General features: G+C 39.9%; 2 protein-coding genes and 1 pseudogene across 5 annotated transcripts; 2 read left to right on the top strand and 1 right to left on the bottom strand.

Moving 5' to 3' along the window:
• Nucleotides 1–12,925: 12,925 nt before the first annotated feature.
• Nucleotides 12,926–43,137, bottom strand: DDX6 (DEAD-box helicase 6). Of its 4 annotated transcripts, none has more exons than XM_065946314.1 (14): nt 42,971–43,137; nt 39,027–39,496; nt 36,391–36,454; nt 35,390–35,494; nt 27,639–27,768; nt 26,447–26,593; nt 25,240–25,334; nt 23,722–23,844; nt 23,176–23,304; nt 21,765–21,881; nt 20,457–20,520; nt 18,088–18,189; nt 17,446–17,652; nt 12,926–16,482 (listed from the first exon to the last, which is right to left on the bottom strand). In XM_065946314.1, the coding sequence occupies exons 2-13, from the start codon at nt 39,224–39,226 to the stop codon at nt 17,477–17,479; spliced, it is 1,452 nt and encodes a 483-aa protein (XP_065802386.1). In that variant the 5' UTR covers nt 39,227–39,496; nt 42,971–43,137; the 3' UTR covers nt 12,926–16,482; nt 17,446–17,476. The 4 variants fall into 4 exon arrangements, with proteins under 4 accessions (XP_065802386.1, XP_065802385.1, XP_065802384.1 ...); XM_065946313.1 differs by lacking the exon at nt 42,971–43,137 and adding an exon at nt 42,477–42,575; XM_065946312.1 differs by lacking the exon at nt 42,971–43,137 and adding an exon at nt 42,255–42,348.
• Nucleotides 43,138–62,845: 19,708 nt separating this feature from the next.
• LOC136175095 (large ribosomal subunit protein eL43-like) lies at nt 62,846–63,134 on the top strand. Its single transcript, XM_065945404.1, has one exon. The coding sequence runs from the start codon at nt 62,856–62,858 to the stop codon at nt 63,132–63,134; it is 279 nt and encodes a 92-aa protein (XP_065801476.1). The 5' UTR covers nt 62,846–62,855.
• Nucleotides 63,135–63,315: 181 nt separating this feature from the next.
• LOC136175949 (CBY1-interacting BAR domain-containing protein 1 pseudogene) lies at nt 63,316–64,468 on the top strand (annotated as a pseudogene).
• Nucleotides 64,469–72,089: the final 7,621 nt, after the last annotated feature.

The following is a 72,089-nucleotide window of genomic DNA, read 5'->3' as shown; positions in this document are numbered from 1 at the left end:
TTTACAAAAAAAAAAAAGACGTGGGTATTGGGGAACCACAAGGATAGGGCAGTAACCCAAGCTTAGGAGCAGCCAGGCATGGCCATCGTGAGGCTGAAAGTGGGTGGAGGAGAGCTGTGCTTCAAGGGTGTGGTGAGAGAAGACATGGTCACTGGTTGAGGGACACGGCCAGCTCAAGGAGAGGGAATACGTAACCTGACCACACACTTATTTTCTCTCTCTCTCTCTCTGACCTCCTGTTGGGCTCCGCCAGGATGCTTAAGACACAGAATGTGGGCCATACAGATCAGCCTCCTGGGTTGGAGGGCAGGGAAAAGGGGATGTGGGGGTGGAGTGACAGGGGGTGTCTGGAGGGGCAGACAAAAGATAAATGGCACAGTCCACCCCTTTGGCCCTCAGCATCCACTCTAGACCTTTGTCCACAGGAAATTTTGTTTCCCCAACACAAAGGACTCATAAAGTCCCATCAGCTACTGTATCATGTTGGGGTGATGCCAGTTAGTTATGCCTCCATCTGAAATCACTGGTGTTCTTCAGATAAGGTAAGAAAAAGAAACAGTTGTAGTTCATCAAATGTGGCTGCTACATTCCCATCTCTATAGCTGACCCCAAGACCAAGGTAATCGTAGCTGCCTTCTTACACCTTCCATTCTCTGTTCTCCTTAACCTCTGCCAGCATGTTTCTGGACAGGGTTTTTTTCTTTTCTTTTTTTTTTTTTTTTGGCCTCGTGAAATGTGAGATCTTAGTTCTCCAACCAGGGGTTGAACTGGAACCCCCTGCCTTAGAAGCGTGGAGTCTTAATCCCACTGGACCACCAGGGAAGTCCCGAAAGGGGCCATTCTCATCTCCAGCCCTTGGTTCTTGGACACATGCATCTTGTCTATGGAGAAATGGCCCAATATATTGGTACCAGTTTAGGCATATACTGTATCTCGTAGGATGGCACCCCTGTCTTGCGGGATGCTGTCTCAGCAGGTAATTTCACCATCCCATCAAGGCATAGTCTTCCAGGGTGCTGAGTGAGACCAGGAGTGAATCCTGAGTCTCACTGCAATCAATAAATAAAGTGACAGTTGGTGTAAACCTCCTGTAAGTTATCAGAAACATAGTTATAAAGCAACACAATCATGTCAAATGAAGAAAAATGTACAACCTAAAAGTTGTAAGTTGTGTTTTGCTAGGGGACCTTGCTGAGGACCATAGCCTCTCAGATAGTTTGGAGGAACTGCTCCAAAGAGGTAAGAGAGGAGGAAGGATATATAGGAGATTTTGCTGAAACAAACAAACGTGCAGTCAAGTATTTCAAGATTACAGTTAATCACAGAAAACAGGCATCTCAAGTTAATGGTTTTAGTGCTTTTCTCTGTATGGAAAGATGCAAGAGTCTGGGTTCATAGAAATTATTCCTTATGCATCGTAACTCTTTAGGGCCATGTATGGTCAGGCCACTCAAGATGGCTCTTTTCCTGCTGTCTGTACATCTCCTGCTTGACCAGACCCTGCTTCACTCACATGGCTATCCAATCCTCTAATTACAGAGCTTAATCAGTAACTATCAACATGCTTGCCCCCTGCCCCAGCCGCTGGTTTCCCTGGTAACTGATGAGCCGAACTTACGGCAATTTCCCCTGTAAATGGTAGCCTCCGTCTCCCCGGGGTCGTGAAGGTCCTGGTAGCTCCCACCCACCGTACACAAAGAGGGTATCACTCCAGGACCTTTTGCTTCAAAAGTATAAGATCCCCTATCCAATAACCCACTGATGTCTCTGTCACTGTTTCTGGGTTCTTTGATCTCCAGGCTGGGCAATTATTATACAAGGTTTCCAAGTCTGCTATATGGAGCCCAAGAGACAGGTCAGCCAGGAGGCCAAGGAAACTCCCTGGAGCCCTTACATGTCTGGAAATAAGGACGGGGAGCAGAAAGCTGTGGGGACAACCCCAAGGTGACTCTCCACTAGCACGTGGGGCCCCGTGGCAGCTGACTGCCATGAGAGACGCATTTCTCTTCCATTATATTCACGATAGCCTGTTATTCTCAGGGTCTCTCTCTAGTTTAAAGGTAGCGGCCTGGTGCTGGTGGTTCATCTGAGTGCACAGGGATGGCTGGTGAGTACAGACAAAAGGCAAGGACCTGTATTATCTAAAAAACACAGGCATACTCCCCCGCTTCCTCCCATATAACTAACAACGTGCATTTATTGCTACAGTGGCCACAAGTGATGAACCAACATTGATATATTATTAGTAACTAAAGTCCATTCTTTAGATTTCCTCAGTCTTTCACTTACGCTTTATTTCACTCCTTTATTCCAGAATCCTACATTTCGTTTAGTTGTCACACCTCCTGAGGCTTCCCTTGGCTATGACAGTTTCTCAGACCTTTCTTGTTTTTGATGCCCTTGATAGTTTCAAGGAGTACTGGTCAGTACTGGCCAGGAACACTTTTAGAATGTCCCTCAAGTTGGAGTGTCTGATGTTTTTCTCATGGATATGTTGGAATTGTGGGTTTGGGGGAGGAAGAGGAAAAGTGCTGTTCTCATTGCATCATATGAATGGTACATACGGTCAACATGGCTCTTTACTGTTGATCTTGACCTGAGTCACCTGGCTGAGTTATATTTGTCCGATTTCTCTGTCATCAAGTGATTCTTTTCTTCTCTCCTTTCCACACTGTCCTCTGGAAGGAAGTCATTATATACAGTCCATTCTTAAAGAACGGAGAAAGTTCAAAATTTTTAGCCTGGTTTCAGTTTAGTTCAGTCGCTCAGTCGTGTCTGACTCTTTGCAACCCCATGAACTGCAGCACGCCAGGCCTCCCTGTCCATTACCAACTCCTGGAGTTTATTCAAACCCATGTCCATTGAGTTGGTGATGCCATTCAACCATCTCATCCTCTGTTGTCCCCTTCTCCTGCCCTCAATCTTTCCCAGCATCAGGGTCTTAAATGAGTCAGCTCTTCACATCAGGTGACCAAAGTATTGGAGTTTCAGCTTCAACATCAGTCCCTCCAATGAACACCCAGAACTGATCTCCTTTAGGATGGACTGGTTGGATCTCCTTGCAGTCCAAGGGACTCTCAAGAGTCTTCTCCAATACCACATTTCAAAAGCATCAATTCTTCGGCACTCAGCTTTCTTTATAGTCCAATTCTCACATCCATACATGACTACTGGTAAAACCATAGCCTTGACTAGATGGACCTTTGTGGACAAAGTAATGTCTCTGCATTTCAATGTGCTGTCTAGGTTGGTCATAACTTTCCTTAGTAGTAGTAGTACAGCAGCTATGGAGAACAGTATGGAGATTCCTTAAAAAACTGGAAATAGAACTGCCATATGACCCAGCAATCCCACTCCTGGGCATACACACTGAGGAAACCAGGTCTGAAAGAGACACGTGCACCCCAATGTTCATCGCAGCACTGTTTATGATAGCCAGGACATGGAAGCAACCTAGATGCCCATCAGCAGACGAATGGATAAGGAAGCTGTGGTGCATATACACGATGGAATGTTACTCAGCCATTAAAAAGAATTCAATGAATCAGTTCTAATGAAATGGATCAAACTGGAGTCCATTATACAGAGTGAAGTAAACCCGAAAGATAAACACCAATACAGTATACTAATGCATATATATGGAATTTAGAAAGATGGTAACGATAACCCTATATGCAAAACAGAAAAAGAGACACAGATGTACAGAACAGACTTTTGGACTCTGTGGGAGAAGGCGAGGGTGGGATGATCTGAGAGAACAGCATCGAAACAAGTATACTATCAAGGGTGAAACAGATCACTAGCCCAGGTTGGATGCATGAGACAAGTGCTCAGGGCTGGTGCACTGGGAAGACCCAGAGGGATGAGATGGGGAGGGAGGTGGGAGGGAGGATCGGGATGGGGAACACATGTAAATCCATGGCTGACTCATGTCAATGTATGGCAAAAACCACTACAATATTATAAAGTAATTAGCCTCCAACTAATAAAAATAAATGGAAAAAAAACCAAACATCTCAGATGAGGAATATAAAAAAATAAAATAAAAACAGCATTCTACAAAAAAAAAAAAAAAAAATAGAGTCTTCTCCAACACCACAGTTCAAAAGCATCAATTCTTCGGTGCTCAGCTCTCTTTATAGTCCAACTCTCACATCCATACATGACCACTGGAAAAACCATAGCCTTGACTAGATGGACTTTTGTTGACAAAGTAATGTCTCTGCCTTTCAATATGCTCTCTATGTTGGTCATAACTTTCCTTCCAAGGAGTAAGCGTCTTTTAATTTCATGGCTGCAGTCACCATCCACAGTGGTTTTGGAGCCCAGAAAAATAAAGTCAGTCATTGTTTCCACTGTTTCCCCATCTATTTGCCATGAAGTGATGGGACCAGATGCCATGATCTTAGTTTTCTGAATGTTGAGCTTTAAGCCAGCTTTTTCACTCTCCTTTTTCACTTTCAAGAGGCTCTTTAGTTCTTCACTTTCTGCCATGAGGGTGGTGTCATCTGCATATCTGAGGTTATTGATATTTCTCTTGGCAATCTTGATTCCAGCTTGAGCTTCCTCCAGCCCAGCATTTCTCATGATGTACTCTGCATATAAGTTACACCTTTATAATCCTCCCCCCCTTCCCACCTCTTCCCCAACAGACAACAACTAATCTGCTTCTTGTCCCTAAAAGCTTGCATTTTCTAGAATTTATTTTGTGTTTTTTTATTTTTTAAGTTAAAATACAGTTGATGTCCAGTATTGTTAGTCTTTAGGTATACTACATGATTCTGACATTCGCTTACAGTAGGAAATGATCACCACAGTGAGGCTAGTAACCCTCTGTCCCCATACAATGTTATTACAATATTACTGACCATACTCCTTATGCTGTGTACTCCATCCCATGGTTTATTTAATTTGTAAGTAAGGATTTGTATCACTCAATTCCCTTTACCCCGCCCCCATCGCCTTCCCTGCTGGCCCACACCAGTTCGTTCTCTGTATCTGAGTCTATTTCCATTTTGTTTTGTTTTATTTTTTAGATTCCACATGTAAATGAGACAAACAGTATTTGTCTTTCTCTTTCTGATTTATTTCATTTAGCATAACACCCTCTGAAAGTGTTAGTCACTCAGTCGTGTGACAAAGAGTCGTCACTCTTTGTGACCCCTGGACTCTTATCTCTATCCATGGAATTCTCCAGGCAAGAATACTGGAGCCATTCCCTTTTCCAGGGGACCTTTCCAACCCAGGGATTGAACCCAGGTGTCCTGTGTTGCAGGCAGATTCTTTACTGTCTGAGTCACTAGGGAAGCCCCTAATACCCTCTAGATCCATCCATGTTGTTGCAAATGGTAAATGTTTTTTTCTGGTGGAGTCATATTCCATTGTGTGTGTATGTGTATCTCAAATGTTTATGCATTCACCTATCGATGGACACTTAGATTGCTTCCTTATCTTAGTTATTACAAATAATGTTGCAATGAACATTGGTGTGTATATATCATCTTGAATTAGTGTTTTTGTTTTCTTTGGGTAAATAAATACCTACAAGTGAATTTGCTAGATCATGTTGTAGTGCTGATTTTAATTTTGGGGGAAATTGCCATACTGTTTCCACAGTGGTTGCATCAATTTAAAATCCCACCAACAGTGCACAACTGTTGTGTTTTCTCCACATCCTTGCCAACTCCTGCTATTTGTCCTCTTTTTGATGATAGCCATTCTGGCAGGTTTGAGGTGATAACCTCATTGTGGTTTTGAGTTGCATGCTTGCTTGGTATTAATTAGTTGTCAGACATTATGAATTTTAGTTTGGGTGCTGGATTTTTTTATATTCTCATAAATATTCTTGAATTTTTTTTCTGGGAAGCAGTTATTTTGGAAAAAATCAAATCCTTTGAGGTCTTATTTTTTAAATTAAAATTTTTAATATTTATTTATTTGACTGTGCTGGGTTTTAGTTGCAGCGTGTGTGATCTTTGAGCTTCATTGCTGCATGCAGAATCTTTAGTTGTGGCCTATGGGATCTAGTTCCCTGATCAAGGATCAAACTTGGGCCCCCTGCACTGGAACTGCAAATTCTTAGCCATGGGCCACCGGGGAAGTCTCAGTTCTTGCTTTTTAACATGCATTGCTGCTGTTACTGCTTCATGGCTTCAGTCATGTCTGACTCGTGTCACGCTATCGCCGGGCTCCTCTGTCCATGGGATTCTCTAGGCAAGAGTACTAGAGTGGGTTGCCAGGCCCTCCTCCAGGGGATATTCCCGACCCAGGGATGGAACCCGGTCCCCTGCATTGTAGGCAGGTTCTTTACCACTGAGCCACCAGGGGAGGCCTTACGATGCCTTTGGTGCGGACTTATCAGCACTCTACTGCTTCCCCATTACTACGGCAAGACCTTTCTGAGTACTCCACCCAGTGCCTCATGAATCAGGCGGTACTCCAGTCTGCCTGGTAGGCACAGGCACTATTTCCAACCCTGTGTGAGCTCTGGGCATTGTACCCCCCAATCCTTTTGGGTGGTTCTTTCTCTGGTCTCATATAGTTTCCATGCATGCTTGGGCAAATCAATGTTCAGCCCAAGACTCAAGGGGACCCTCTGCATATCTCTGGGGTTCTTTTTCTCTGCAGCCGTCTTCTCTCTGGCACTGTCCCGTAGTCTCCATCTGCTCTTCTCAGAATCTCAGCTCTGTTTCCTCAACCCATGTAGCTTGCTGGGTTCCACTTGGGTTCCCTTCCCTGCATCACAGCTGGAAAGCTCTCTCAAGGCAGTAAGTTGGGTGTTCATAATCACAGAGCTCATCTTGCCTTTCTCCGTATGGTCAAATGCTTAATAATGCAAAGGAGGCATTTGAAAAATCTAGGTTTTGCAGCCATGGGCAGAAGTAGCATCTATCTACAACTCCTGTTTGTTTATTCAATAGTTATGGAGCCTCCATCTTTGGGTTTCACGGTCTTTCATTGCCTGATGTCTTAAACTGTTGCTTCACCTATTGTCCATTGTTGGCTGCTTTAGGAAAGGGAGTAGATTTGATCATTATTACTCTATCTTGGCAGGAAGTCTTGGAAGGCAGTCCTCTTCTACTGCCCTCACTGGCAAGTTCCTAATTGTATGTTTGCATGCATATGTGCTAATTCGCTCAGTCGTGTCCAACTCTGTGAGACATTATGGACTGTAGCCCACCAGGCTCCTCTGTCCCTGGGATTTCCCAGGCAAGAATACGACAGTGGGTTGCCATGCCCTCCTCCAGGGGATCTTTCTGATCCAGAGATCAAACCTGATCTTTTCCATCTCCTGCACTGGTAAGCGGGTTCTTTACCACTAGCACCACCTGGGAAGCCCCAGTTGCATTTTTATAGCCTTTAATTTCTTTTCTTCCCCTATATGGTCTGGTGGTTTAGTCGCTAAGTGGTATCCAACTCTTGTGACCCCTTGGTCTATAGCCTACCAGGCTCCTCTGTCCATGGGATTCTCCAGGCAAGGATACTGGAGTGGATTGCCATTTCCTTCTCCAGGGGATCCTTCCGACCCAGGAATCGAATCTGGGTCTCCTGAATTGCAGGCAGATTCTTTACAGACTGAGGTACTACAAAGGAAGCTTATATGGTCTAGAGCCCTATATTAGCCAGGGTTAAATCGAGGAAGCAGAACTACAATGGATATTATAGAATAAGGAATTTAGTAGAGGAATTAGGCTTTACTCCAGTGGTTTCCAGCATTATGTTCCCTGGATCAACAGCATCAAGCCTCAGCATTACTTGGAGACTTGTTAGAAATACAAATGTATAGGCCTCACCACAGACGTATAAACTCAGAAGCTCTGGGGGTAAGACTCAGAAAGTTGGTTTTAATAAGCCCTCCAGGTAGTTCAGATGTCTGAAGTTTGAAAGCCACTGTTTTACATAATTGGAGGAGAGACTGGGGAAGTAATGGTCCAAATGAGGATGTTTAAAAAAAAAAAAAACTAGGGGAAAATCACTAATTGACTCTCTTAATCACTAGTTTGGGTGAACAAGTTAGTGCATTCACAGCCAAGTCGTCTGGCAATAGATCTGTGTTGCTATTGGTCATCAGAGCTACCGATAAGGAAAAAGAGCTGGACATGAAGCAAGAACAAGAATGTGCAGCAAAAATAAAGAGCAAGGGGAAAGTGGAACTTTCTGGCACCTCTCTCATCACCTATGACCATGATAACCTTCAGATTGTGATTCCTGCTGCTTCAGTTTCACCTTCCAAATATTGTGCAAATTTTCTTTTGGCCAGCTCTGATTCTGAGCCAAATAGGGAAGGGAATTGTGGGAAATTTAATTTGAGCTTGACCAAGTTAGTATACCACAAATCTACCAAAGTAGAACTTAACAAGACAGGAGATTCTAGGAAAGGTAGTTGCAGATTAGCTAAATGGACCAAAAAAAAAAAAAAAAAAAAAACCCCACAACATTCCATCTCATGTTAATATGACATTCAGTCACTTTTATTAACCATATTTAGCTTCCAAATTAAAAAATTAGCAAAATTATGCATCTGATTAAATACTCCACAGTCCAGCAGAAAATCAAAAGCATTCTAACCCTCTCCCCAAAGAGGATACAAATTCCTATATGTCCCTTTATATTTTCAGACAAGTTTAAGCCTTTTCTAGTGGGTCAAAACCCTTTTTGACACCTACTAATAAATCTTATCTCTGATGGTAGGAGAATGAGAGGAGAAAAAAAGAACTAGTTGATACATATCTAATAGATTTATAATAAAATAAGGAAGAAATGCTCATAACTATTATAATCTTCATTTCTACAACTAGTCATGTGGTCATATGGTACCAATAAGTTCCTTCTTCTACTACCCATTCCGTATGTCCTTTGTCCTCTGCAAGTATCTTGGATAATCTTGACTCCCTGCCTGGTGGAATGACCCAAACCTTCTGGAGAGTCTCTACTATTACTAATCCAGCCTGCACTAGATTGTTGTAATTTTCCTTTAACTTTTATCACATTATATGGTATATTAAAAGTAGCCCCAGGAGATCTATTACATTCCAAAGTCTTCCTTACTGTCTTTGTGTAATCACAACCCAATTTCTCCCTTTCAAATTAGGGTCACAAAGTAACCTGTTGGTTAGGTAGCAGGAGAAGCCCAAAGTAGGCAGAAGTCCAGTGTGGCAGGCTTCGATTTCCAGTTTAATGGAACTTTTGATGAGTTCTCTGGAGGAAGCATTTCTCACAGGGGAATTAAGACCTCTGGTTGGTAATCTATTTTATATATAGTAGTGTGTATATGTTAATCCCATCCTCCTAATTTATCCCTCCCCACTCTTACCCCTTTGGTAACCATAAATTTGTTTTTTATATCTGTGGATCTATTTCTGTTTTACAAATAAGTTCATTTGTATCTTTATTTTTCAGATTCCACATGGAAGTGAGATCATATGATATGTCTTTGCCTTACTTCACTCAGTATGATAATTGGTAGGTCCATCCATGTTATTGCAAATGGCATTATTTCATTTTTTATAGCTGAGTAATATTCCATTATAATACACACACACACACACACACACACACACACACACACACACATTCATACTACACATTCTTTATCCATTCCTCTGTTTATGGATATTTAGTTTGCTTCCATGTCTTGGTTATTGTAAACAGTGTTTCTATGAACATTGGGGTGCATATATCTTTTCTAATTACAGTTTTCTCTGGTTATGTGCCCTGGATCAGCATTGCAGGATCCTATGGTAACTCTATTTTTAGTTTTTTAAGGAACCTCTGGGCTGCACCAATTTAGATTCCCATCCACAGTGTTAGGAAGGTTCCTTTTTCTCCACACCTTCTTCAGCCTTTAGTGTTGGTAAACTTTTCGATGATGGCCGTTCTGGCTGGAGAGAGGTGACCCTTGTTGTAGTTTTCATTTGCATTTCTCCAATTAGCAATATTGAGCTTTTTTCTTTCATGTGCTTTTTGGTCATCAGTATGTTTTCTTTGGAGAAATGTCTTAGATCATCTGCCCATTTTTCAATTGGGTTTGTTTTTCTGTTGTTGAGTTGTATGAGCTATTTGTATATTGTAGAAATCAATCCCTTGTCACATCATTTGCAAGCATTTTCTCCCAGTCTGCAGGTTGTATTATTACTGATTATCACAGACCCTTGATTTTCCTGTCTCATCCTTTACCTGCACTTAATCCCATGGTACTACCAACGAAAATCGAAACTGTGATGCCACCACGTCCATGAACTACTCATGTTCTAGCCTATCCACTAACCCTGCTAAGGAGGTTATCATTGAGCTCATCAAATATAAATAACCCAATCCCAGAATCTCATTTTAAAAGTCTGTTTTCTGGGACCACTTCTGGTACCAATTATTCTGTCTAGGTCCCAACAAGAAACAGATGGCACACTTATAGTAGGAAAATTTGAGGATAATTTATTTTCATCATGCCTATTTACAAAGCTGTGGGTGTAGGGAAAATCTACCAAGGGGAGGGGACCAGAAAATGGAGGCAGAGTGACACTTAGCTGCAGAGATCTCCAGGTGAGGAACAAAGCGGCTAGAGGCATCTTGTGCATGCCTGCATGCTAAGTCACTTCAGTTGTGTCCACTTCTTTTTGATCCTAAGAACTGTAGCCCACCAGGCTCCTCTGTCCATGGCAGTGGGTTGCCATGCCCTCCTCCAGGGAATCTTCCAGGCCCAGGGATTGTTCTTTTCTGTCTCTTACATTGGCAAGCAGGTTCCTTACCTCCAGGGAAGCCCTGAGGCATCTTACAGGGAAGGAATTAAAGGAATACAAACTCCTTCTTTGGGCTTCAGACATAAAGAATCCGCCTGCAAAGTGAGAGGCCTGGTTTCAATCCCTGCGTTGGGAAGATCCCCTGGAGGAGGGCATGGCAACCCACTCCAGTATTCTGGCCTGGAGAATCCCTATGGACAGAGGAGCCTAGTAGGCTATAAGTCCACGGGGTCGGCTGAGCAACTACGCACAAACTCCCTCTTTCATCTAATTTCCTATGGGAGTCTCTGGTAAGTAAACCCAAAGGCAAGCCAGCAATCAAGGGAAATATTTGTGGTTCATCTTAGGGTGGACTGTACATACCCATTCTTTGGAAAGTTTGGTGGCTTTTCTCCCATTTCTTCACAGTGTAGTGTAGTGAAAGAACTGAATTTACAGCTTCCTTGAAATTAGGTCTGGTCTGCAAGGAGATCCAACTAGTCAATTATAAAGGAAATCAGTCCTGAATATTCATTGGAAGGACTGATGCTGAAGCTGAAACTCCAATACCTGATGCAAAGAACTGACTCATTTGAAAAGACCCTGATGCTGGGAAAGATTGAAGGAAGAAGGGGACAACAGAGGAGGGATGGTTGGATGGCATCACCAACTTGATGGACATGAGTTTGAGTAAACTCCAGGAATTGGTGACGGACAAGGAAAGCCTGGCATGCTGCAGTCCATGGGGTCGCAGAGTTGGACACGACTGAGTGACTGAACTGAAATTAGGTAGAGTCCTCTTTGTTCTTTTCTAAAGCTGTTATGGCAGTTTGCCTTTCCACATGCATTTTACAATCAGCTTTTGGCATAAAGCTTGCTGTGGTTGACTGGAAGGAAATACAGTGAACCACGTATAGATGAAGGGGGAACGGACAAGAGAAGTGTCATGTTCATGCAATGGAAGACTGTATCATCAAGCCTGATTTCTCATCAGCGTATCTTGCAGTTTTCAGCATGCAAGTCTTGCACATATCTTGTTACACCAAAGTTTTTTGGGTGTACAGGTGAGGATGTCGGGTCCAGCTTTGTCTGGTTTTCTCCAATTATTTAGGTTTATTTCTTTCATCAGAATTTCTAGTTCTCAGAATACAAATTTCATTCACTAATTCTCTTTTGGGGGGGAGGGTCTGAACATTCTTAGGGGTAATTACTGGCAGTTCTCCAACATATTGTGGACCAACATCTCTGTCCTTTCTCCTTTCCTGTTCTGTTAAGCGTATGAAAACAGTGAAATGCAAATGGTGAGACAGCCTAAGGGCTGGACAAAGGTGCTCTCAGATTTTATTTAACTGGGCTGATGCTCAGTCTTCTTGCTTTTCAGAAAGTGAGTCATTTAACTAAAAATGACTTGCAAGATTGAACAGCTGCTGCTAAAGACACACCACACACATATTTGGAGTTCCAGTGGGTTTTTATTGAGATAAATTAACAAATCAAGATTTTATCCACCATCTTTTCTTTTAAATTCAGCAGAGACTCTGGTCAACATATGTGTACATACAACATAAGACATTCCAACAAAAACACAGCCCCACTGGAACATTTGCCAATTAACAGAAAGCCAATTTTCCCATTTCCCAGATGTTTTCAAAATTGAGTCCCCACTGTTCACTTCTCAGTGGAACTGGTCCCTTGTGGCTAGGGACACTGGAATTCTATCCTGTTTTTACTAAACAAAAAATTACTTTTTTCGTTTTAATTTTGTTTCAAAAAAGGGAATAGTGACTTTGTTTTCTCCAAGCACCCCTCCCCCACAACCACTGGTTAAAATACAGTAGCCTGTATCTTAATAGCCCAACCCTACCCCCTCCCTTGCCCTGCCCAGTACTGTCTACTGGAGAATTTAAATACACTTCTGTTGGAATCTGTCAGCTATGGAGGGGCACAGTCCAGGTGCCAGGCTAGCTCCCTCTGACCTCATGAACCTTTGGACACTTAACTCTTTACCCCAAAGATGAGTTTTTAGATCAGAAAGGAGTGGATTTTCTTTGGAAGCTAAAAAACAAAAACCAAAAAACAAAAGGTATGAAGTACAACTACAGGCTCAAAAGGTCCACTAAAGTTCACCAAGAAGTTGACAACATCAGCTCCCATGAGGCCAAAAATTTTTGGCTTGACAAAGTTATTTTGCCAGAAAAATGATTCCACAACAGCTTAAGATACACAGAACGCTGAAAAAAAGTTGCAAATAAAAACAACATGGCTTAATTCCCAAGAATTTATTTCATCTTTTTGTTACTCATCTATAATAAGGTCAGGAGTGTGACTAAAGGCAGTTTCTGATGAGGTCATGAGCTTCCAAAGTGTTTCTAAATCCTTAGTGCAGATACCCTCCCTTTTGGGGCAAAATAACCTCCCTCCCACCCCTATTAAAAAAGAAAAAAAGAAAAAAATTAAACCAAGTGATCAGAATGAGATGTTTTGACTCCAACAATGTACACTCAAGGCTTTGTGCTGAGTTGTCTGGTTCTAATCCAAGCATGATGGTATCAAACACAAAGCACATGGCAAAGGAAAGATGCTCCCATCTCATTCTGAAAACAAATATTGATAACCAATTGCCTCCCCCCTCCCCCCATCCCTCGGGGCCAACCTGTATTATGATGCTGGGACCAACTTGAAAATAATTTAGAGATTATGTTTAGGTTTCTCTCCCCCTTACTTCTTCCCATGGAAGATCATTTTAGAATAAATTTATTCCATTCCATTCCTAAAGGAAAAGGCAAGGTTTCTCCATCGGAATGTAAGGAAGAGAGAGACAGCAAGCTGTGTAACGGTCCATAACTCATTACACGACTATATAACCACTGGTTAAACCAGGAGCTGATTGTAATTTAAATATTAAAAATAAGGGGAGTAGTTTTTATCCAAATGAACCACTGGAAAAATACTACCATTACTTAAACACCCAATACTGGAAGGAACAGAAAAACAACTAATAATAACAATGCTCCTTATTTTAAGGGGAATTGAAGAAAAAAAAAAAAAAGACTAGGCTTTGACCTAGTTGGTAGAGCATCTTTCCATTTAACAATTCCTACTCAAGAGTCAAGCACCAGAACTGGACAGCTGCCTGTGTAAGACGGTGTCCAATCGTGGTGTCCCAGATCGTTTTAAGTGCCACTCCTCATCAGAGGCTGTACTTCAGGAATACTTTCAGTTTAAAGTCTGTGCTTTTAGAGGGACCCACAGGCACGTGGCACCAGGCAGAGCAGTCTGAGGATGGCAAGAGACTGCGCTGTTTGTTTAGTCACCCACACACTCTCTAGCGAGACACAAAATTGCATTTATGAACTTTCCTTCTTTTTCTTCTATAATGAATGATCCCTCTTACCTCGCCAGAGGTGGGGGGGAAAGAGAGAGCTGCATCAGTACAAGGGCAAGATTTTTTGGTCAAAAGTTGATGCCTTTAAAGTTCCCTCCCCCCACCCCTCCCTGGAAAAAGGTTACTTTTTAAATTAGGCCTTGCATTTAGTAACCAACATTGGCTGGAGACACAGTGTGGCTTGGATACCAGATAAATGAGTTCTTTTTTGGGTTTGTACTGTGCAGCTCTTGCTACAGTTTTTAAGGAGTTAGGGCTATGTCTGATCAGGAGGCATCTGCAGGATTTTGATCCTCAAGGAATTTTGGAATCACAAATAATTTTGCTTAGAACGAGGCAGAGTCAAAAAAGCAACTTTGAATAACTGACTTCTTTATCCAGATGAGTTAAGCATGAAAGTTTATGTAAGACATATCCTGGAATATTTTAGGGTTTTAAAAGACAATGACAAATGGAAACCAATTTTTTTTTTAAATTTTTTTTCTTTTTTTTCAATCCTAGATGCCTCCTGATTGACCTAGTATACTGGGTTAAAAGGGAATTAAAAACATTAAAAAAAAAGTTCACTGGTATTGATTCATCTCACTCCTTTTGCCTGGAGATCAGGCCAAACATCAAGCATGTTGGGAGGGGCACAATTTAAAGCAACACTACTGACTGTAAAGCATTTGCCAGCAATTTACAATGCAAAATGACAGATAATTCTGGTCACAAAGCAAGAGGATGGCAAGCAGCTTTCTGTAGCATGAAAGTTAACAGCTCTCAGGGGTTGCCCGTTCCTGCAAGTTTAATCATCAAGGTGGGCAGAGGGCAACACAAAGTACAGGAGGTGATCCACAGAAAGTAAGCCCCAGAACTGCTGAAGTTACCAAAGCTGGTACTGGCTAATATTCTGAAATGCAAACCCATGCTTTATACATATACTGCTCAAAGACACTGCCACGCAATCACATCCCCACACTGCAAGGCAAATTCTTTGTCCCCTTTTGCAGAGCTTGAAAAGTTTCTCAAACTTTTAAAAAAGGCTGTCGGGGAACAGTATCAGAGAGAACGTCTCAAAAAAATAACATCTTGAATTAGAGATTTGTGAAGCTTCTGTGCTCTCTCTGTCAGGCCTACTCCAAAGGTACTATATGAGGCAGTGTGGCAGCAGTGAACCCCAGGCTCCTGGGCCTCTTTTCCAATGCAGGATTCCTGTAGAGGTCTGCTCTCTACCGGAAGAAGCCAAAATACTTTTTAGATTTAGTGTTGCGGAAAACTGAGCCCCTCTCATCTTTAGCTGCTCCCATAATCACTCTAATCCCCTTAATCCCAGCAACCTTCATCCAAAAAAAAAATATATATATATGTATATATATATATATGAACCCAGAAAAAAAACCTATTTACAAAGTTTATACAAGTATACACACCCAATTTTCTATGGGACACGCTCTACCACAGAGGAAAGAGGGTCAAAGGCTCTGACATGTCTACACATCAAGTGCCATAACTGCTAATGGAGGCGTATGTAAACCAGTCTTTAGTGTTCTGCTATAGAGCACAAAAGGCTTGTCATATGGCTCCTGCGATGATAGACTGCTCTTTCCTTTGGGAGCGATGATGTTGTATCTACTCAGCCCAGAAGAAATTTTTACTTGGGATTGTTTTTTTTTTTTGTTAAATACATGTATTTACAGTGCGGATGAACTGCAGTTGCATATCAACTCCTCCACATAAAGAAAAAGAAAATGGTGTTTAACATTACTAATATGTTTCATCTTCCAGCCCTGGGCTTGAGTATCGGGTAGAAAGGGGAGAGAGAGACTTCAACTTGAAACCAAAATGAAAAGACAAAAATTTTTGAAAGAAAGAAAAAAGAAAAAAAAAAAAATACTATTGTTGATTCCTTGGGCTGTGTCTAAAAGATGATATTCTGAATGGTCTCATAGCATAAGGCACTTCGCACAAATAAGTAATAAGCTCTTCAGGCTTAAAAATGGATGAGTAACCAGGGAGAAGTTGAAATGCACTCAAGAGTCAGCTGTTGGAGAATTTTGAAATCGTAGACAAGCTTGTGTTCATCAAGGTTCTTCTCTTTTTAGGGTTTCTCCCCTTCTTTCTCTTCCTTCTTTGTCCCCCCTTCCCCAGAAAAATTTTTAAAAAACCAGCAGTTAGTGCAACTAATGTTCAGTCAGCACACAGTGCAAACAAGTGGAACAAAAAAGGTAAATTCCTTTTCAGCTTTTCTCTTCACCAGTTTAAAAAAAGAAGAAATGTCTGAGCTCTTAAGTCTTCATAGTTCCAAAATAAAAGAAGATGAAAAACCCACAAAGAGAAGAGCATTCCCCACAAAATCGATGTGTCACAGATCCAAACGAGCCTTCCATAGTTTGTCAAAGCCTAAAGAAAAAAGAAACCTAAAATTATCGCTGGTAAGCAATATAAACTAGGATACACACACGTGAAGTAGGCATTCACAATTCCATCCCAAATGCTCACCGTAATAGCTTCTACTGAGCCTCTTTACACACTATAGAATCCCCTCAGGATTAAGAAATTTCCACTAGACATCCCAGAGACAGAATGAAATCCTAAAAGCTCTGGTAGCAGGCAGTAGCCATCTGTGACAATTTTTAAGTTTTTTTAAATCCTATGTGAATTCAACAGTCTGTCAGTATACTAGCATACATGGGTTAGTTTTATATTTGTCTAAGAGTTTTGTGTTTGACAAGTAAATTAGGATAAAAATGTTAAAGTGAAAAGAGTAATTTGTAGAATCTAAAAATAATGGGTAAAATGTTCACTGCTAATTTGGAAACTATCATCTCTGAAATCAGATTTTCCTTACAGGAATATTGGCTGTTTTGGAGGGTTTTTTCCTATGTTATTTAAGCCTTGTTTTAAGCATTTCTTCCAAAGTCCTACAGTCAACAAAAGATGAAAAGGTGGGTGCACGTGAGACTCATAACCTGATTATTCCTTTAGCAATAAGGTTTTACAGATAATTTAACCTAATTTATTAAGGTACCCATTAGAAATTAAGAGTGAATACTAACAGATGACTGAGTGATAAAGGAAAAGAGCAAAAATAGTTTCACATTCAAAACTGCTAATTCTTTTTTGCTTCCAATATTTTAGAAGTCTGAATTTGTCTTAAGTACTGTTCACATACATTACCATAGGAAGATGGCATTCAAGAATTGAATTTATGGATTCACCAATAAGATCACTTCAACTGACATACTTCCTGTTTACTGCCATTTATGCCTTTCATCTTTTATTGCTAATTGTATATGGTAGGACATCAAGCTCCCCCTGGGGGAAAGAGGACCTTGATCTCCTTCCTTTAAACATGATGCTTACTTGGCTATTTTGTCAGGTACACACACGCTTGTTAAGGTTTCTCATCTTCTACAGGCTCGCTGTGGTATTCTGCCACATACAGGCTCTTGTCAATGTTGCTCGGGATAGGTTTGATTTCTGTTCCCAGCTGCTCCTCAATACTTTTCAGGTTGAAGCGATCATCATATGTGATCAAGTTGATGGCTAAGCCAAGATGACCAAAGCGACCTAACAAAAAACAATTCTAATTAATAAGAATTAAATATGACAGTCAACGTGCAAGCACTAGTCTGTAAGTAGCAAATCCATACAGGATTAATGTTTTTATTTAGTGCCACTCTGAGTATATGAATCCATATACACATTATTCATAGCCTAAAGTAACAGTGTCAAAAGTTGCCAAAATACACAGTATAAAATACAAACAGTACAGTTACAAAAGTGAGGTTCTAATTTGTAAATCTTAAATTAGGCATCAGGTTATTTTAACTTTAAAAAAAATAAATGTCCTGGAAGAATTAGAAATTGATGTATCAAAAAACTGAACTAGTTTTAATTCACTATTTTAATTGCTACCACACTCTACTTCACAAAAGGAACAAAATTTAGTGATTAAACTTCTCAAAAAACTTCCACAAAGAACATCTCCTTCCTTTTCCTCACCTGATCTTCCAATACGATGGAGATAGGTCTCTGCCAGCTTTGGGAAGTCAAAGTTTATTACCACATTCACAGCTTGTATATCAATACCTCGGGTAAACAAATCTTTAAAACAAAAAAAAACTCCATTATATCCTTCAATTTGGTGTCATAGTACTCTTTAACATTTCTAAAGGAACCTAAACATCACTCAATTCATGCAGTAATTCAAAAGCATTCATAAATTACTGGCATTATTTCTCATGCACATTAACCATAAGCAGCTTTCTGTTCACAAGTTACTTTTTCCCAGTGCTTTATCAAAGTTTTAAAAAAATGGTCTGAGGTAACACAGTGCAAATCAAGGATGACTGAAAAAGCTTATACACTCAAAATGAGCTCACAAGTATAATTTTCTTCACTCTATTTTTAAGTACTTAATCCAAGGTTAATAAATTATTTTTAAAGTTCACTGCATAATGGAGAATACTTTAAAAAAGAGGCAATCTACCAGCAGTAATTTTTTTTTTTTTTCTACCAGCAGTAATTTATACTTTGTTCAGAATTCTGCTGAATGATTCATCCCATTCTGCTGAATGATTTATAACAGGTCTGAGATAAGCTAATATGCAAGACTATCCCTTCTACTTTTTTCCAGTTCCACAATTATTATACTAATTTAGGCTTTGACAAATACATGTAAAAACAACTCCAATAAGCTCAATAAGCTAATAACTAGGTTTCCCTGTACTTCTCAGCTCCACACGTCAAAATAATCCATGATGGTCAGACAGACATTTCTAATATACTGGTTTGAATTTGTAACATGTTATTTTCAACTGTTTCCAGAAAAATTTAAAATTGACATTCAAAGTCCTCTGCTCTATACTCTGGTTGTAACACATCTCAAAACTTCCACTATACCAACCTCACCCACTATACTTCTTTACACTATCTTCTTAGTGATCTCTAGACTACTTTTTATGCCAGGCCCCTCACAAAATATTCCTTCTTATCCAAGTCTAAAACTCATCTATAGTCTATAAATTACAATTTCATATCTTCTCAGATCACCTCAGCTAGTTATTTCCCTCTCCTATGAAAATTTAGGGTTATTTAACTGTATATACCTTACACTTGCAAATTACCTTTACTCCCTTGGTGATCTAGCCCAATGCCTGTTTTTGTCAAATTTTACTGCCACAGCCATGGCTATTTGTTAAATATACTGCCACTGAGGTAGAACAGCAGAGTCAAGTCACGTGTAACAGAGACCACATACTGTGCAAAGTCTAAGATATTTACTACATGGACTTTACAGAAAAAGTTTGCAGGCCCAGTCTGAGCTTCTTTTGTCATCTTTTTATCTCTGATTAAACAACTACTCCTTGAGAGGGGTGGTACTCTGTATGTACTTATACATGTTACACATAAATGTTCAGTACTTATTTAATGATGTATTTGCCCACTGTTCTGAAAAATGAGAAGAAAGCACGGGCACTTCAAAAACTTATCTGAGGGCAGCCTCAGCAAGTTAAAGCTTAAAAATAAAACCATGTAACCACAGCAGTAATTCGTAACAATGTGTGAGTTCTGTAAGTACTATGAACTCTTTCTAGGGAAAAAAAAGTATTTTTCATTCTCAAATAAGGAAACGGTTAATGGCAAATGGCACCTTTCTCCTTGTCTGTACAGTTGACCCTTGAACAAACTGGGAGTTAGGGTCTCAGTTGAAAATCTGCATATGAAGTTGAAAATCTGCATATAACTTTATAGCCAGCCCTCAGAACCCATACATTTCTGTATTTATCTCTGTGTATAGCTCAAAAATTAAAAGCAAAAAAACAAAAAGCTAGGTTCTTCCCTCTATCCAGAAACCTAGTTTAGATTATAAACCTAGTATCAATACTAAGACTATATTCCCAGTGTACAGACAGGAGGCTACTGAATCCAACTGTCCACATGCACCCCCAGTCTGCTTTTATGTAGTGAAATACACCAGAACACAAACTAGTCTGATTCTGGCAAAAGAAAGAAAGGCCATAACCTCCAAAACATAGTTTCTTAACATAATTCATTTTGCATATGCTAAATAGAACTCATTCCTATATGCTAAAAACTATTCAGAAAATACACAAACTCCAAAACTGGTTTAACAGGCAGAGATGAAGCAGGAGTGCCAAAATAAGAGTTCTGAAGTTTCAGGTATGGAATCTAATTTCAAAAGTTAACTACAAAAAAAAAAAGTTACCTACAGATCATTCTCAACTTCAGAAATTCTAGAAATGGTAGGAGAGGGAGCTGACTATGTCAGGAGCTTCACTGCAGGATAGGACAGAGAAAGAACAAAACTAGGAAGAAAAACAATGGGTAAAGGACTAGAAAATACCTACCAGTGCAAACAAGATTGCGGCATAAGCCATTTCGGAAATCATGAAACACACGATTTCGATGTTCCTAGAAATAAAACAATGCATTTATCTGATTACAACTCACACAAGTCTCCAAATTTCCATCATTTTTTCCCTCCTACCCAAGCAGTTTCTTTATGCCCAAATTTGTTTACACGAATGAGAAAGGAGCCACATTCAATATACATTAAAAACAAAAGGTGAAAAAAAAATAAGTCTCCCATGGGAATTAATAAGCAACAAATATACATGTATTCATATTATCTCAATTCTTAAAGGTATTTTTTTTCTTTGCTGGAGTTGGTTTTAAGCGACAATTTTCACCATATTTACTTCTAAAATGTTTCAAATAAAAGCTGCCAAAAGTTTAGCTTAACTGAAACATCTACTACTTATCTTTTCAGTTATTATATACAAAAGCTAAAAATAACTACTTTTCAGTTAAAAAATGAAAACACACTATCTCAAGCAAAATCAATAAATCTAGCACCTGGCAAACTGGTCTTTCTTTTCAACACAATGTTCTTCCACTCGGAAATATTCTCTTCCATTTTATACTTCATTTCCGGTGGTAATTTTAATATTAGGTGCCTGCATGATGGTACCTGATCCGTGACAATAAGCTTCTTTGAAAACCGTATGTGAGTTGATTAAGTTCTTAACCTGTCAGACTACAGAAACTGCTTTCCTATCATGAAATTTCACAAAGTTAGTACACATAAACACAATATGTTGACAGTTTTGAATTTATTTTCTGTTAAATCAAGTTCTGAAACAGATTCCATCCTTTTTCTAAAGGCAAACAATAAAGAGAAAAAGATGAACCTGAGAAGGTATACAGATAAACTAGAACCTTCTACAAACCTTCCAAAACTGTGGCTGATAGTCACACATAATGTGGCATCTGAAATGTGGTATGACTGAAGACTATATTTTAAATAGTTTACTGTTGCTAATGGTTACTATACTAAACACTAGTCCAAATCTAAGATTATGGGGAGGGAAGGGAATAAAATCTCACATTTCTATTGTGCTTGGCAACTGACAAACTATTCATTCATACACAATCTCAATCTTCCTAAACTCTTGTGAAGTAAGGGTATATACTATCACCCCTGTTTATAGTTAGAAAACCTTACACCAGAGAATTTAAAATGAAGGGTCCTTTGCCTACTAAACAGTAATTTATTTTTAAACTCAGGGCACTTGGAAGAGCATTAAAACAAAATTCAAGAAATATTCAGAAAAGCTTTTCAAAAAAATCTATGCAAGTACAAGTTTTACACTCACCTGCCTCATTTTAGCATGGATATAGAAGCAAGAATAACCCAGTTGAGAAATCTTCTTGGCTAGCAATTCAACTCTCTGAGAGGAGTTACAGAAAATAATCGACTGGTTTATCTGAAGCTGAGCACCAGAGGGGAAAAAAAAACAAGACATAAGAAAATAAAATATTGACAAGCAAATAAATGTTGAAAACACTAAGACTTATAATCTCATGACACGGGAGATGCAAAACTATAAAAATTTTAAGTACTCTTCATTTAATAGTTGGAGAAGGTAATGGCACCCTACTCCAGTACTCCGGCCTGGAAAATCCCATGGACGGAGGAGCCTGGTGGGCTGCAGTCCATGGGGCTGCTAAGAGTCGGACACGACTGAGCGACTTCACTTTCACGCGCTGGGAGAAGGAAATGGCAACCCACTCCAGTGTTCTTGCCTGGAGAATCCCAGGTACGGGGGAGTCTGGTGGGCTGCCGTCTATGGGGTCGCACAGAGTCGGACACAACTGAAGCAACTTAGCAGCAGTAGCAGCAGCATTTAATAGTAGTTGCAGTTAAGCACAGTTAATATAGGACCACTCCTTCCAAGGGAAATAGAGGGTTAGGTCCCTGTGAGGACCTAACTCGTAACTTTTTCATCAATGGGTCAACAGATAATCTGTTTTTATGCACATTACTGAGTTTTTTCTGCCTGCACCACATGGCTTGCAGGATCCTAGATCCCTGACCAGGATCTAGCCCCTGCATTGAGAGTGTGGAGTCTTAGCCACCCGACCACCAGGGAACTCGCCCCATGTGTTACTGTTTCAAAGACACCTTATTTACTCATGGCCAACAGCACTATAACTCAGGCCTTTGTGAAGTTTATCTAATACATCATCTCTGCAAGATGCATTAGTCTTCTTAGTAGCACTGGACAACATGTCAGCACTATGTCTAGGGGCCATTTAAAACAGTGGAATCAAGAAAAAAGCACAAAAAAGTGGGGAATGTGGCATTAAATAGACTGTGAAAAGGGTGTTCATTTCTGAGCTCAAACAAGAGGGCAGGGATAAACAGCATGAAGTCTCAAATTTTTCATGTGCGTCTTCAAAGAGCATCTGAGTACTGATCAGGGTGACAAGGAAATTCTGGCAAGTAGGCAAACTTGCAAAAACAGATCTACTTACAACAGAACAATTACAATTACTGAGAATAATGGGATTACCTGTAATTAAGGTCAAATTATTTTAGAATCAAATTAAAAGTGCCCATGACCTGTCAATATAGTATTAGCTTCAGATCAACAACTGAAACTACCTTTTAAGAAAAACTAAGAACTTTTTTCTACATTGAAAATGATGAGAAAACTGATACAACTGTCTTATCGAGGTTAAGAAATGGGTAACAATTCAGCAGCTGAAGTCTAACTGGCTCACCCTGGAGAAAAGTGTGTTGAGGCAGTGTACTTTTTGGCGCTCAGTTACATACGCGTAGTACTGGGTTACTCCCTTCAAAGTTAGTTCCTCCATCAGGTTAATCTCATAGGGTTTCTGCAAATGGGAATTCTGAAGGAAAAAAAAAAAAAGCCTTATAGTTAAAGCAGAGTTTATCTCTTTAAATAAACTTTAACTCAAAATATATCCTCATACATGTCTGTCTGATAAACTCTTAACTGAAGGGATGCAGCTCTCTTTAAAATATATAATCTGTCATTACCATAAATGGGAGATCTAACATTCAGATATACAGCTAAGTTATTACTATTTTGTACTTTAAATATAGATTATGCTATAATCAATTTATCTACCATCAATGGCTATGTCAGATACCAGCTTAATGAACAAATAAAAATCAAAATACTTTTGTATCTTAAAACTTGAAACCAGCATAAAATATAGACTAGTAACATAATGTAATTATGGACAAAGATACACTCATGGGCAATAGGAAGGTACTGCTTCTAAGTACAGGTTTATACTCACCATGAACTTCTGTACACTAAGAGGGAAAGTAGCAGAATATAATAAAATCTGTCTGTTTTTAGGTAGCGTGAGAATAATATCCTCCATTATCTGCACAAAATCCTGTGACAGCAACTTATCCGCCTGCAGTACAAAAAGATGATCTTAAACACAACGAAATCATGTCTAAGGTTTTTGGTTAATAAGGAATCATTCTAGCAAGAGAGTTCACAGAATGTTCCTGGCTGTAAACACTATATAGTCCAAAGGCACCAAGACACATTGAGTGATACAAAAAACAAGGAAGTCTGTAATACTGATCTTCTAAGGGAAAAAAAATCCTAGACAGACATAATCCTTATTCTCATAAAAAATTTTAATGTGATTTCCATTAAAGAGACACTATGGTATAATAGAAGTACAGGCTACAGCATTAAACTACCTGTGTTTAAAACCTGTCAGGGATACTTTTTATTTTTTTTTTTAGGGATACTTGTTTGAGGCAGAAGCAGGGTGTGTTTCCCCTTACCTGGCAAATAATAAAAGCTATCCTTTTCTACTTCACCCCCTCACACACAGAAACAGAAAACTTGCCTCCTTCGCTATTATCTATGTTGGGAGGTTTCTTAACTACTATTTCAGTTTCCACAATTTAAAAATCAAGGTGTCTTCTTACTGTAGGAATTACTTTATAGGATAACTAACTACCTTATAGGAATGTTGTAAAAATTCAATGAAAAAACACATAAAGCATTTAGTGCTAACACAGTGACTAATAAATGTGATCTCTCATTATTCAAGGATAAAAACCTGTTTCAAATTAGACCAAGAGGAAACGGATCCAGTTATCTTAAAACAGACCAAACAGGAGAATAACTTCATTTCAAGATATCAAAATTGGGGAGTGTGGGGGTGCTCAAGGAGAGAATATACACATACTTGGAGCCTGATGTACAGCAAAAACAACACAACACTGTAAAGCTAATATCTTTCAATTAAAAATAAAAAAAAAACAAAACATCAACACTGATTTCATATACATATAAAACACTTGCTTGCTAGGTCCCAAGAATGCAGAGTTGAGTAAGTTCTCAAAAGACACTTATAGTCTGGTGAGGTAACACATGTAACAGAGACAAAAAAACCAAACAATACCAAGTTGGATATGTTAAATGAGGGGTTTTTAAGATGCCTTTTTTTAAAAACATGCTTTTTAAGATGAATCACAGAATGGAGAGAGATGTAGAATGGCTTTGGCTTTGAGGTTATTCAATGATTTCTCACTGCAAAATAAAAATAAACTATCTGACTTCCCTAAGAAAAAGACACAAAGCTGAATTATTCCTATAAACATCTATCATCTATTGCTTTTAAAAGGCAAAACAAGTTTTAGAAGCAAGTTAGTCTGAACAAACCAACAAGAGTCATGAATTTACTAGAAGGTCTTAAACAGAAAGAGGTTATGCTTCATTCACTGGCAGTTATAAACAAAGCCAAATCAGAACAGAATAGTATGTTTAAAAATGAAAAAAACATTACCTCATCCAATACTATCATCTGGACATGATCAACTTTTGCTACTCCTTTCTTGATAAGATCCAGGATTCTTCCAGGGGTAGCTATCACCACATGCACTACACAAGATTAGAAAACATGTATTTTCATTTCATTAATTTTAGTTAGGGCAAAAAAGATACAGTAAAGGTTTATCACACATATATTTTATCAGAAACACTGCTGCAGGAAAAATACAAAGAGGCAAAGATGTGTTTTAGAATATGGATTTCCATCTTGTCTTCAGTTGGCTAGAGAATACCAGTTAGTTTCACCTCTGCAGGTGGTGGGCTATAGCTTTCCAATTCACCTGTTCCAAATAAGGAACACAGTTCTTTGTCTGAGGGAAACCCCCAGGGAAAAACAAAAAGTGTGCCAAACTTTTGATACAGCAGCTTGCCTCTAATCTATTAAAAGATCAATGGTCTGCCAAGACTGTAACAGGATCAAGTAAGACGATTGTTTTAAATTAACAAGGCAGTACAAAGAATACAGTAATTAAACTAATCAAGTAACAATCATATATAGAATTCTGACTAAAAGTCAATGTATAACGTTATGTAAGTGGATTTCAACTCTTGCTATTTTCTTTTTTCACTAAATAATGTATCATGGAGAACTCTTCATGAAAATGAATACAGACCAGCTGCACTCTTTAATGGCTGTGTGGCATTCCATTCAGTCTATATCCCAATATATTTAGCCAAATTTCCCTGATATTTAGGTTGTACATTTTCAGTACTACAAACCACACTGTAGTAAACAACTTTGCATTTGTCCAATTATTTATTCAAAAAGACTGTTAGAAACATACATTTATAATTTTGAAACAAAACGCCAAATTTCCCACCATGGAGATTGTATCAATCTATACCACCATGTTGCAAGACAACAAATTTTTTCACAAATGCATATTACTGGTTACTAATTAGCCTTTCCAATCTTAATTAATTTTGTCAATCAGATAGGTACAATACCACCTTACTGTTTTTATATGCAATTTAAAAAATTACTAGTAAGGTTAAACATCCTTTCAATGACTAATTTTTTTCTTCTTGACTGAAATAGTCATTTCCTTATTTTTCTACTGCAATGTTTGTTCCCTATTTTAAAAACAATTTTAATAAACTACTGAAACACTTGTGTGTCAAATTACAGAGAGCAAGCCAGCTTATATCCAATCATTTCCTACCTGTATCATCAAGCCTCATTATGTCATCCCGTAAATTGGTTCCTCCTGTGGTTGCCATCACTTTGGCCCCTCCCATGTGTTTGCTGACCTGGATGCAAATTTGACTGACCTGTAGAGCAAGTTCTCTAGTGGGAACAATCACCATTGCTGGAAAATATCAACAAACAGGAAAGAGGAGGGGAGGGGAAAAAAAAAGCCATATATTAACAGTTTAAGAAGCTACAGAAATATTGCCCCTTGTAATCAAGACACTCAAATGAATAAATTTCAAAAAAAGAACCTAACGTTAAGTGTACCAGAAAGAGGAGGAGCTAAGATGGCAGAGGAATAGGACGGGGAGACCACTTTCTCTACCACAAATCCATCGAAAGAACATTTGAACGCTGAGCAAACTCCACAAAACAACTTCTGAACGCTGGCAGAGGACATCAGGCACCCAGAAAAGTAGTGTACCAGATTTAGACTTTTCCTCAGTAACAATGCATACTATTCTTCTACTCTTCCTGGTTACAAAGCCTTACAGGGTCCTTTTGAGTTGGCAATTATTAGCTCAAAATTTATTAATATTTTAGTAAGAGATCACTAGTCAAAATGCCCAAATAGGAAACTCCTGCTGCCCAGTTCTATTTATATCATATGAACATAATAGGAAGATACCAGAAATAATTATTATAGATCAAGAAAGCATGGGGAGAAAAAAAACTGAAAATTTTAGAAAAAGCTTTAAAGGTGAAAATACAGATCTATTAGCTTACTTTGGGTACAGCTATGGCAATGTGTTTCTTCCCTACTGCTTTACATTTTAAAATCCCCAAGCCACAAGGCTTCAGAGAGAAAAAGTTCCTGCTTTGACAAGGAACTCTGCAGACACAGTTGTCACAAGAAACGTTCTAGTTCCGTAGTTTTAAGTATCTATTTCAGATAATTTAATTTCCTTATCTATAGGACAATAATTCTTATTTTGCCTATCCCACTGGAATGTTGTCGTAACTGTATAATATGCAAAAGAATCTTAAAAACTAGAAATCTCTTTTAAAAATTTAGGAATCATTTTTAAGAGACAACCAGGCCAAAAGCTGTGAAAAGGGTAAATACTAATTTCAGGTGACTTAAGTTCCAACTGAGAAAAGACGGTAATATCTTCTATACATATCCAAGATTTAAATCACCATTTATAGTTTGAACAACCAACCTTGTATATTGTCCTTCTTCAGGTCTAGCCGTTCAAGTAAGGGAATGAGGTAGGCACCGCTCTTGCCTGTTCCGTTTTTTGCTCTAGCTAAAATATCCCTACCAGATAAAGCAATGGGAATGCTCTCCTCCTAGAAGAGATCAAACAATGCATATTACTTGTGAATAAATACAGTACATAGGCAAGTTCTCTAAAACACACTGAAAGTATACAAAGTTCCTTGGTATTGAAGTATTTTACAAAAGTAAAGACCAAATAAATTAGCAGGACCTCAACATCACCATTAGTATCAACTGACATTTATCAGAACTATTCATAAAGTACATTCTAAATTTAGTAATAAAAACCTTTGAGTTTGTATGTGTGAGCATCAACAACAGAGAAAGAGGAGGAACTTGGGCTGACACAATAAACACAGAGGAAAAAAAGCAAAGGGCATTTCACCATTAAAAACTGGAAGGAAAAACAGCACAAACAATATTCCAAAGAAGGACTGTATGATATTCTGAGACTAGTAAACCAACTTGACCACCATAAAAAATTATAGGTTGGACAATTTTATTCCTACACAAATAGGACTCAGCTGGAAAAGTTTAGTCTTGGGTCCTATCTTTTTTTTAAATTGTATTACATAATGACCAATGTCTGTCTCGCAGCCAACTTCTGTCCTGAGATGTGACCTGACTTCTCGTTTTCAAATTTGGCTTACTCATGTGTGCTTCACACATGAGTGTTTTGCATAAGATAATATTTCTTATTAGGGCAAATTTCCTAGACAATAGCAAAGGACTTTCAACAATTACTAAATATTAAATACATATATATATATACAGAGAGAAATTTAAAAAGGTAAAACAGGTATGAACAGAGGAAGTAGAACACTTCTATTTCTAAAACTAAAAATTTTAATTTCTACAACTAGAACATTAGAAAAATAAATTAGGAAAAATACTCACAATCACTATAATTAGTTTTTTCTATGCTTTAGCTAATGACCAAAACAAATATCTCTAGCAATTTAAAACTGTTACTAGAGAAATACCCAAGTCATCAGCATCATGACTTTCATTTCCTACCATGACACTTATTTTAGAACCCCAATCACAGGGGTCAGACGGGTTCCATATAATCAGAATAACTAACATTGCTGCCAGAACAACTGTGAAAATAGTTCAGTGACAACACTGTTATCTTACTCCAATGGCCAGCATTAAACAGTCTGCTTATTACGTAGGGTGAAGCAGGATAAAGAAAACCTTGGTTTGACCCTCTGGTCTTAAATCCTTCCTTGCTTGAGCCCATGTGTGTACTCACTCAGTCGTATATGACTCTCTATGACACTGTGGACTGTAGCCCGCCAGGCTCCCGTGTCCACAGGATTTTTCATGCAAGAATACTGGAGTGGGGGTGCCATTTCCTTCTCCAGGGTACCCTGACCCAGGGATCCATGTCTCCTACAGCTCCTGCTTTGCAGGGAGATTCTTTATCCTTTGAGCCATAACTCTGGGAGTCAACTCTATTAATTTTCAGTTGTCCCGAAGGCCAATTATCACATGGGTTCATTCTCTATTATGGTTTTTAAACAGGTTACCAGTATACCACTCAGTTCGACAGCAGAAAAAGACTTTAGTCTCTCAGTGACTTCCTGAGTCAGATCCTTTAAAAGGATAAGATATCTCAATGAAGTGAGACAGAATAGAATTAGATTGGGGGTATCATAATTCCTTTTTGGGGTCTACACTGTGACTTAGATTAAAGGCCACTGACTTCTATTTCTCTGCTCTTTGACAGGACTTATGTTCTACAGAAACAGAAACTATTTAAGGATAGGGCTTTAACAAAGTAAGCTAGCTAGCCTGTAAGTTAAGATGCACTGTACTTTGTCTCATATGGTGGCTATTATGATTAGCAGTCAGAGAATTCAGTATATTCACACTGTCTCTTACCACTGTTTGCTAGGAAGATGAAACAATATGAAGTGAGAAAATTCAAGTCAGATTCAGAAAGCTTTGAAACTCAAGAGAAGTCATGGGGAACTGCCAGGGAGAAGAGAAAGGAGGAAGGAAGCTAAAAATTTTAAAAACTTACTGTGATGGGTACTACACTTAGATACTTAATGTTAATTATATCCTTTCAAGTTAGGTTACTTTTTGTCTTACAAATGGCAAAATGGATCCTCAAAATTGTTTTGCACAAGGTGACTAAGCAAGAAATGCTAGAATCAGGATTTGAACTTAGGTCTGCAAATAAGAGAAACTGGAACCTCATACACTACTAAGTAGAATATACAGCCCAATTTGGAAAATAATCTGGCAGTTCCTCAAAAAGATAAAAAATTACCATATGAACCAGCAATTCTACTCCTAGGTATATACCCAAGAGATATGATAATACCCCCACAAAAAACTCTATATACATCAGTGTTCAAAAAAGCATTATTCATAATAGCTAACAATGGAAACAACCCTACCAACTGAGGAATGGATAAACCAAATGTGGTACAGCTATACAGTGGAATATTACTCAGCAATAGAAAGGAATAAAGTACTGACACATGCTACAATATGGATGAATCCTAAAAATATGCTAATTCAAAAAGCCACAGCTAAGTCACAAAGAACATATATTTTATTATCCCATTTACATCAAATTGTCTAGAATAGGTCAATCCATACAGACACGACGAAGTAGATTAGTGGTTAGAGCTAGGGGAAGAAGGGTAACTACTAAGTAAGTTTCTTTTTGGTGAAAATGTTCTAAAACTGATTGTAGTAATTGGCTGCACAACTGTGAATATATTAAAAAAAAAAAAAAACCCACTGAATTGCATTACTTAAAATGTGTAAACTGCATCTCTGTGATCTACACCCTAAGGCAAAAAACAAGCAAACAAAATACCACCAGAACACAAAAACCAAACACCCAAAAACAATCCCACGAACTTAAAGGTATGTCTGATTCTGCTGCTTTAGCTCTCCAAAGTCCATGTTCCAGTTCCACTGTAAGGTCTGGGGACTGAGCCAATATGTATTTATTGTGTTTTAATAACCCTAGTATCCATTTCCCTTTCTTTGCTGTTGTTCAGTCACCAGTCCTGTTCAACTCTCTGTGACCCCACTGAAAGCAGCACACCAGGCCTCCCTGCCCCTCACCATCTCCCTAAGCTTGCCAGAGCTCATGTCCACTGCATCAGTGATGCCATCCAGCCATCTCACCCTCTTGACACCCCCTTCTCTTTCTGCCCTCAAGCATTCCCAGCATTAGGACCTTTTCCAATGAGTCGGCAGTTAGCATCAGATGACCAAAATACTGGAGCTTCAGCTTCAGCATTCAGGGCTTCTCTGGTGGCTCAGATGGTAAAGAATCTCCCTGCAGTGCTAGAAAACAGGCTTCAATCCCTGGGTTGGAAAGGTCCCCTGGAAAAGGGAATGGCTACCCACTCCAGTGTTCTTGCCTGGAGAATTCCATGGACAGAGGAACCTGGCAGGTTATAGTCCATGGGGTCTCACAGGACTGAAAGATTAACACTTTCCCTTTCTTAGTAGCACCCTAAACTTTTTTCTGAGAAATTACATTCTCTCCAGCCCCCGATGGATAATCTAGCCAACTTCTGCAGCTAAATGAAGACAGCAACTGCTTTTTAATTCCTAGGGTCAGTTGAACTTAAATCTTAATTTCAGGGAGAACAAAATGGATACTGTGGAGGCAGTTATGATTAAGGTATCTACTGCTCCCTAGAAAAAGAAGGAGATGGAAGACAGTAATTTCAAAAATAGTATCTCCAGTCTAAGGAACACACTCCAGTTTTACCATAGTATCCAATGAAGACATGCATTTAAAGCCTTTTTGAGAATTTAGGAAAACAATTCTTTTAGCCATAGTAAATTTGTGTTAGCAGGAGGAATGAATTACAAAAGAATTAAGAATGTTCTCATTCTTAACTATAAATTTGACCAATGACTAATTAGACTTGGTTAATGAAATAATTCCTCAAAATAACTTCAGATTCCCAACTTGATATGAAATTTGGTTGCCAACAGAAGTTAACTTTCATTTTTCTCTCAATAATTAACAATAATTCCATAACCTTCTTATCTATAAAGTCCTCAAAAGTTGTGTCTAAAGTCTGGAAACAGCAAGAGTTGTCATCTTTCAATCATCTCCAAGTTAATATAAGATTTTGCAATGTTAAGCAGAATAAAACATTAGACTCTTAGGTACTCCAAAAAAGCCTCTGTTACTGTAGAACTATGCCTTTAGAATGGCATGGTTATGTTACTGTGCATAGACTTAGAACTAGAGTCACAGATGGCTGTACCAAAGAAAGATGTGTGGAACCAATCTGTAGTGTATCTGGTTCCAGTTTGTCAGTGTAAAGTTATATCCTCTCAAAAGAAGATCTTAAGTGCCTAATTTTCCCACCATCTTATACCATAGACAAAGTGCAACCAAGTTTCATCTCTAATGGAGGTGACATCCATCAAGAGGCTTTTATATTTGGAGGGGAAAAAAATGCCGGATAACACGGTAAAACTAAGTACTATACAAGACAACAGACACATTTGGCGGGGGGGAGGGGGGGGTGGAGAAAAAAGAAAACAATGACAAGAAAATAAGTAAGGAGAAAAGGTAGATAAAAATAGTAGAAGAATGCCAGTCATGAGGCTGGATTTCACTAGAGAACCTAATTTATTTTTGAAGTGCTAATATTTATGGTTTGTTACACCAAGTCTAAGAAACATGTTATCTTATATTTTCCATGGATTTTCAGACAAAGCAATACTACAGGAAAAGCCAATGTGAACGGCAGTCTTAGGTATATGTAATACCTTACATTCATACTGTGCTTGCTATTTCAAAATACTTTGAAGCACTACAGATTCATTTCTATCATTGCAATCAAGTGAGTCACACAAATATTTTTGTTTCCCAGTGCATACAAAAATTACATTTATACTTGTCTATTCAGTGTGCAGTAGCATTGTGTAAAAAAACAACATACATACCTTAATCTAAAAATACTTTAAAAATACTAGCCATTATCTGACAACACAGGGTTGCCACAAACCTTCAATTTGTTTAAAAAGCAAACAAAAAGACAAATGCAGTATCTGCAAAATACAATAAAGCAAACCACAGTAAAACGAGGTATGTCTGTACATTATATTTGATCCTCACAAAAAAAAACTCTGTGAGGGAGATCATTTCTACTTTACAGAAAAAGCCATATGGTAGACTGGCTAAGTGGCTGGAGAGTTACTTGCCTATGTGCTATACCAAACTGAGGATGCAAATAACAAAGTGAATTTAAAATTTTAATACAAAGGTGTGAAACATGAGACATTAAGGGTCCATTAAGAATTAAGTCTGCTAAATGAACCATATTTTTTGATAAAACTACTACATAAATTAAAAGCCCATAATATTTATTGAGCATTTATCACTTAATAGCCACTGTACTAAGTATACTAACATGAGTTACCTCACTTAATCTTTACAACAACTCTATGGTATATACTGCTGTATCAACTTTATAGGCCAGAAAGTTGAGGCTTAGAGACATCTCAAATAATCAACTTGGAAAGAAGCAGAGCTGGATTCAACCTGGGCAATCTGAATGTAAAGCTAGTACTCTCAAACAGTTCTCTAGACCAAGTTCACCTACAGACATCTGTTAATCATAATTTCATCAAAACAATACAACTGAGGGGATATTTCCTGCCACACACCTTGCTAAGTATAGAGTTACAAAGTGGAATGATTCAGTAGAAAAGCACCCATAAAACTCTTCATTCCTATAGATAAAACAGACTAACATGAACTACATTATAAAAAAGTAAATAGGATTCCTAAATATTTTTGGTCTCTGCACTCAGACTGCCTGATGAGGTATAACTTTATCTTCACACTTTCTCCAACCACAACAAAATTCTTCCAGCTTGTCCACAAAGGCACTCTCATTCCTAGGCAATCACTATTCTAGTTCTCCACTTGGAACATGGATCATTTCTTCCAAGTTGTTCCATTTTCTCCTAATGTCTACATATATGTGCCCATTATATTACACGGAAATTATCGGTATAATTAGCAGTCCTTTCCATCAGACTCTGAGTGCAGGAACCCTATTTATCTTGTTCATCATAACACCCTCAGGGTCTAACACTTTCTAGGTCACTTGATACATGCTTGTTCAATGAAAAAGTGCTCAATGATGTCACAGAGTTTGTCCCGAGTACAGCTTGGGTTTGACAGCTTCAACTTATGTGAAGACAAAAATTTGTATATAGGTCTGCATTTGTGTGTGTATATATATATATTTCCTTGCTCTTTCCACTGAAAGAGTGTATCTAGTGTTTAGATCTTGGTCTCTAATACTATTGACAACTAACTGGAATCCGAGTTCTTTGGAGAAACAGCTGATTCTGAGGCTGGGGAAGCGTAGCTGTCCCGATAAGCTTGGCATCATGATATACCACCAAAAAGGAAGTGCTCAAAAAAAAGGAAGGGGGAGGGAAAGGTAAAAAGATAGAGCACAGAGTTCAGTGACACTACTCTGTATGATACTATAATGGTGGATACATGTCATTATACATTTATTCAAACTCACAGAATGCACAATAACAAGAATGAACCCTATTGTAAACTACGGACTTTAGGTGATAATATGTCAACACAGGTTCATCAGTTTTAACAAAAACTGCTTTTGTGGGTAATGCTGATAATCAGGGAACCTATGCATGAATTTCGGCAGGGATTTATGAAAAATCTCTCATGCTCAAGTGCTATAAACTTAAAACTGCTTTACAAAATAGTTTATCAGAGGAAAAAAATGAAAGAGGCACACTACAAAAACAAAGGAACTGGCTTGAAGGAGCTCACATTGGCCAAATACGGGACAATTCAAGCACAAAAATACCATTTAGTAAAAAAGGAATTTATAAGTTACACTGATAATATACAGATACATCAAGGAGGAATTAGGGGGAAATTTTGATGAATAGTATATCGGCATTGCCTTAAATGCTCCCCATAGACTGTTAGTTAGTTTCAAGGGGAGGGGGTAGAGCAGGAATTATGTAGTATAAAAATCAAGATACCATTTTGAAAGGGTAATCAAAATTAAAATCACCCTTGGAATAAATGAACACTGTAACTCCGAAAATGACTTCTGCAGTGTTCTGGCTAAGAATGTATAACTTGAATCAAATCACACGGCAACAGGAGACAAACTCAAAATGAAAAATGTTCTACTGGAATAAAAAAAGGAAGGGAGCTCTATTTTTAACATGTCAATGTCATAAAAGACCAAAAAAAAAAAAAAAAAAAAAACAAGAGTAGGGAAAAACTCACTACTAAAAGAGATATAACAATTACATGTAATATCTGATCCTAAGATGGGTCCTGCACAGAAGAAAAAAAATGCTTTAAGACAAAATCTGGGGCCCAATTAAAAATCAGAGTACAAATGACAGATGAGTTAGAAATAACTGCATTAAACTGACTGAACATAACTGTACTATGCTTATTCAAGAGAATATCCCTGTTCTTAGGAAACATACAGTGAAACATTTAGAGACAAAGTGCCATGATTTTGTAACTTACCCTTTTAAGGTTCAGAAAGTGTGTGTTCATGTACAAGCATACATACACGTGCACACACACTGGAAAGCAATACTGGTTCACTAAACCATCAAAAAGTACGCAACACTTAACTCATAACATTACATAGGAGGTAAAAAGGGGAAATATACCTGAATAGGAGATGGCTTTTCCCAGCCCATTTCAAAAATTCCCATCAGCAACTCCCGTTTCAAACAGTAATCTTCAAACTCATTTCCTTTTGTGGAGGTCACATCCTGGTCAAACAAAAACAAACGGACATCATCAAAAGAATGAAGTACAACTGTGTTCCTTTAGTAATTACCATGTTTAAGAAAGTGTCTGAGAGACTAATTCTTTATCCCATTTAAAGTATAAATATATGCACATTAGTTCTCTATCCTAATCTACAGTTCAACTATTTTTGAAAAACAGTCACTCTAACACAAATAAGCCATTTAAAAGCTATGTTTTGGGGAAAGATCAGCCACCCTGTGGTCATTTTCTTCTAAGGAGTGATGGAATACTGTTATTTCTATGTTAAGTACCATGCTGTGAACTGCAAACCACAAGATGTAAAGTCAAAACCTAGTTCTACCATGCACTGCCTACAAACATCCTAATCTAAACCAGAGTTTTTCAAGCCCAGCACCACTGACATTTGGGCCAGAAAATTCTTTGCTCTAAGGGGGCTGTCCTGGAGCATACCCTCAGCTGTGATAACTTATTGCTAAATGCTTCTGAGGGGAACAAAAATTACCCTTGGTTGACACTGCTGGGCTAAGAGAACTAACCTCTCAACTTCAGTTTTTCCATTCATAAAACGTGGATAAAACCTAACCTGAATCTTACTGTGCTTCTAGAAACAAAAGAGAATTTTGAGAAAATGCCATGAAAACTATAAGTGTTCCACAAGTGAGATAAGATACACATATGTATAAACACAATATTTAATACGGATACACATTATTACCAATTCCTCCAAATAGTGGAAATTTTTGGCAATTCATCATATATAAGCTATACAATTTCAACCACTTAATCTTACTTAAGAGTAAACATACAGTGCCTACTGTCATCATCAAGTAACTACTTCACTTTTAAGAGTTTCCAAATCATTTTGTCTTCCACTTGAATTTTACAACCAACTTACCGAAGTTTTGATTCTTAGATCCTTTGGAGGGAGTTTTAAAGTCTTTTTCCAGTCATCACCAGGTCTAGAGAGAATACAGTAAAATTGAAGTATCAGAGTTCACAGCATTACTACTCTAAAATACAAAGGTAATTCATCTTGATAGTAATTTCTAAAAAGCACACTAAATTTAATATATTGCCACTTACTTAAGAATACAGGTTAACCACAGAGATAAGCAACTCCAGAAGAAATACTCTTTCTTACAAAGCACAACAATCTAGGGAGAATTTAAAAAATCAAGACTCTAAGGGAAAAAGATATCCATCCTCTTTAAGAGAAGCATGTTGTATACAGTTCAACTGTTTTCAAAACTTGTAACCCGTGTGCTTTGTCTGACCTAAATAGTACTACTTAATTTAAAGCTGCCAACATTAAAAAACTAGGAGATTTTGTATAAAGTTGATTCTGGATTTTCTTGGGGCGGGGGGAAGCTTTAGCAGCAACACTGGTTCCAAATTTCTGCATAGCAACAGTTTGATAGGCATTAGTAACTGGAGTTTTAAAATCAAGCACCTGATGCCTCCAAATAGGTCAAGTCCCCTCTCATCTGGCAGTCCCCTATAGGCATCTCATTTTGTAGCTCCTAGTGGCTAGTTAAATCCAAAGAATCTATAAAGTTTCAGACTTCAGTTCAAGCCTTGACTCTTCTACATATCAGTTCTGTGACCCTCCAACAGTTACTTTTCTAAATCTCTATTCTCTCATATACAAAATGAGATAAAAATTATATAAAATAGCTTCTATAAAACACTCAGCACAGTGCCTGGAAAAATTAGCTGTTAATAAAAAAAACATCTCTCAATCTTTTTTAATGGGGATGCTTGAAACCATGAAAGAAAATAACAAAGAAAACAAAAAATTTTCTTTTTGGTCATGTAAAAACTTCAAGTAATATAATATCCAAAGCATCTAACAGAAAAAAAGACTATCAATAAAGCAGACAATGCTTTCAACTGTCTTTTAGGTTTTCACTGATTTAAAGATAACAACTCATAATTAGAGCCCCCCCAACCTCTCGAGCATTCATTCAGGAAGATAAGGATGTATTTTACTTAAAGCTTCATCCCACATAATCCAAGATACCTTATCACAGGAAACTATTTGCCACCAAATCCAAGAGTTCTAAAGCCTTTCACCCCTGTCTATAACACCACATCAGTTTCTGAGCATTGTCAGTTGAACATCCTAGTAGGCCAGCTTGTCACATTGTCAAATTCACTAAACAGTGGATAAAGATGTAGATGATACAAGAGAAAATCTGCCCACAAAAAAATTTATCATCTTAGAAAGTTTAAAAAAAATTTTTTAATGAGAGATTAACTAACAGAGACAGGTATTAACTATCTCTAAGACATGGAATCTAGGGGTCTTCACAGAAGAGAGTTATTTCAACTGAAATTTAAAGAGTCACAGAACTGAAAAAAAACCGATTTATCTAGGAAAAGCAAAAAAAAAAAAAAAGGCAAAATTCACTACAGTCTCAAATCAGAGTTTAAGTATAAAATGCTCTCAAAATGGAATAATGCAGCTTTATGTTTCCAATTAAAAGTAGACTAAATGTTGCTAGTCTACTCATATTTTGTCAAGACAAACTGCAATTTAGAAAAATTTTTGATTTCTATACTAATTATTCACCTCAAAAATAATATGCATTAATGCCAATTCTCCCAGTGACCAAATGAATTCTGTTGAAAATTTGGGCTATTTTTCTTTAGTAAATGCTTCTTTTAAGCATGGAAAAGACTTAGATTGTAATAAAACACACACTTTTTGAGTTTCATTATATTTCTAAAGGTTAAATCAACTTACACAGCTAGATTCTTAACAAAGACAAATATCAAATGGGTCAAGATTCTTAATTTTCTATTTAACTGATTCTTTGGAATCATAGTTACCATTCACATACTTTAAACTGTACACTTCAAGACGACAGCCTACACGCTTTCAAATTTAAAAGAAAAATATTCCATAGTAAAAGAAGGCTCTTAGTTTTTAGAAGTCTTCAAAGAGGTTTGGGACTATTCAGAGATGTGTTCCAAAGAGCTCAAAGTCCTGAGTTCCCTATGATATAAACTGCTTGTTATTTTGTGTGTGTGTAAAAGGAAAAAGCGTATTTTAAAAATAAATAAAATAGGACAGAAAAGCAAAGTGTTCACAGACTAAAAAAAAAAGTTATGGATAAATTTTCTGAGTACTTTTTAAGGTCAGAAAGCTGGACAAGTCTTTAAGATTGGCTTTAACTGCCATCCAAACTAGGATAAACTCAAGTTATCACACTAGGAAAAAAGCCATACTGGCAAAAACAAGATGAATCTGAGCTCATTATGAAAGCCAGAAAAGTTTCAAAAACTACTCTATGCAAAAGTAATATATATTATCTGTGCCTATGTTTGTTACTTAACAAACCTGAATTAATTATGACAGAGATACATTCTTCTATCACAAACACCTATTGACCATAAACAGTCATCTGTCCTCTTTTCACAATCAAAATGGTTAAACTAAAATGGTATACATAAAGTAGTCAACAACAAAGTAGCAAAATATACCTCCTTGGTCCCCCAAGTGTGTTTATTATTTACTCTAACACTTACTTAATAGTGGTGGTCATACTCTGTGCTTGCTGCTGAGTGCCATTATTGATTGTGTTGGTGTTCTTCAGCTGGTTCATCTGCTGCTGAGTCTGTGCGCCCCCTCCTCCGGGGCCACCACTGGGCTTCACAGGGCCCCTCAGCTGACCATTCTGACTGGACAGACCCATTATAACAGGGTTCTCTGTTCTGGCCGTGCTCATGCTGTATTCACTTTAAAGATGTCTCTTCCAAACTTCAAAACTTTTTAAAGTCAGTAGAGAAACTGTAATAACAGTTTATTAGGCTCTCCAAAACGAAGAGATAAATATAAGTCTTGCTCAATATATGAGTCCTTTATTGCAATGCAGGCAAGCACCTGTAAGTCTCTGAACGGTAAGCAGCAGTAACTTGCTCTCATGCAGGAATCAATTCTTTATTTTTTAAAAAGCCCTCTAACAAGGTTGAGTTATGTATCTGAATCTCACTTCAATCTGAAACAAAGAAAAAAAGTTAAATCAGCAAACACAGTAAATTTTGAAGGAAAAAAAAAAAAACCCTTTGTTGTTTCCATTTGAAGAACTCCTTTAGAAGCACTCTCTTCTTTTAAAGAATTAAGAATACAGCTGCATGTAGATCAAATCACTACCCAGGATAGGAAGGGGGGGGGGGGGGAAATGAACTGCTTTAAAAACCAAACCTGCACTGAGACAGATCTCATTTTAAATTGTCAGTTCAAATCAACCCAGAAAATATCAGGTAGAACAATACTGTGATTAAATTAACATTAGCTGTCAGATGATAATCTCTTCCCTTGAGTTTCCTCCCCGAGGAATTCTCTATAGTCCCTGCCACCTCTAAAAGTCAATGATTCATTACGTTGCATTACAATTGCATTACAACTCAATGAAGAATGGCACAACTTAATTAATGTAAATCTACAAAGGAACAAGGCAAAACAATTCATTCTTTTTTTTTTTTTCCTATTTCTGACAACTGAGAATCCTTGGAGTTAAGCTTTTGATTTCACTCTGTGCTTAGCATCATGTACACCCTTATGAATTTCAACCAAAGTTAAACTTGAAGAAAACTACATTTTCTTTTCCCCCCTAAGTTTTTGCCCTCTAAAACAATAACTAAAGCAGCCAAGGGACATAAATACATCTACACGTCAAAATCTTCTGTTCAAAAAACAGCCAAGAAAACCTTTAGCTACCTTAATTAAGTCTACTACAGAACTGTTACATTTTAAAATATAACACTTTTCAAAAGTATGTCCCAACTTGAAGTAGCATTTTTTAATTAAAAAAAAAAAAAAAAAACCAACCCACAAAAAGGAAATTGTTATTCAGTCACAAAGTCTCACTCAACTCTCTGCGACCCACGGACCCCATGAACTGCAGCATGCCAGGCTTCCCTGTCCTTCACTATCTCCGAGTTTGTTCAAACTGATGTCCATTAAAATGGTGATGCTATCCAACCATCTCACCCTCTGTTGCCCCCTTCCTCCTGCCCTCAATCTTTCCCAGCACTAAGGTCTCTTCCAATGAGGAAATTACCTGTACTTTTCTAAAAAAAAAAAAAAAAAAAAAAAAAAACCACAAATGTGTGAAAGAATAAAGACATTACTAACTTTAATCAAACTTCCTAGGACACCCAGAGTACTGATTACGTTATTTTAAAAATTATTCCACAAATAAAATTATTTTTTTTTTAAAGTAAGACCTAAATTTCACAACCGAGGGTGGGAGGAAATAAAGGCCTACTCTGGTGTGTTAACACCTTTACATTTCTTACCGAAAATACAGCAGCTAATTAATTACTGTTCCTTCTGAAATACACCAAAGCTTCTCAAACAATAAAAATTTTAAATTCTCTTTGATGTCTTTTTTTAAATTGAAAATAAAGTTGCTCAAAAACTGTGTATATTTTGAAGTTATCCAGAAACTGACTGACCTCTTAAGTAGGGTAGTTAACAGCCACCTAATTTCAGTTCAAGGTAGTAGGTGGTTTCCTGTATTGATAGGTTTATATTATGATCAACGATATCACCTATTTCACACCCGAAGATGACTTATTTGCAAAGCACTAAGAGGATGAAGAGGGCAACTTATAAAGATTAAATGGTATCATTACTGTCCATCATGCACAGAAGACCTCGTTATCTCCCTAGAGCCAAAATGTGACTATGTGAGAACTGCTCCCCTCTTCATTAAGCTAAAACCTGCACTGCAGCTTTACGTCTCAGGAAAAGAAATATTCCTCCTACCCCTTCCCAATTTAGATTTCCATGTTGTATTTCTACATTTTCAAAAATACGAAAGAAACAGAGACTAGTTGGGAGGGAACCCTAGCAGAGTTAATTACAGCACTTCCCAGACTGTAGTTAGCGATTGACAGTTTCACACCCAAAACAGTCTCGTCATCTCCAAAAAGACCTTTTGTTTGCAAATGCAGCGCAGTTTCTCCAAGCTCGATCTGCAAGTTGGAGTGACTGTTCTATTTTGAAGGGGCAAGGGGACTGAGGAAGAGAAAGGGGAGTGAGTAACAAAGGAAAGAAGCCAATGATTTTGATTTGCAAGCAAATAATTTCTTGTTCACCTCCCCTTCAAACCCCCCTCCAAATCCCCTACACACTTCAAGTCAGCTCCCTGGCCCCATAAACACAAAAGGGTTGAGGCCCTGTAATCGTATCTGCGCAACAAGAGCGGAGAACCGGCTCCACAGCTAGGAAACAATAGGGACTCCCCCAAAAGAGAAACATTTAAGTCAGACAGCCCCTTCTTTCCTCCGAGATTCGGGGGCTCCATAATCACCCCGTTATCGACCTGCAAGGCCTTACTCCGTCAAGCAGCCGGTCCTCTTCCAAACCGAGCCCTCCGCTACAGCATACCCCTGCCGCCCCCTATAGGGCCGCCTCGTACCCTATAACCTCCACCATCTCCTTAAGTCCTTGCCGCCCCCTACGGTCCCACCCTCCCTCGTCACCCACAAAGCTCCTCTGAGGAATTCTCCCGCTCTTCCTCCGGACCCCTCCGGGCACAACACTGCTCTATGCTACTGCTCCCGGCGCCCCCACCCCACAGCTGGCGCCCGCCGCCCGCCTTCCTCCCCAAGGCCCGGCCAGGCCTCAGGCCTCCGCCTCAGAGCGCCCCCCACGCCAGCCTGGGGGCTTCCTGCAGCCCCCGCGACACGGTCGACCGCCACCCCCCCACCTCACCCCACTCCCCGCGGCTCAGGCCCGAGTCCTACCACCGAGGCCACTCCCGCTCGGCACCCTCGGTCCTTTATTGTTGACTCGAAGCTCCCAAAATGGCGGCGGCTCCTTCCTCCTCGGAAACCTCCGCCCGCCCCCACCCGGCCCCTCGTTTCGGCCTCCTCCCGCCCCCGCCCCGCCCCCGCTCCCGCTCTGGGGGCAGCTCAGGCCGGCCAGCCTTCTCCCGCCCGCTCGCTTCCCCGGCCGCCCAGCCCTACCTCCGCCGCTGCCCGCTCTCAAGGCGCCGCCGAAGCCGCCGCCCGGGCTGAGCTAACTCGGCTCCCCCGCCCCCTCCGTCGTCGACCGTCCCCCCACCCGTTCTCCGCATGGCGGCCGCCGCGGCTCCTCCTCCGCGCAAGATGGCGAGCGCCCAGCTGCCGCCGCTGCACCCGTCGCGGCTCCCCGGCCTCCGTTGCTTCGCGTCAGGAGAAATCCGGGCCGAGGAGCCTTCCTCAGGAGAAAATGGAGGGCAGTGTTTTTCCACCGACGGGGACCCTGCGGGGGCTGAAATGGAGGGGAAGTTGAAAGGGAAATATGGGTCCCTTCAAAGAGAAAGGAGGACTGCCTTTTCCACAGCTAAGGAGAAATGATCCGGGAATGGTGGGTGGGAAGAGTTCCCCCCCAAAGTGGAAGTCGAGGGCTTGGGACCCGAGGAGGATCTGCTTATTCCTGACTAAGGACCCGGTAGCGATTTGGGGACGAGAGAGCTGACCTGCCATCTCCCGCCGGCCAGGGAGGCTGCTGCAGGTCCAAGGGGGCCGCGTCCGAGCCCCTCCGGGGCGCGCCTCCATCCAGGAACACGCAGAACCAGTAGTCCGGAGGCGCCGGCACGAACCCGGGTGTGGGGGCAGAAAAGGGGACCGGCCGGGACGGGTGCAGCAGGGAGAACCCCGGGGAGAGCGCGGGGCGGGGGCCAGGGGGCGCTGTGCGCGGGCGGACGGGGGCGGAGAAGGCTGTAGGGAGAGTTGGGCGGGGGTGGGGTGCTGGGTAGCTGGGGTGCGACCGGGGCAGGAACCCAGAAAGCGAGCCTCGGAGAGGGAAGTGGGAGACTAGAGCAGCGATCCCCACTTTCTCGGCCCTAAAGGGCAATCCTCAAAGAGAGGGAACCAGGGAGGCCGAGCCTCCCCAGAAGGAAGGAAACGCTGCTAAGAGTCAAGTTATGATGGGAATAGGAGTTCTGTACGGAAATGAACTAGAAGACCAAGTGTGATTCTTCCCCCAGCCTGATGCTCATCAGAAGGGTGTATTTGTTCCCATAATTACTTTTCATATTGTAATGTCTCTTTATCCTTAACAGAAATAACAGGAATGCAGTCTTGTTCCAGGTAAAACAAAAATCGGAAGCTAGCAAGTTAGCTAGGTCAAAGGAAAATAAAAACCTGGGTCTCCCTCAACTGAGAGACAATATACCGGGGAATGACCAGACCATAGGTTGACAACAGAACTCCGACCCACAACCTCTGCTGCAACCACGCGAGGCCAAACCGCAACCTCTGCAGTGATCAGCTCAGAATGAGCCAGACTCGGTCATTGACTGCCAGCTTGCCTAATTTTTGCCCGTGTTTCCAACTCTGGACCAATCAGAGAAAGCCAAATATGTTCCCCTAAACCAATCACGTTAGACTCCCCGCTTCTAGTTAGCCCGCCTCCAGCTTCTCCGAGTTAACTTCCAATCAGAGCAAACTCTGAAGCTTCCTCACCCACTCCCACCCGCCCCCTTATTTTTAAGGGGTCGGAGTGTGAGTCCCCAGCTAAGTGAAGGTGGCTGGCTCTCTTAGTGTAGCAAGCTTTGAGTAAATAACCTGTTCTCATTTGGTGGTCTTTTTAATTTCCACACAGCCAAAGAAGAGGTGTTAGAGAAATGTGAAAAGGCTGTTCTTGAGATTTTTTTTTTTTAAGGGTCCTTTAACAGTTTTTTGGTGTGGGTTTTTTTTTTTTTAATTCTAAATTTGTAGCATGTGGTCGCCCACCCAGCTTTTAAAAAACCCACTCATCTAAAGGAAATAACCAGCATCTTGTGTCCACACCGGAGAGAGAATGGCTAAGTGGTTGTTTAATAAAATGTTGAGGTCTGAGGCCCCACTGTCTTGCCATGTAGCAGGAATGTGAAGTGGAGGAGGACAAGAAGTGAGTAGGAGGGAGAGGAGCCTAGGGATTTAAAACAGGCCACAGCCTACTCGGGTCTCTTTCCCTAGACCTCTCAAAAAATGAGACCAGCCAAAGGAAAGGGGTTTGTGTTCACAAATAAATTTCTTATCTTCAAAGGGGTCCCGGCTGAGGTCATGACAAAAACCAAAAGTGAGAAGGCAATCAAGAGTAGAACATGAAATAGCTGCCTGTTCTCACCTAGGAATCCTGCCAGGGCTAACACCTTTAAAGATTCTGCATGATGTTTTTATAAGATCTCCTTCCATCTGAGTTATTTATGTCAGCCCTTTTCAGTTCTCTGTGAGAAGTATGGATGGTATAGAATTAAATTTTGAAACCTTAGATATTTTCTCGGTTCAGTTTTACTGATTGATGGATCCAATTCAACTAGCTCAATATCTTTTTTCTCCCTAGTTCAAACAGATTAACAAGAATGATAGAAAATATGACACCTCACACACATTATAAAACTTATATTTAAAAATATTACATAAATCCAACCCTTTGGCCTTATTGAGTATAATGGGGGATCTGTGGTAAATATGGTTTACGGAGGGTGTGCTATCCCCAGTGAGGTCACCTAATAAAGTGTTTTCCAAAATGTATTGGTCATTTTTATTTTGTTTTTAGTCACTCTCACTTCCCCCTACTTTTTTTCAACTATGAAGCTGTAAGCTGAAGTGTTAGGCCTGGATTGTTGGCTGGCTCCTAGAAAATCTGTCTGTAGGAAAGATATCTTAAAAAAGAAAAAGATTCACAAATAGAATTGAGGTTTTCAGTATCTCCGTTTAAAACCACAGGATTTTTGTGTATGTGTATAAGAATGAGATGCAACTGAGAAATACTACCTGAAATTCAATCATAGAACGGGCCCTCTCAGCAAGTACTGTTTGCCAGCTTCGCATCCTGTCCTTGGCTATTTACTGAAAAATAACTAGACAAAAAAATTTCAACTGCAATTTATAATATTTAGAACCTAGAATTCTAAGTAATTTAAACCTGGAGTATATACATCTGTGATACTATCTTAAAAACCCAAATGCTTTCAACAGGCTAAAATGGATTTCATACTTTTGCTTTCTGTAAGATTTTTTTAAGGAAGCATGATGGTTTTTTTAAAAACTCAAACTATAAGCAAATGTATTCATTACCTAGAAGAAAAAAGGTTCACCCACACCACAGCCTCAAGAAAATAACTATATCACACCTGGCTAAGCTTTCTAGTACAGCATTTTCCCTCCTTCACGATTTGCATTAAAATGTTCTGATTTTCCAAAAGAAAGTTCAACAAAGTTCTTTTCCAAATTTGCTTGAGAAACATCTAATAATTACTAACCAAGACTAATGAACCGAGGCTAATGAACCCAAAGAGTCAAGTACCATTTTCTTTGGACTTTAGAACTGGTAAAATTTGCCTCTTTAATTTATATACCAGAAGAAAATGAAGTAGCGTCAGCCTGCCGAGAGCTTAGCAAAGATAGCCTCAGAGAAGTGCAAGTATTGCGTGCCATGGGTACTTATTCATGTCTGAGTCTTTGCAGCCCCATGGACTATAGCCAGCCAGGCTCCTCAGTCCATGGGACTTTCCAGGCAAGAACACTGGAGTGGGTTGCCATTTTCTCCTCCAGATCTTCCCAATCTAAGGATTGAATCATGTCTCCTTTGGCAGGCGGATTCTTTACTACTGAGCCACCAAGTAAGCCCTGGTACAAGTACTACACTGAAGTTAATGCATATAAAGGAGACATCTTTAATCACTGAGAGAGCACTGGACACATTTTTTTGGAATAAATGTTCCACTTCCAGAGTAAACCCAAGTTGAAAAGTAGGAAAGCAGTATTACAAACAAGGAGGAAAGTGAGTGCCTTAAACACGTTTCCCCTAAACTACCATGTTTGGTCTGCAGAGTTTTATTCCTTTTGACACATAACATCTCCCCCTTCCCTGGGTACCACAACCAGCTAGCTCAACTCATCTGAGGTGTCTTCAGACCTCCTCAGGTCCCAGGATTGTTTATGTTCTGGTCATCACTCAGAGAACTCTAGCTGTAAATTTTGCCTCTTCAGTTTTCTTTACTTAGACACCAGCAATTTTAACTTTCATTAATTTGAAAATAATGTGTGACTGGAAAGATGCTGAAATCTGGAAACTGATTCTTTAGGTATAAATTTAATTTGGTTTACTCAGATCGAGAAAGAACTGACATTGTCCCAATCTATGATGCCTTGGTGTTCTCCGGTACTTTCTGAGTTAGCTTGGGGCAGTTGCTAACTGTTGATGTTGATGGGGACCTTGGCAATCCTGTGGAATTGTTGCTATGTGCAGGTGCCTCCTTTGTACCTAAGACCTTGTAACAACGTTATATTTCTGAGTAACCTTCTCTGCCGCAGTAGTAACAATCATGACAAAGTGCCTGGGCCTGATTTCCTGCCACTAGTCAATTTGCAGAGCCTTCTATTGATCCTTGAAAATAGAAGTATGATCTTAGGTATGTGTCCTGGGAAGATAGCTTAGAGCTGAGGGCTGGGCAGTCTGCAGCCCTGAATACCACGTGGGTTAAATCACATCTGTGGTTTCCAGGACAAGATGGGGAACAAAGGAATAAAAAGTATTTCTGTGCAGAGGTTTCCTCAGTGAACTTCCTAGCTCTTTGCCTGCTTGATGAATTTTAAAGTTTTTCTTTATCATGTCAACCACCTCCTGAATAACCCCTTGCAGGCATGTGTGCGTGCCCAGTCGCTTTGGTAGGGTCTGACTCTTTGCGACCCTATAGGCTGTAGCCCACAAGGCTCCTCTGTCCGTGGGGCTCTCCAGGCAAGAATACTGGAGTGGGTTGCCATGCCCTCTTCCAGGGGATCTTCCTGACCCAGGGATCAAACCTGCGATTCCTGTATTGCAGGTGGATTCTTTGTCACTGAGCTGCCGGGAAAGCCTGGTGAATAATCCCTTACTATCTCCCAGTACCTTTTCACCACATGGCGTCTACATTCTCTTGAAAAATTAGACCTGTCAGTGTGCCTCTCCAGGCTGATTTCCCACTGTCCCTCCAATGCCTCTGTTGCTCTGGTCTCCTCAGGACCCATTCCCTCACCTTCCGTTGTTTCCCTCAGAAACCCTCTCATCTCCTTTCCTCAGGGCCAGTCTCAAACCCATTCAAACCAGTAGATTCCCACAGGCTCCTATCTTCCCTCCTTTCTACTTCCTGCCCAGTCAGAGCTCAGGTTCTAGGGTCAGTCAGATCTGGGTTCAAATTCCGATTCTGCCACTTGTTAACTGCATAAACTTGGGAAACTTTCTTAACATCAGAGCTTCACTTTCCCCAATTATAAAATGGGGGAAATAGGCCTTAGAGCTGTGGTGAGTGCTCAGTCGTGTCTGGCTCTTTGTGACCCCATGGACTGTAGCCCACCAGGCTCCTCTGTCTATGGGATTTTCCAGGCAAGCATGCTGGAGTGGGTTGCCGTTTCCTTTTCCAAAGAATTTGTACAAGTTGCTGTATTTTTGTAGTGGGTAGATAGCACTCAAAAACCAATCATGCGGTGTTGCTATTATTGGTTTATCGCCTTTCATCTGAACCTCAGCTTTTTCTGTCAGATTAGGCAATCTGTGGTGGGCCAATCAGTTCTTTTCCCCGCCTCTATTCTCCTTCAGCTTAGTGCCTTACCAACCTCAGTAAACAAGAGCCATGCTCTGATTCCACAGCTTCTGCTCAGGGAATGTTGGTGCTAGAGAGAACCCTGAAACCAAGCTAATTGACTCAACAACAAATTCTTGCTTCCACACCTCAGCTGAGCCCTTTCTGAGGCCCTAGAAACTCTCTCTGGTAGTTTGCAATCAGAGCTAATCGTTAGTGTCAACACAAGCACTTTTGAAAACATGGATGCCCGGGTCCCATCCAGAGGAGTTAAATCAGAACCCTTGGGGCAGGGGGTCCAGTATAATTTTTTGCTTGAAAGTTCCCAGGAAGAGTATAATGTACAGTCAAGGGTGAGAATCACTGTTGGGCAAACTTTTTCCCGAAGCAGCATTCTAAACTTTTTCTTCTATTCATAAGCCCACCTTAGAATCAAAGATGTTCCATAGAAGCTTCATTAACTTTCCACCTCCCACAACAGACTTCTGTTGATTCCCTCTTGGAAGATAAAGTATCACATTTTCCTATCTCTAGACTCTCTTAACTTTCACATCTTTGTTGTTTTTGCTATTTAGTTGCTCAGTTGCATCCTACTGTCTTGTGACCCCAGGGACTGTAGCCCACCAGGCTCCTCTGTCCATGGGATTCCCCAGGCAAGAATACTGGAGTGGGTTGCCATTTCCTTCTCTAGGGAATCTTCCCGATCCAGAAATTGAACCTGCCTCTCTTGCATTGTTAGGTGAATTCCTTACCACTAAGCCACCAGGGAAACCCCCCTTCACATCTATCCCTTTAAAAATAAAATATACCAATGGTAACCACCTTCATTTTTAAAAATAAACTTATTTATTTGGCTGCACTTTGTCTTAGTTGCAGCATGGAACTCTTAGTTGCAGCATGTGGGATCTAGTTCCCTGATCAGGGATCAAACCCAGGCCCCCTGCTTTGGGAGCTCAATCTTAAGCACTGGACTGTGGTTCTTCCTCTTAACTTGAACCTGTGTCCTGTCCAGGTTTTTCTTGATTATAAACAACAAACAAAAATAGTCTTCCTCACTTCCATTACCTGAGTTAGAGGAGGGAGGAGCTAGCATTTACCTCAGGACTGTCACTATGCTAGGTGACATCATCCAGTTATGAAATCCTACCTGTTCTTGCTCTGGGGTATTACTTTCATCTCTCCTCTTCCATTATTATTGCCACTGTCCCAATCCAGGAGTTTTTTCTCTTGCTTGGATTATTTCAATAGCTACCTGGATTTCTTGCTTTAACCTCTTTCCCTTGCTAACCCACCTTATACACTAGCACCAGGATAATTTTTCCAGTCACATCTGTTCAAGTCTCTTTAATGATTCTCTATTACCTACAGAATAAAATTTAAATTCCCTCCTTTCTCTTCACACTAAGTAGGGAGCCTCTAGAACCTCCTCACTCTAAACCCCATGGATGTGAGGCTGGTCCTACGGACCTTCAGATTATGCTGAGGTTAGACTCTACTTGAGAATTTTTTTTTTTTTTTTTGTCTTTCAATTTCTCGATTCTTTTCATCATTCAAATTTCAGCTTAAATGTTATTGCCTCTGAGATGTGTTCCCACTGAACATGACCTTTTTTTTTGTCTGTGCCATGAGGCTTCGAGGGTCTTAGTTTCCCAACCAGGGTTAGAACCCAGGCCCTTGGCAATGTAAGCACAGAGCCATAATCACTGGAACGACAGAGAATTCCCCTGACCATGCCTTTTAAAGTAGTCTGCTTCCCCACCCTGGCTTTCCTAGTGGCTCAGTGGTAAAGAATCCGCCTGCCAATGCAACAGACACGGGTTCAAACCCTGGGCCAAGAAGATGCCCTGGAGAAGGAAATGGCAACCCATTCCAGGATTCTTGCCTGGGAAATCCCAAGGACAGAAGAGCTTGGCGGGCTACAGTCCATGGGGTCACAGAAGAGTCGATCTCGACTCAGTGACTAAACAACAACTTCCCCCTCACTCTTTACCACATTAAGCTGCCTAAAATTATTTTGTTTGCCTGTTTATTGCCTGTGCCTTTGTTTGCATGTTTATTGCCTGTGCCCTCCCAAGCAGCAAGCCCAACTCAGCCCATTTCTGGTTTCACTGATTCATCCTAATTGCTCTTTTGTGCTGGCCACCACTTCAAGTTCTTTCCCTGCTGAGATGATACAACCTGGATTGTTCAGAGTAGTCTGGGTTTAATGCCTGGATTGCTCCACAGTAACTATTAATAGTGTCTGTTTCTTCTAAAAAATATTCCAATTTGGGTAATAAATTATACAACCACTGTTTTTTATAGCCTTGTTTCATAGCCATTTGTGCCTGTGTGCTGTCGCTCCAGTTGTGTCTGACTCTTTGTGATGCTATGGACTGTAGCCCAGCAGGCTCCTCTGTCCATGGGATTCTCCAGGCTAGTATATTGGAGTAGGTTGCCATGAGTTCCAGGGGATCTTCCCGACCCAGGAATAGAAACTGTAGCTCCTGCATTTCAGGCGGATTCTTTACAGCTGAGTCATGGGGAAAGCCTTCATAGCCATTTGTACATATGTCTTATTTCTAAGCTCACTGAGGACAGGAAGCAAGTCATGTTCCTATGTCTTTCATCAATAACACATAGTAAAGTATTTTGTATAAATATAGTAGAAAACTCATAAAGTGTTTGTTAAATAAGACTGGATAATACATTAAAATATCACATATGTGAAGAGTCTAGCAAAATATCTAACACATTCTAAGTATGTTAGGTTAAAAAAAAAAATCAATATATGTTGATTTCCTTTGCCCCAGTTGACTCCAAATGTCAGGTCTCCCAAGCTCTTTGTTGCTGGGCTGTGCCACATAATTTAGTATTCAAGTACACACTAGCTAGTTTGCTTTTATTGAGTTTTTTTGTGTGTGTGATCCTATTTCTTCTACTAGATTGGAAATTCTTTGAAGGCAAGCATTATTGTCTTATAATTCTCTTTTCCACATAGGAAAACTAGTTCATGTTTATAAACTTGTTGATCACTGAGATTCTCCACACTCATTGGCTGGTAATTTGTAGGAAAGAGTGAAATGATGACTATGGTAGGAGGTATCAGTTTAGGTGCCCACAATCAGAGGCACCAGCGTTGAAGATCACCTTCCCTCTTTGTAGATGATGCCTCTTGTGTTCTACCAGCCAACAAAAGTAGAAGCTTAGGAGTAGGATTTCCTACTCCTAAGGATTTCAGTAACATTTTCAGAGTATGGGTTCAAAAGATCAGGTAATAGTTATGCAAAAGCATAATTGTCTTTTGGAAGTAGGGGAAGAATGAAAACTATGCATAGTGTTGAGACCTGACTTTGGAGTAAGAGATGAGCTTGAATTCCCCAGCTATTTCACCTCCCTAAACCTGTTTTCTCATCTGGAAAATCAGGATGATACCCCTGCCTCTGGGGTGGTTGTGAGAAGAGTACATGAGAAATAACACATAAAATGCTTAGCAGAGGGCCTAACTCATTGCAAGCCTCAGTAAACAATAGCTATTTTTATAGTGGGTGATCTAGGTAACTAAAGGTTTCGATGCTAAAGGTGGGGTAGCTAAAAATATAATTGGTATCGAATTTTTAGTTAAATCTTGTTTTTAGTGTCAGTGACAGCTGTAATTCTTTACCTGTTTATTCATTCAACCATTTATTCTTTTGTTCATTTATTCAGTGTTCATTCGTTTATTCTATGCCAGATACACAAGAAATGTTCATTAAATATTGTTGAATAAGGGTGAAGGGAAGAAAGAAATAAGTGAGGAAGATTAAGAGGTACAAACTTCCAGTTACAAAGTAAAAGAGATGTGGGTGTGAAACGTTCAATGTGGGGAATATAATCGATAACTATGTTCTTTGTAAGGCGACATATGGTAACTAAACTTATTGTGATCATTTTGAAATGTGTAGAAATAACAAATAACTATGCTGTGTAGTAGAATGAGCATAGTCTAATAGATCAATTATACTTCAAAAACAGACAATTAGAATTGATATATGTACACCACTACCTATAAAACAGATAACTAATGAGAACCTTTTGTGTAGCACAAACAACTTTACTTGGTACTTTGTAGTGACCTAAATGGGAAAGAACTCCAAAAAAGAGGGTATATATGTATACATGCAGCTGATTCACTTTGCTGTCCAGCAGAAATTGACACAGTGGTGTAAAGCAACTATACTTGAATAAAACACAAACAAATAAACCCATTGGAAAAAAGATCAGATTTGTGGTTACCAGAGAGGCAAGTTGGGGCAGGAAGAACTGGATGAAGGCAATCAAAAGGTATAGACTTCCATGCATAACATAAATAATTACTAAGGATGTAGTGTACAATATGATAAATATAATCAACACAGCTGTAGAGTGTATAACAAAATGGTTAAGAGAGAAAATCCTAAGAGTTCTCATCACAAGAAAAATTTTTGTTTCTATTTCTTTTATTTTATATCTGTATGTAATCATGGATGGTCACTAAACATTTCATGATGTATGTAAGTCAAATCATTATTCCGTATTCCTTAAACTTATTCAGTTCTGGATGTCAATTATAAATAATTATAAATAAAGCTGGAAGGAAAAAAATTCAGTTACAATTAAAAATGTTGACTTATTTGTTGCCTTACAAATAGCTGAGAAAAGAAGAGAAGCTAACGACAAAGGAAAAAAGGAAAGATAAACCCATCTGCAGACAGAGTTCTAAAGAATAGCAAGGAGAGATAAGAAAGCCTTGTTAATCAAGCAATGCAAAAAAAATTAGAGGAAAATAACAGAATGGGAAAGACTAGAGATCTCTTCAAGAAAATTAGAGATACCAAGGGAATATTTCATGCAAAGATGAAATGTCCAATAAAGGACAGAAACGGTACATATCTAACAGAAACAGAAGATATTAAGAAGAGATGGAAAAAAAAAAAAGAAGAGATGGCAAGAATACACAGAACTATAAGAAAAAGTTCTTAATGACCCAGATAACCACGATGGTGTAATCACTCACCTAGAGCCAGACATCCTGCAGTACGAGGTCAAGTGGTTCTTAGGAAGCATCACTACAAACAAAGCTAGTTCAAATCCTAAAAGACGATGCTGTTAAAGTGCTGTACTCTATATGCCAGCAAATTTGGAAAACTCAGCAGTGGCCAGAAGACTGGGAAATGTCAGATTTCATTCCAATTCCAAAGAAAGGCAATGCCAAAGAATGTTCCAACTACCACACAATTGTGCTCATCTAACATGCTTAGCAAGGTCATGCTCAAAATTCTCCAAGCTAGGTTTCAACTGTACATGAACCGAGAACTTCCAGATGTTCAAGCTGGATTTAAAAAAGGCAGAAGAAGCAGAGATCAAATTGCTAACATCCGTTGGATCATAGAAAAAGAATTCCAGAAAAACATCTGCTTCATTGACTAGGCTAAAGCCTTTGACCGTGTGGATCCCAACAAACTGTGGGAAATTCTTAAAGAGATGGGAATACCAGATCACCTTACTTTCTTCTTGAGAAATCTGTATGCAGGTCAAGGACCAACAGTTAGAACTGGACATTGAACAAAGAACTGGTTCAAAATTAGGAAAGGAGTATGTCAAGGCTATATATTGTCACTCTGCTTATTTAACTTATATGCAGAGTACATCATGTGAAATCCCAGACTGGATCAAGCACAAACTGGAATCAAGATTGCCGGGAGAAATATCAATAACCTCAGATATGCAGATGACACCACCTGTATGGCAGTAAGCAAAGAGGCACTAAAGAGCCTCTTGATGAAAGTGAAAGAGGAGAGTGAAAAAGCTGGCTTAAAACTCAACATTCAGAAAACTAAGATCACGGCATCTGGTCCCATCATTTCATGGCAAATAGGTGGGGAAACAGAGGAAACAGTGAGAGCCTTTATTTTCTTGGGCTCCAAAATCACTGCAAATGGTGACTGCACCCTTGAAATTAAAAGACGCTTGCTCCTTGGAAGAAAAGCTATGACAAACCTAGACAGCACATTAAAAGGCAGAGATATTACCTTGCTGACAAAATTCTGTATAGTCAAAGCTATGGTTTTTCCTGTAGTCATGTCTGGATGTGAGAGTTGAACCATAAAGAAGGCTGAGTGCTGAAGAATTGATGCTTTTGAAGTGTGGTGCTGGAGAAGACTCTTGAGAGTCCCTTGGACTGCAAGGAGATCAAACCAGTTAATCCTAAAGGAAATCAACCCTGAATATTCATTGGGAGGACTGATGATGAAGCTGAAGTTCCAGTATTTTGGCCACCTGATGTGACGAGCTGACTCATTAGAAAAGGCTCTGATGCTGGGAAAGATTGAAGGTAGGAGGAAAAAGTGAAAGTGAAGTCGCTCAGTTGTGTCCGACTCTTTGCGACCCCATGGACTATAGACTACCAGGCTCCTCCATCCATGGAATTTTCCAGGCAAGAGTACTGGAGTGGGTTGCCATTTCCTTCTCCAGGGGATCTTCCTCGAATCCGAGTCTCCTGCATTGCAGGCAGATGATTTACTGTCTGAGCTACCAGGGAGCTGACTAGGAGGAGAAGGGGACAGCAGAGGATGAGATGGTTGGATGGCATTACTGACTCAATTGATACGAGTTTGAGCTAGCTCTGGGAGACAATGAAGGACAGGGAAGCCTGGAATGTTGCAGTCCTTGGGGTAAAAAGAGTTGGACACGACTGAGCAACTGAACAACGACAACAAAAAATGTTGAGTAAATAATAGTGTAATAAGTAACGTGAGGAGATGATGACATTTTTGGAGATTTGCTTTCTATGTTTTCTCTGGATGAATATAAAATACCCTGTGACTAAGGTTGGGTTGCTGGTTGCTGAAAGTGCAAAACCAATGACTTCACCTACAGAGAACACAAACAAAATATGTAACATTCTTTCAAGTCTTCTAACCTGTTACTGACTGACAGCAGATGACTGCTTCCTGTGTGTGTGTTCCTGCTCAGTCACTTCAGTTTTGTCCCTTGCGACCCTATGGAATGTAACCTATAAGGCTCCTCTGTCCATAGGATTCTCCAGGCAAGGATACTGGAGTGGGTTGCCATGCCATGCCTTTCTCCAGAGAATCTTCCTAACCCAGGTTTCAAACTTGGATTTTCTGGATTTCCCAGCAGGTGGATTCTTTACTGCTGAGCCACTGGGGCAGCCTGACTGCTTGCTACTTTGTGCAAAAGCTCAAGGTTGCAGAGCTCAGTCCTTAGTTTCCCTTCTCTACCTCTAGACTCATCTTCCACAGAATCTAGCCTTACATCTTCCCTGACATCCCTTCCTTCTAATGCTCCAGGCAGAGTGAAGCACTCCCACATTGGTGCCACCATTGTGCAAATTTCTATTACTGTGCACATCTCTTGGCATCAGAGATAACTTGGTTGTAGGTTCACAAGTACTGGATCTATCTATGCCTCATTCTTTGTATGTCCAACACCTGACATAGGGCCTGACATTTGATAGGTGCTCAGTAAATGTTTACTGAATGGACTCGTGAGCAAATTAAACTGTACATTCCCTTTAGTCTCCTTTTCAAAAATAATCCTTCCAAAGGAATTACATATTATCTCAATTTCTGCTTCCTCGTCCTAGATCTTTTCCTGTTGTCTTATATCCAATGCATCGCCAAGTCCCATGGGTTCAATCTCTAAAATATTTCCCGAATCTGTCTGCTCCTTATTACCCCATTGCCTCCAACATCAACCAGACAGAATTATTTTCCACTGGCCTGTTTCCTGCTGTTGTGTCCTAAACTGGGCTCCCTACTTTCCCCTTCTTGTCTTATCCCAGTCTGTTCTTCACACAGCCTCAGTGATATTTTTCATGTAAATGACAGTATTGGCACCTTGCATTGTCAATAGCTTCCCAACATGCTGAGAATCTGCTCCCATTTCCCTTCCCTGGTCTGCAAGGGCCTATAATATCCAAGTCCTACCTATCCTTCCTATTTCAGCTCCTGCGACTCTCCTTGTTGCTCATTCTACGCCAGCCACAGTGGCCCTTGGAAGTTCTTAACATCAGCAAACTCTTTCCCACCTCAAGACCTACTGTCTTCTCTAACAGAAGCACGTCTCCTCTCTCCTTACACAGCTAGCTTCTTGTTCTTCAAGCAAATGTCATTTCTCAAAGACCCTCCCAAACACACATACACCCTGTCCTCTGTCACAGGATCTTGTTTATTTTCTTCATAATTCATATCAGAGTTCTAATTATTATATTTCTTCATGATGACTTGGTTTGGGGAGGTGTTTGTTTGTTTCTGGATGCATGGCATGTGAGATCTTAGTTTCCTGACCATGGATCAAACCCTTGCCCCTGCAGTGGAAACACGAAGTCTTAACCAGTGGACCGCCAGGGAAGTCCACCATGATTACTTGTTTAGTGTTTGTCTTCCCTATTAGAATATAGGTGACCAGGGAACACAATGTATATTTTATTCCCCACTGTATCCCAAGTGCTTAGTACAGTCCCTGGAGCAAAGAATATACCAAATATGTACAAGTGAATACCTGAATGAGTGTCCTCACTATTTTAAGTGCAAACTGTCTAGCTTTTCTTTTAACTTGCAAATAGGTGTAAGACTCCTCAGACTAAAGACTAAAGGTTTACCCTTGACTTTCTCTTCCCCTTGCAGCTGCAACCCTGTTGCTTCTTCCTTTATTTGACCAAAGAGTGGATTGTCTGTCTAGACCTCATCCACTCCCACTCTGTGAAACAGCTCTCACTAGTACCATGAATGACCTCTTTGTTTTTAGATCCACGGACATATGCTCCACTTCTCAGCCTACTTGACCTTTCTACAGCCACACTTCCTCAATTTGGTTCCACAGAACCCTGGTCCCTTGAGTGGCTCTAATGAAAGAGTGTGTTCCAGTTCCTCCTATTAAACTCCTTTATAGCATCCTGTGCTTCAACTCTGTAGCAGTTAGCTCACTTGCAGTTAATTTGTTTAATTAGTTAATATCTGACTTTTCTGAGAAATGCATGTTCTTGAGGGCAGGGGCCCTTATCTGATTTTTACTGAATAGTCCTATATTCTAGGACGTAAAAGATGTTTGTTGAATTGAATGAATGCATGAATATGTTTCCCTCGGGGGAAATCACAATGTGAATATATTAAATGTAAAATCCTACACAGAACAAATTTGTTCAAATTTATTTAGAGCATGATTTTCCAAACTCAGTTGCCTATAGCTCTCTTTGTTCTCTCACACTCCCAGTAGACTACCAGTAAGCATCCAGGGGGAATTTATAAAACACACATGGGAACATGTTACTCTCCAGTGTTACATATTGTTGAATAAGCACTGTTTCTCCGTATCTTCCTCACCTGACTCCTAAGGACTCCACTTTTCCTGATTCTCTTTTTTCCCTTCACAGATGATCTCACCCATCATGAGGTCACCAGGCATTTAGTGTGTTGTTAACCACCAACTGTATAACCCCTAGACTTGTGTCCATCTAGTGACTAGATACATCTATCCTGGCTGCCTCACTGGCCTTTCATCCTGTGTCTAACCCCCGCAACCTCCCTGGCCTTCTTGTATTGTTTATCTTGGTTAATGGTATCATCATTCATCTAAGACAAACCTAGAGGTCTAAATTCAATTGATCAACTTTATTTCAGAAATACTGTTTATAACTTGGGCTTCTCTGGTGGCTCAGGTGGTAAAGAATCCGCCTGCAATGGAGGAGATCCAGGTTCGACCGCTGGCTGGGGAAGATCCTGGCAACCCACTCCAATATTCTTGCTGGGAAACCCCATGGACAGAGGAGCCTGGTGAGCTACAGTCCAAGGGGTCGAAGAGTCGACTGAGCAATTGAGCACACATGCCTGGTAGCTTGGCTGGTAAAGAATCTGCCTGAAATGTGGGAGACCTGGGTTCGATCCCTGGGTTGGGAAGATCCCCTGGAGGAAGGCAACCCACTCCAGTATTCTTGCCTGGAGAATCCCCAAGGGCAGAGGAGCCTGGCAGACTACAGTCCATGGGATCCCAAAGAGCTGGACATGACTGAGTGACTAAGCACAGAACAGCCTGTGTGGAAATACTGAGACACATTCTGGGGATAGAACAATAAAACAATAAACAGGTAATTATAATTATGTGTGATAAGTGCTATTATAGAGGAAGTAGACAAGAGTTCCCTGCAAGAGTCAGCAGGAGGGGGCACATAACTGGCAGGGTTTTCCAAAAGAAATTAAGTCTAAACTGAGACAGAGGTATGAGTCAGAATTAGCCAGATGAATGGGGAGGGGAGAACGAGAAGTGCACACACAAAGCCTGGGGGCAAGATGCAGTTTGGCATGTTTGAAATAAAAGTAGTTCCAGTTGGCAAGAGAACAGAGCTATAGGGAAAGATGAGGCTGAAGAGAGGTGGGCAGGGCCAGATCATGCAGGTCTTGTAGGTCAGATAGAGTTTGTAGTTTACCTGAGGGCAATGCAGAAATCATTTAAGCAGGGAATCAGAAGCTCAAATGCCTTTAGGGGAAGGCAGGTGGCCTAAATCAATGTCCTAGAGGAAGCAAGGGGGCCCACAAAGACTGCCAACCTGCACACTCCCCTGAAAGCACTCAACTTTGAATTTTAAAACTGTGACCTGGGCAAAAGTCACAATCACACTTTTTTTCTTTTTAATTATTTATTTGGCTGTGTCAAGTTTTAGTTGCGGCATGTGGGATCTGTAGTTGCAATATATGGGCTCTTAGCTGTGACATGTGAAATCTAGTTCCCTGACCAGGAATAGAATCTGGGCCCCCTGCATTGGGAGGGCGGAGTCTTAGCCACTGGACCACCAGGGAAGTCCCCGAATCTGTCTTTTAGAAAAAGAAATTAGATGCATGGAATGAAGCTAGGCAAGAGGCAGGAAGATCAGAAGGCAGTCCAGGTGGGAAATGAAGGTTTGAGTGGGAATCAAGTGTGGAGGGAGGGAAGTGGTAGGTTCTAGAGAACCTAGAATCACCAGGCCTTGGGATAAATTTGATCTGTGGCTAAAGGATGATGAATTTTATAATTTTATATTTTAGGTCATGACAAGAAAAATTTAAACAAAATCTTTCTTTGCCCATTTGAGCTTCCTCCTTTCCCTTTGGTGTGTATTATGTATCTGCATTAACTAGATCTCCTTAGGAGATAACATCTTTCTTGATCTCATCAAGGGTCACAACTCCTCAGGAGATATCCTTCCTTCTTAAATATTATAACCACAACAACCCATAATCTGGATTGTGTAAACTGCCGATAATATATCACTTAATATAATAGAGCCCTCTGTCTCAAAAACTGATATAACTGTGTTTTGACCTTTAATGGGCTGAACTGTTCTCAGCGCTTTCTGAGAGGCTGTTCCCAAGTTATACTTTGGGTCAAATAATTATTCATCAACAGGGAGAAATCAAGATTTGTTTATTACTGTTATTGTTGCTATTGCAATGAGGATTCTATAGGACAGTGAATGAGATGGCAAACAGGTCAATGGTAAGAACAGCCAAATGGAAAGAAACACAAAGGAACTAAAAAGATGAGGGGTTAAAAGAAGATGCAATTTTAAAAATTTGTCTTTGGGCTTTTGACCTCGATACTGAGTCATGAAGGCAAATTAAAAGCCTAAAAGTTCAAACTGGAGTTCCAGTAAGCAACGCCAGATTAAACACACATTTAATTCCACTTCCTTTTGAAACTCTACTAAAATGACAGAAAAGAGACTGAAAACAAAACAAAACAAAACACTGCTTAAGAACAAAGAGAACAAGAGAGGAGAGTAACGGTGACTGAGTTAGCAGAACCAGGGAAGCAGCTTCCTAAACTGACAGAGTAAGCCAAGAAGCAACTTGGATTTCCACCACACAACTTGCAAGGGCTCAGGAACTGATGATATTGGTACCTCTTGAAGTTGTGGAGAAGAGGGACTATGAGCAGGAGATGGACTGAGAGTCTGGTTAAAATGCTGTTAGACATCCAGAATCTCTCACTGACCGCAAGTGGCTGGGCAACCTCTCCTCTCTCTTCCCTCATTCCAACAGAAAGCTGGAGGTCTAGTTTCTGGAGCAGGTAAAAGAGACAAGACCCAAAGATACAGTCTTTAGCTGTTCCTCAAAGAAATAGAACTGCAAGATCAGTAAAGTACCCAGATGATAAACAAACACTCCCCTCCACCCACCCACCCCCACATAGACAACCAAGAATCACTAGGTATCTGAGAATGTCCTCTTATATGAAGATGAGACCAGAACAAATAGAAAAAACTACTTACAGAAAATAGACTAGGTAGAAATCTGCCTTCTGTCTTCCTCTCTTCTATTCCCCTTCACTAATTTAGTCCCAAAGCCATGGGTACGAGCAGCTAGATATCTACGAGAGGTTGGGAGAGGTGGTATTAAAGCAGGATGAAGCAGGACTTCTGTGGGGTGGAGACAGTGGTGGTGACACTGGCAGCCAGGTATAGGCTGTTGACGTCTAAGTAGAGTGACAAGGATTCCACATAGGTATTGAACCCAAGTCGGGTAAAGAGAATATTTGTAGAGGGAATGGGAGTGGCGGCAGCAGCTGCCTGCCAGGGTATTAGAGGCCAGATGAGTCAGACAGGCCATCAAGCTGTCTGTCATCAAGGCTGCTGCTGCTGCTGCTAAGTCATGTCCAACTGTTTGAGACCCCATCGACTGTAACCCGCCAGGTTCTTCCTGTGTCCATGGGATTTCCTAGGGAAGAATACTGGAGTCGGTTGCCATTTCCTCTTCCAGGGGATCTTCCCGACCCAGGGATCAAACTCAAGTCTCTTGCATCTCCTGTACTGGCAGGCAGATTCTTTACCAACTGTACCACTTGGGAAGCCCAAAGCATTGAGGGATAGGAGGCAACAGCCCCAAGCTTGGTGTCAGGGCCTGGGCAGGACAAGGAGAGTATTTGTCCAGGGGAGGCAGGGGCAGCCATGCAGTTTGGGAGATCAGAGTTTGAGCAGAATAAGGAGTTATGTCCATAGCCAATGTGATATGTTAGAGCCAAAAGGGAGGGAAGATAACATCTGAATGGGGTTGGGCTGGATGTGACAGTGGCCCCAAACAGATTATGGGTATCTAAGCAGAATAAGAATGACTAGCCTCTCAGGAAGGCAAGGATCTGCAAGTGGAGTTCTGGATACACATATTTTCTAGCTTTATCCACTGAGAGCTTGGAAACAACAATGCATGCGTGTGTGCTAAGTCACTTCCAACTCTTTGGCTGGCAACCCTATGAACTGTAGCCCACCAGGCTCCTCTGTCCATGGGATTCTCCAGGCAAGAATATTGGAGTGGGTTGCTATGCCCTCCTCCAGGGGATCTTCCTGACCCAGGGATCGAACCCGTGTTTCTTACATTTGCAGCATTGACAGGCATGTTCTTTACCACTAGCACCACCTGGCAAGTCCGAAAACAACAATACTCCAATGGCAATTAACACCTCTACTACCTAAATCCTGGTGTCTAAATACCATCCTCCACTAAAAGAAACCTGGGACCCTTGGGGAAATGATTGATTCCAGAGCTGAGATAGGGAAAGTACGAGATAAATCTGGACCGTCTTTCTGTGTCAGAAATAAAAGAGATGCTTAAAGAATAATGCAGACAAAGCAAAAGAACATAAAAGGGGCTTGATGGGGACTCTCATTAACAAAATCTGAGCATCAAATAAATAATGACAGTCAAAGGTTATAATACACTGAATAAAATAGGAATCTATATGTCCATACTGATATAAAAATGAATAAATAAGTGAATGGGTAGAAGAGAAATTCTTTCCTTACATTTAGAATGACAACTAATAAATTAAAAGGAATAGTAAATTGAAAAAATCACCATTTGGCAACCATCATGGTAAAAATTCATTAAGCCAAAGAAACTAATGGGTAAAAGTTTGAAGCGGAACAGGATATATACAGTCTCAAAGTACCTCTGCACAAAATTTTTTACTAAATTACAAGGGGCAAAAGAGTAACGTCACATGGAAAAACCTAGCAGATATCTCTTTTATCAGGTGATCAAAACAATCTCAATAATGGGACACATTGAAACCAGTTATTACCTGGGTATTAACTGATGTGTGTGTGTGTGTGTTCAGTATTGGTGGCACTAGTGGTAAAGTACCCGCCTGCGGAAGATGCAAGAGACACGGGTTCGATCCCTGGGTCAGGAAAATCCCCTGGAGAAGGAAATGGCAACCCATTCCAGCATCCTAGCCTGGAAAATCCCACGGACAGAAGAACCTGGCAGGCTGCAGTCCATGGAGTCGCAAAGAGCTGGACACAGCTGAGCACGCATGTGCAGCTACAGGCCTCTAGTATTACCTGATAGGAGGCGATAAGAACACATCATCACTTCATGATATTCTTGCTCCCAAAAAGCATAACCTGAATTCAATCATGAGGAAACTCCAGCTGAGGGACATTCTACAAAATAAGTGACCTGTGAAAAAACTGTCGAGATCATGAAAGCCAAAGAAACAGTGGAATAATTGTTTTAGACTGAAAGAAACTACAGAGACATAACGATAAATGCAGTGTATGGTCCTGAATTGGATCCTTTGTTATAAAAGGCAGCGTTGCGACAATTGGAGAAATTTAACTGGGGTCTGTGGATTAGATGGCAGTCATGTATCAGTATTAATGTGTTGATTCTAATGATATTGTTAGGTAGATCTTGTTTGAGGAAATACTCTCAAGTACTGGTAATGATGGGTGTCGTGCTGGCAATTTACTCTCAAATGATTTAAGAAAAATTCTCTTTAAACTATTCTTGAGCTCTTGGGCTCGGATCTAGGTTGCGTTAACATGGCAAAATGCACCAAGAAGGTTGGAATCGTGGGCAAATACGGGACCCGTTATGATGCCTCCCTCAGGAAAATGGTGAAGAAAATTGAAATCAACCAGCACACCAAGTATACCTGCTCCTTCTGTGGCAAAACCAAAATGAAGAGAAGAGCTGTGGACATTTGGCACTGTGGTCCCTGCATGAAAACAGTAGCTGGTGGTGCCTGGACCTACAACACCACTTCTGCTGTGACAGTAAAGTCTGCCATCAGAAGACTGAAGAAACTGAAGGACCAATAGAAGCACCACCATTTGATAATGTTGCTAGCCTATAATACATGGGTTAATTTATATAACCAAAAAGTAAATAAATAAATAAACTATTCTTGAGGGGACTTCCCTGGTGGTCCAGTGGTTAGGACTCCATGCTTCCACTTAGGGGTCATGGGTTTGATTCCTGGTTGAAGAACTAAGATTCCACATGCTGCGTGACACAACCAAAAAGCAAAAACAAAACAACCCGATCTTGTCTTTTCTTGAAAATTTAGATTTCTCTTAAAATAAAAAGAGAAATTAAATTAAAAATATATCACTAATATCCTCAGAAAAATGAGTAGCTATCAAATTAATGAAACAAGAACAGACACTATGAAAAGAAACACTCAAACAAGAAAGAACTCTTGCAAATTAAAAATATGGGTGCCCCAGCACATTTCTGGGCTCTGAGACTGTTTTTGGGTCCAGCCCAGGGTCTCTAGTGAGTGAAGCGGCGTGTTGAGGTGCAGCTTGGAAAACCAGGACACTCAAACCAGACAACTGCAAGATGCTGTCACAAATGTGGAGAAACATTTTGGAGAGCTGTGCCAAATCTTTGCTGTTTATGTGCAGAAAACTGCCAGACTGCGAGATAAAGCGGACCTCCTGGTGAATTAAATCAGCATATATGCCTCTACTGAGACCCTGCATTTAGAGCAGGGCCTGAAAAACTTTGCTGATGAGTTTGCCAAACTTCAGCATTATCGACAAGCTGAGGTTAAAAGACTTGAAGCCGAAGTAATTGAACCTTTGAAAGCTTATGGAACCATTGTAAAAATGAAGTGAGATGATATCAAAGCCACATTAACAGCAAGGAATCAAGAAGTTAAACAGCTAACTCAGTCAGAAAGAACACATCAGAGAAACCCATCTGATTGACATGTTATTTCGCAGGCAGAAACTGAATTACAAAGAGCTACAATGGATGTGACCCGAATAACTCGTCATCTGGAGGAAATTACTGACAATTTTGAAAAGCAGAAAATAAAGGATATAAAGACCGTATTCTCAGAATTTATCACCATTGAAATGTTACTTCACAGAAAAGCTTTAGAGGTCTACACTGCTGCCTACCAAAATATACAAAAAATTGTTGAAGAAGATTTAGAGGTTTTCTGACATTCTCTGTATCCACAAGATTATTTATCCCATTTAGATATTGTAAGAGCAAATTCAAAATTATCTCTTCAGAGATCATTGTCAGCTCAGTGTGTATCTGGGACAGACACGTATTGACCTGTCCACTAAGAAAGGATCAACAAATAGAAGATGATGATAAAGAGGATGAAGATTTAGATGCTATAGAAGACAAAAATTAAATTTCTTAAGGAAACTTTGCATTTCTATTTTCATCTTAAATGACCTGGAATCCAGAATCATTAAAATTGTAAAGCATAATACTGGCTTGATACATTAAACCTCAAAATTAAATCCTATTGGAAATTTAGAAAGTATTAAAGGAAATTTATGCCAACCAAAAAAAAAAATATGATAGCAGAACTTTTTTGTGTACTTACAAACTGTCACGATAGTAAGATATTGCACATTTATTGACTACATTCCCCACACTGCACATTTCATGACTGTGACTCATTTGTTTTACAACTGGAAGTTCGTACCTTCTAATCTCCCTCAGCTATTTCTTTCCTCCCCCCACCCTCTTCAACTCTGGCAACTACCTGTTTATTCTATCTGTGACTGTTTCTAGTTTGTTATGTTTATTCATTTATTTTGCTTTTTAGATTCCACATATAAGTAAAATCATAGAGTATTTGTCTTTCTCTGTTTGATAACAGAAATTTAAAAAAAAAATACACAGCAGAAAGCTTGCAAGACAAATTTGAGGAAATCTTACAGAGGAAATTATAAAGATAGATAATAAAGGAGTTAAAAAACAAAAACAAAACAAGCCCCATAATAATTGGGTTAGACCAGAGGATACAACATCTGAATAATAAGTACTCAAGAAAGAGAACAGAGAAATCAGAGAGGAGGAAGTTATCAGATGAACAGTTAAAGAAGATTCCCCAGAATTGAAAGACGTTACTTTCCACATTGAAATGTCCCACCTACAGCCAGCACAGTGAATGAAAACAGACCCACAACGAGGAACATTACATCTTCAAGGTACATCAGAAAATCTGGGATAAAGAGAAGAACAGATCTGAGAAAGGAAACAAAACTAATTAAACATAGAGAAAGACTTAGGAATCCAAATGATTTCAGACCTATTAGCAGTCACATCAGAGAAGGTAATGGCACCCCACTCCAGTATTCTTGCCTGGATAATCCCATGGACAGAGAAGCCTGGTCGGCTGCAGTCCATGGGGTTGCTAAGAGTCAGACACAACTGAAACGTGTTATTAGCAGTAGGAGCCACATTAGAACTTGAAGGCAGTGAAAAGATATCTTTAAGATTCTGGAGAAAAATTCCTTACAGCCTAGAACCCCCCAATATAGCCCAACTATCCATGATGTAGGAAAGCAAAGTCTTCAAAAATGAATTTCCCAACTACAGGAAATGGTGGCTGTATTCAAGAAGTTATTGAGGGGTGTACTTCATCAAAATGAAGAAATAAACCAAGGAGGAAAACATGGACTGAAAAGACACAGGTCAGAGAAAAGTGAAGGGAATCTGAGGATGACGGTGAAAAGAAGTCCTGGGCAGACACTGTGCTCCTGGGGCTACAACAACTAGTCCAGATTGGAGTGGGTCCAGTGACTCCTGGAGAGATGTTGCCAAAACGAAAGCACTAGAACATCCAAAGCACTTAATGTATTGAATGAGGATTTCATAGTTGGGGGGATGTTTGGGGTTGAATTAATAAGTACCTAGAAAACTAAGCATTCAAACAAATAAGCTGAAAAGATAATTATTAACTTCCAGGAAGCAAAAAGTTTTGCAAGAAAGGAACACTAATATGACATTATATGACTCATTGATGAGCAGTATTTACAAAGCCTTAATGACTAAATAAGGCTTCCCAGCTGGCTCAGTGATAAAGAATCTGCCTGCAGTGCTGGAGAGGTGCGTTGGATCCTTGGGTCGGGAAGATCGCCTGGAGAAGGAAATTTGGCAACACATTTCAGTATTCTTGCCTGGAAAATCCCATGGACAGAGGAGCCTGGCAGGCTACAGTCCATGGGGGTCGCACGACTTAGCAACTAAACAGCAATGACAATGACTTCATAATCTTAATAAGTCTAAATAACCAAAATTATGATATAATTATATTAGGGAATGAAGAATGGGACATATAAACCAGTGGTAATGGTGGTGGTGGTAAGTGTAAAAGAGAGATAAATCTTCATCTTCCATAACAGGGAAGCCAGTAGAAAATATGTAAAACAGAAAATCAGTAAGTAGCAGTATAGCCATGTTATTCAAAATATGCTGGAAAATACAAAGGAATCAGTTAAAAGAGTAAAAAGTGAGGCAAGAAAATGGGTTAGAGGGAGCAAGAGATTGCTATTTTTATTTCTTGTAGTAAGTCTTGCAAAATTTTTAAACATAGAAAGAAAATCAAAAAATAGGGGAAAAAAAAAAGGGAACTGTCTGGCAGTCTGGTGTTTAGGACTCGATGCTTTCACTGCTGTGGGCCCAGGTTTGATCCCTGTTGGGGAACTAAGATCCCACAAATGTGCATGGCTGGGGGAAAAAAAAGAAGGAAGGAAGGGACAGAGAGAGAGAAAGAGGAGGGAGGGAGAAAGAAAGAAAAGAAAGGAAGGAAAGGAGGGAGGAAAAAGAAGAAAGAGAGAGAAGGAAAGAAAGGAGGAAGAAAGAAAGAAAAAAGAGGGAAGGAAAGAGGAGGAAGAAAGAAAGAAAAAAGAAGGAAGGAAAGAAAGAAAGGGAAGGGAAGGAAGGGAGGGAGGAAGTAAAAAGAGATTATCCATCGGGGGAAAATGTTCAAAGTGAAACTATTGAAAATTTGTTTTGAGAGTCTTAATTTTTTTTTTTTTTTTTTTTTTTGCTTGTAAAAAATTTGTTTATTTATTTTTGGTTGTGCTGGGTCTATGTTGCTGCTCTCAGCCTTTCTCTAGTTGGGAGGGGTGGGCGGCTACTCTCTAGTTGTGGCCCATAGACTTAATCGCCCCTCAGCATGTGGGATCTCCCCACACCAGGGGTTGAACCTGTGTCCCCTGCATTGATGAGCAGATTCTTAACCACTGGACCGCCAGGGAGGTCCCTGAGGGAAGTCCTTGAGAGTCTTTGCTTTTGAAAATCAAAAACCACTACAATATTGTAAAGTAATTAGCCTCCAACTAATAAAATAAATGGGAAAATAAAATAAAATAAAATAAAATAAAATGTCAAAATAAATAAATAAACTGAATGTTTAAAAAAAAAACAAAGCATTTGTAACTGTCCAAATCCTTTCTAATAAAAAAACCAAAACATTTCAAAAAAAGAAAAAGAAAATCTGTTCCCCAGGCAGTCCTGGAACTCCTACTGACTGGATGATAGAAGTTTCTGAGCTGTGAGTTGCAGAGGATGGAGTCAGGTCGCAGCCAATCTGTCCCTGGAAGCACTGAATATTTAGACCCCATGATGTCTTACTTGTAGGCCCTTTCTCAGAGCATACTTTCCCTTGTTTTATATGCAATTTTAACATATTTGGTTACTAGGAATTTAATATAACAACAACAACAACAAAAGAAGAACTCTAGATTAAGAAAGGTGAGACCTGGGTTGAATTTCTCTTTCTAGTTACAATGACGTGTATTCATTTGTGAGCTAAATCATTAGTTTCTCAATCTGTAAAACCAATAATAATATTCCCATTATCTCAAAGTGTTGATGGGAAGTTTGTATTTGTCAGAACTCTTTTTGTTACAAATGACAGAAACTCAGAAGCCCAACTCAAGTCAGTTTAAACACAATACAACAAAGATAAATGAAAACTGGATATGTATGGTGGAATGAGCTCATTCAAGCTCAGAAGTCTAGGATTCAGATGTTCAGACGATATTGTTGTCAAGTCTATGTCCCTCCATCTCCCAGCTATTTTTCTGTATGTTAGGATCTTGGCAGTAAGATAGACAGGCAGCTTCAGGTTTACCCAGTTTTATAGCATTAAGATAATCTTCAGAAGTAGTTTCCTTGACCAGTCTCACAAAAATCCTAGGACAGATTCGATAGCCCCAGTTTGGATCATGTGTCCATCCTTGAACCAGTCTTTGGTGAGGGAGATGGAATATTCTGATTGGTCAGGCCCAACCCTAGCACTCTTGACAGACAATGATGTCAACTGCAAAGGTCCCGTAAGCATTTTGCAACTGCTAAAGTGTAGTGCAAATGTAAGTAGCATTTATCATCTGCTGATAGTAGATTAGAAACTATATTAGAAGGGAAGACAGTCTGTCACAGATAACCTCTACCCTAGGAGCAAAGAGATGTGGGAGCCAATAGTAGGGAAACTAATAAGAAGAACGATTAAAATCCTACATGAAGACTTTAGACGTGCAGCATTCTGAGACATTTGGTGTACAAATTGCTTTATAATCTTTACCCTATTGTTATCAATTTAGCAAACTTTTGTGTATGTTGAAAAATTAGTGCTTGCTTATGTGTTTAACTTGTCCACCTACAATGACTTTTCTAGAAGTTTCCAGATAGTTGGTGATTTAACAGGGACTCTGTCCTAGAGAAAAGTTAAACTCATGGGGAAGATTGTGTAGATTTATTACATGGCAGTGCAGAATGAGAACTAAATCAGTCTTTTATACAATCAACTCTACACAAAAATAAAGTTTTCACTTCCACTCTCAAAGACAGAGTATTGAATTGGGTGGGGCTATTGAAATAGGACAATACTCATGTTTTCACGTTAAGCTTGCTTGACCAGATCTGCTGAGCTAAAAATATACCCGCTTTACCTACGTATAATGTGTAAATACATCTCTCTCTGGAGATCCGGGTTTAATCTTTTGAGTTCTCTTTTGCAGTTTCCTTTTTAGCAGAGTGTATGTTGGTGGGACCTGCCCCTGACAGCGCAAAGCCCAAGAAGGTTTTTCTTGGATTTTCATTTCAACAGTGATTATCACAGAAGACGACGTATTTCACCCTTTCTCCCGTATCACACACAGCTCTGACATTAGATTCACCTGTTGCTACAGGACATTCTAGGAGCTTCTGTTCAGTCGGGTCTTCTCCCCACCTGATCTATATCTCAACCCATTAGGAATGTCAGTATGCATCATGTAATGTCTGTGATCACAGCTTGTCCCAAGTTATGACTTTTATTAGGAAGAACGAGAAGGAGAATGAGAAGGAAGGAGAGAGAATGGTTAATACATAGTTCATTTATGAATTTACCAGATTTTCATCTCTCCCCTCAATCCATTTCCTCTAATTCTTTTTCTTTAAAATTGGAGTAGAGTTGCTTTACAATGTTGCATTGGTTTCTGCTGTATAGCAAAGTGAATCAGCCACATGTATGCATATATCCCCTCTTCCTTGGATTTCTTTCCCATTTAGGTCAACACAGAGCAATGAGTAGAGTTCCCTGTGCTGTATAGTCTGTGCTCCTTAGTTACCTATTTTATACATAGTAGTGTATATATGTCAATCCCAATCTGCCAATGCATCCCTCTCACCCACCCCCACTTCCTCTAATTCTTAATTTTACCTAGGTCACTCATTGTTTTGGATCACTATTTTGTACCAACTTGTATGTGCTGTGCCACGCTCAGCAGCTCAGTCGTGTCCTACTCTTTGCAACCCTGTGAACTGTAGCCCACCAGGCTCCTCCACCTATGGGAGTTTCCAGGCAAGAACGGAGTGGGTTGCCATTTCCTACTCCAGTGGATCTTCCCAACCAGAAGATCCACATCCCCGGATCAAACCAGCATCTCCTGCATTGGCAGGCAGATTCTTTACCACTGGGAAGCCCACCAATTTGTATACATATCACTAATTTCTTGAAGCTCTGTGCTGTTCATCTTCTTATAAAAATGGATTACTATTTACTTACACAGCTTTAATAGAAAGCAAAGTGTCAATATCCAAAGTATTCATAATTCTAATCTATTTAGTGCCACAAAAAAAAAATGCAAGTCTTTGCAGGAGGCAATCTCATTGGTGAGAGGTTAGTTTCCACAAAGAATGTATAACTTGGGAGGCAAATAGTTATCCACACACTCAAGAGTGCTATGACACCAGAAGAGGGAGATTAGGAGAGAAATTTAAGGGGGTAAAGAGAAGAGGGATAGGTGGGTTGGCAGAAAAAGGTGATGGTTAATTGCAGAGTTATGGGAAGTGGCCATGAGGGAGAAAGCAGAGGGTGGAATTCAGCGGTCCAACTAGGGGAAAATAGTTATGTTTGTTTATGTTTCCATGGCAACCAAAGTACCTTAGAAACAGGAAATAGGCCAGGTGGAGAAATAAAGAGAAGTGCAAATCCCCAAATCACAACATCTTTAATTGATTGCAGTTTCTTTGTGTTAGCTTTATAGAAATCACTTGTTTTTAGATTTCATATTTAATTTTTTTCCTGCAAGATACCTATTTGTTTGGGGGAACTTAAGAACTACCTCTGAAGAAATGGGCCTGTATACTGAGTTCATTTCCATTCAGTCCTGGAATTTTAGAAAATAGATATTATTCAAAACGGAGATGACTGGAACACTCTTCTTCATAGTTTTAACTTCCTTCTTGTAACAGGTCAGGAAAAGTCCTCTAAAAAGTCTGTCCAGACCAGAGAAAAGTTGGTCAGGGACATGTGACTGCTGAATGTTAACATAAATATGTCTTGTCAACTCAGTTAAACTGTAATCTCCTAGTGCTCTGCTCAGTAGCTCAGTCATGTCCAACTCTTTGAAACCCCCTGGAATGTATAGCCCAACAGGCTCCTCTGTCCATGGAATTTTCCAGACAAGAATGCTGGAGTGGGTTGCCATTTCCTTCTCCAGGGGATCTCTCTGACCCAGGGATTGAACCTGCATCTCCTCCATTGGCTGTGCCACCTGGGAAGCCCGATCTTCTGGTAAGGGACTATATATTTACAGGGGGCCGACACTCTTTCCAGGGACTTCCCTGGTGGCTCAGACAGTAAAGCGCCTGTCTACAATGCAGGAGACCTGGGTTCGATCCCTGGGTCGGGAAGATTCCCTGGAGAAGGGAACGGTAACCCCCTCCAGTATTCTTGCCTGGAAAATCCTATGGACCTAGGAGCTTGGTGCAGGCTACTGTTCATGAGGTCGCAAAGAGTTGGACATGATTGAGAGACTTCCCCACACTCTTCCCATGCTCATCCATCCTTCACGCTGACACTGAAATTACCTCACGTATACTGTTTAATGGCCTTCCTTTGCCTGCAGAATATAGGACCAAACTCTTCAAATGCATTCGAATCTCTCCTCAAACTCCTTGATATTCTCATCTCTGATCATATTCTTCATCCTTTTCTCCATCAACTTATTTTCCAAGTCTCAGTTCAAAGCCACTACCTTCATGAAGGGGCTTCCCTTGTAGCTCAGTCAGTAAAAATCCTCTTGCAATGCAGGAGACCTGGGTTTGATTCCTGGGTTGGGAAGATTCCCTGGAGAAGGAAATGGCAACCCACTTCAGTATTCTTGCCTGGAGAATCCCTTGGACAGAGGAGCCTGACAGGCTGCAGTCCATGCAGTCACAAGAGTCAGACATGACTTAGCAACTAAACCACCACTAAAAATAAATGTTTAGTTATTTTCATGTCTATTTCTTCCTTTAGCATGGAAGTTCCCTGAAGGCTGCTTCCAATCTTTTTTTTTTTAAAATAAATCCTTATTTATTTATTTTTGGTTGCACTGGGTCTTCGTTGCTGCACGTGAGCTTTCTTTAATTGTGGCAAGGTGGGGTTACTCTTCGTTGCAGTGTGTGGGCTTCTCACTGCAGTGGTTTCTCTTTGGTGGAGCACAAGCTCTAGGGCATGTGGTTTTAGTAGTTGTGGCCCACGGATC

Source organism: Muntiacus reevesi, chromosome 9 (assembly GCF_963930625.1).
Source record: "Muntiacus reevesi chromosome 9, mMunRee1.1, whole genome shotgun sequence".
Lineage (NCBI taxonomy): Eukaryota > Metazoa > Chordata > Mammalia > Artiodactyla > Cervidae > Muntiacus > Muntiacus reevesi.
The sequence above is the reverse complement of the archived record's forward strand: the minus strand, read 5'-3'. Positions and strand labels throughout refer to the sequence as shown.

Coding starts and splice junctions, on each gene's coding strand:
- LOC136175095 (XM_065945404.1), top strand. CDS start 62,856: ATGGCAAAATGCACCAAGAAGGTTGGAATCGTGGGCAAATACGGGACC.
- DDX6 (XM_065946314.1), bottom strand. CDS start 39,226: ATGAGCACGGCCAGAACAGAGAACCCTGTTATAATGGGTCTGTCCAGT. Junction 23,305..23,721: donor TTAGTGTACAGAAGTTCATG/GTGAGTATAAAC, acceptor TTTTTCCTTCAG/AATTCCCATTTGCAGAAACC. Junction 18,190..20,456: donor CCGCAATCTTGTTTGCACTG/GTAGGTATTTTC, acceptor TTTGTTTTAAAG/ATTTGTTTACCCGAGGTATT.